This window comes from Gossypium raimondii, chromosome 2, assembly GCF_025698545.1.
Source record: "Gossypium raimondii isolate GPD5lz chromosome 2, ASM2569854v1, whole genome shotgun sequence".
Classification (NCBI taxonomy): domain Eukaryota; kingdom Viridiplantae; phylum Streptophyta; class Magnoliopsida; order Malvales; family Malvaceae; genus Gossypium; species Gossypium raimondii.
The window spans coordinates 26,380,024-26,452,112 of NC_068566.1; the positions used below are offsets into that span (position 1 = coordinate 26,380,024).

At 36.6% G+C, this 72,089-nt stretch overlaps 1 protein-coding gene across 1 annotated transcript; it reads left to right on the plus strand.

Moving 5' to 3' along the window:
* The first annotated feature begins 29,780 nt into the window (after positions 1–29,780).
* LOC105775466 (uncharacterized) lies at positions 29,781–48,088 on the plus strand. The gene is given in 10 exon segments (XM_052622655.1): positions 29,781–30,154; positions 30,218–31,331; positions 31,719–31,971; positions 32,413–32,598; positions 32,601–33,055; positions 33,179–33,515; positions 33,518–33,949; positions 34,103–34,509; positions 47,727–47,827; positions 47,932–48,088. Coding segments are annotated over 10 exon segments (3,816 nt in total).
* The last annotated feature ends 24,001 nt before the right edge of the window (positions 48,089–72,089 follow it).

Below are 72,089 nucleotides of genomic sequence, written 5' to 3' on the forward strand. Positions count from 1 at the left end.
GCCGCCAATTTAACCGTTTTGCTCTCCGAGTAGTTGTGACACTCGAAGATCACCTCTATTTTTCTCTCCCATTCTAGATAGACTTCCAGATCAGATTTTAATACCTTTTAAATCATCATCAACTTGGCCTCGATCTCTAGGACCCCTATTCCTTTGACCTCGTCGTCTTTCGTTTTGATCCAATGCTTGGTCACTTTCCTCCTCGCCTGGCTCGAAGGGATCATCCACAAAAGGTCTTGCTCGCCCCCGCTCCCTTCTCAGTCCTTGAGGGGTTCCTTCTCGTGTTGGCCCTCCTTCCACTCGATCTAGCCTCTCATTGATGGATTCAAGCTCGTTACAGAGCATTCTTTGAAATTCTCTTAAGAGGGCTTGTTGGCCTAAATCGGGAACTCCTCCTCCTTCCGGTGCGACATTTCTTACCGGTTGCCTTTCAGGTCTTCCCACCACGTTTTGCTCGGTATCTTGAGACATGATTATATACTAAAAGAAGAAATGTTAAAAATAATAATAATAATAACAGAAAATTAAATACCTCACCTCAAAATTCTCACCAATTCCTCACAAAGAAAAATTTCACACAATTTGGCTTTTACTCCTCTCTAATGGTCTCACCAATCGCTCTTGCCTTTTACCACTCGATTTTCGCCTCTCGAAGTTCTCCGCAAACTAGATAGACGAATCAATACCGTTTGGTGTCGGCTTACAAAATTGAGTTGGCTTGGTGGGTAATGATGTCGGAAATGGTAGGCTATCAAACAAAACTTAAAATGAATTTCAATCACTTTTTTTTTAATTCCGAATTTTTTTTTTGAATTTCTCTTTTTTTTTAATACCGAATACAAAAGAAGAAAGAAAAAAAATAAATTGGATACAATTTTTTTTCTTTTTTTTTGAAAGCGTGAAAATTCACTCAAAGGGGTATAAAAGAGTGTAGATTATGGTTCTAAAAAAAATTTTGTTGAAGGGTTTCCAGACTAGACCGTAGGCAAATTTTTTTTTGCGGATCTTTCACGTTCTTTTCGTCCGCGCCTAGACCGTAGGTAAATTTTTTTTACAAAACCGTAATATCAAAGATGATGATTCTTACTCCGATTCGGCTAGCTCTGATACCAAATGATACGAACCCGGTTACGGATGTGTCGAGCCGCACGTATTGCCCGATCGTGAATGGGAGTAAAGGATAAAGAAAAAAGAATAAAATGGATCGTTAATTTTTGCGGTAATTTGTGGGAATGGAGAAAAATGGACTTAACTCCAGAAATGATTCAACACTAGAGAGTATCACCCCGATTTCTATTTGGTTAAGGTGGATTTGGGGAAGTATAGAATGGAACCTTGACCCACTATCAAGTATGATAGGAACCTCGGTATAACTTGAATGCCACACTTTGGGTGCAAAGTGATAAGTTCGGATAAGAAGAATGGGTTGACGCCACAAGGGTTACTTGATAAGTCAAACGAGTCTTTGGAGAACAATGAGAGTTGTAAATAATCTCACAAAATGTAAAAACATTAATTCAAGGTTCTTGATGCTTTACAATGAAATTTAACACATATTTATAGGCAAAACAAAAGGGTAGTCGAATGGGCAAAATTTGGAAGCCAAATTCGGCCATGGTGCTTCCTCAATTTGTTCCATAAATTATGCATGATGTTGGCCAAATGCTTCCTTAAATTCTTCCATGAATTATGCATGATGTTGGTCAAATGCTTCCTCAAATTCTTCCATGAATTATGCATGATGTTGGTCAAATGCTTCCTCAAATTCTTCCATGAATTATGCATGATGTTGGTCAAATGCTTCCTCAAATTCTCCCATGAATTATGCATGATGTTGGTCAAATGCTTCCTTAATTTCATGCCGTTCACCTCCACATCAATTCGGCTTTTATGCATGTTGCAGTCCACCTCTTCTTTGTCGTCCATGTACGTTGTCCTAGCAAATTCAACAAATTTACTTAGCTTAAATCTCACACATTAATTCGGCTGAACCAAGAAATACTTAACTAAGACTCAAATTAAACTCAACAGCAACTAAGACAATTTAATTAATTATTTCAAAAAAATGAATAAGCTAAAAACGAGCTTGTTAAAAATTAAGCTGGAAGAGCTTGAAGTAAAGTGCACGGTTTGCTCATCTTGCTGGTCCATGAGTTTTCAAGTAGACTGGCCACGGATTCACCCCAAACCCGATCAACCAAAGCTGAAATTGTGTCTTTAAACTTCTTAGCCCTAGCTCTGGTAATAGGTCCTTTAGGCAGCTCGAGGGAAACATCGTTCGCACTTGATAACTCATGGGGCTCGATTGCATCATTTATGGTTTTAATCCTTCTTCTCCTTTAGATTTAATTCCATTACCTGTTGATCAGTTTGTTCATATTGAAGGAAAGAAGAAAGTTGAATTTGTTAAGGACTTACACAAGAAGGTTCGGGAGAATATTGAGAACCAAACGGAGCGCTATGTGGCCAAAGCAAATAAAGGACGTAAAAGAGTCGTATTCGAGCCTGGAGAATGGGTTTGGGTACATATGCGAAAAGAGAGGTTTCCTGTCCAAAGGAGGTCAAAGCTTTTACCTCGAGGCGATGGCCCATTCCAAGTGCTTAAACGAATCAATGACAACTCTTATTAGCTAGCACTCCAAGGTGAGTATAATGTTAGTGCTACATTCAATGTTGCTGATCTTTCTCCATTTGATGCAGAAGACGATTTGAGGACAAATCGTTTCGAAGGGGGAGGGGATGATACGAGCCAGCTTAGCAAAGACATACAAGCTAGTGAGGATGCCGATTTGATGATTCCCTTGGGTCCAATTACTCGTTCACGGGCAAAGAAACTCAAGGAAGCCCTTTCGGGCCTGGTGAATCAAGCATGGAACGAATGCTTGAATGTTACCCAAAATTCAGGCCCAATTCATCTTTTGGTCCAAGAACCTTGAGGGAGTTTAATATGATACCATTATTTATTTATTTATGTTTTTCCCACAGCTCAATTTGGTGTTATTCAATTCTCTTAGTCCATATTTTAATTCTGGATGTTCTTAGATTAGTTATTGGTTATATTAACTACTTTCTTGCATGATAATTATGTCTTAAAACTAGTCATTGAATATGTCTATTTTAATACAGCATTATTGGTATGTTTAATGTGTCCTAATAAGTCGTTTAATGTTTCCTAATAGGTGTCTTAAAGAAGCTGATTAAATACTTCCAGAATATTCAAGAGACAAGCCATGAATGAGATGCATGTAAACAACCTTTGAAGCTGACAAGGGGGCATGAAGGTGTCCATTCGTGAAGGATTAAATACCAAAGGATACATGCACGTTTTTGGGGAAATAGAGAGGATAAATCTTGCATTCATGGAGCCTTAAAGATTCATGCACACCAAGGGGGCTTAATGTGACCGTTCGTAAGATGCATGTTTGTCCAAAATGCATGTACGTCCAAGGGGGGAGTTTAGTGATAAATTTGGCACAAAGAATCTGCCAATGCAATGAACCAAGAGTTTTCTTCAAGGCTAAGTGTTCATGTACTCATCAAAGGACATTTTCGGCCATGCATGAATCCATCACATTCAGGCACCTAATTTAATGTTGTGTGTGAACAGATTTATGTCTAGTGTGACCAATTAGATTCCAAAACCGAATGGTCATTTTGTGTGCCTATATAAGGCTTTGTAATAGGACATTTTGAGGTTAATGAATTTTTATCTAAGTGAGATTATTAAAGAGTTTTCACTCTTCTTTCTTTTACAAATTAGAGTTGACTTATCAACACTGTTTGTGGCGTCAATCCGATTATTAACTATCCCTTGATATTGCCGGTTCCTAACTCTTTGTTGGTTAGTGGGTCGCAATCCCGAATCGAACTGTCCTTAGCCAATTTCGAATCTAACTCTGCCCAACTTAGTCCAGGTTTCTCATTTCCCTTAGCAACGATCAATTACTTATCGAACACCTTGTCCAGCCAACGGCCTTGTTCGTATCATTGGTAGAGGACATGTTGCTAGCCAGAGTCCTAATCGGAGGGTTATGTTGATGCGAGAAGATGGAGAGATCGAGTCAGATTCTGAGGAAGATGTACATGAACTCCCGACTAAAGAAGATGAAGAGAATGACCTAGAAGTTGCTGACTCTGGTCAAGTTATGGGGATCATGGTTGTCAAATGTAGTTTGAATGTGCAACAGGTGCAAGACGAGCAACAACGTGAGACTATCTTTCACACACGATGCAAGATTCAAGATAAGGTATGTGTTGTGATTATTGATAGCGGTAGTTGTACTAATGTTTCTAGTTCGATGATGGTTGTGATTAGGTCTTAAGGCGACAAAGCATCCGAATCCGTACAAGTTGCGAGTGGTTGAATGACGGTGGAGAACTTAAAGTGACGAAACAAGTGGTTGTACCGTTTTCGGTTGGAAACTACAAGGACGAGGTCCTTTGTGATGTTGTGTCGATGGATGCTACTCACCTTCTTTTGGGGCGCCCTTGGCGATATGACAAGAGGGCAATGCATGATGGTTTTACAAATCGATACTCTTTTATGCATGCGGTAAGAAGATTACTTTGGCTCCTTTGACACGAGTCAAGTAATTGAAGATCAAACAAGCTTGAAAAGAGTAAGGAAGTTGCAAAGGAGAAGAAAAGATGAGCATATATGCAAGCGATGAGAAATCGAAATGTCTTTCCTCTCACCAATCCTTGTTTATTTTAATGTTTAAAGATCATTATTTATTGGCTGAGTTCCCTGCTGATTTGCCTGCATCGATTGTGTCCCTTTTGCAAGAGTTTGAGGATGTGTTTCCGAAAGAAACACTGAAGGGATTACCACCTCTTCGTGGCATTGAGCACCAGATTGATTTCATTCCAGGTGCTACCATTCCAAATCAACCAGCTTATCGTACTAACCCTGAAGAGACGAAAGAGCTTCAAAGGCAAGTTACAGAATTGATGGACAAGGGTTATATTCGAGAAAGTGCGAGTCCATGTCTTTGTTCGGTGTTGTTAGTACCAAGAAAGATGGGTCTTGGAGGATGTGCGTAGATTGTAGAGCTGTGAATCAAATTACAATTAAGTATCGTCATCCTATTCCTAGACTTGATGACATGTTGGACGAGCTTTGCGGAGCCGTCATCTTCTCCAAAATTGACTTGAAGAGTGGATATCATCAGATTCGCATGCGAGAAGGCGACGAATGGAAGATAGCCTTCAAAACAAAGCTAGGTTTGTATGAATGGTCAGCCTTTTGGTTTAAGTAATGCACCTAGTACTTTTATGCGACTAATGAATCATGTTCTGCGATCTTTTATTGGAAAGTTTTGTGTTGTGTACTTTGATGATATTTTAGTTTATAGCAAGACTTTGCAGGATCACGTAGAACATCTGAGAGCTGTATTGCAGACTTTGAGAGAAGAAAGATTGTATGGTAACGTAGAGAAATGTGTGTTTTGTACTGACAGACTTACATTTCTTGGTTACATTGTGAGTGCACAGGGTGTTGAAGTTGATCATGAGAAAATAAAGGCAATTCAGGAATGGCCACGACCGACATCGATTACTCAGGTTAGATCATTTCATGGTTTAGCTAGTTTTTATCGACGATTTGTTCCTAACTTCAATTCTATTACCGCACCCTTAACCGAAATTATTAAAAAGAATTCCAGCTTCTTGTAGGGTAAAGAACAAGAAGATGCCTTTCTAAAAATTAAGGATTGTTTGACAAAAGCACCAGTGTTAGCCTTACCTGACTTTGATAAAACTTTTGAAATTGAATGTGATGCTTCTGGAGTTGGTATAGGCGCAGTTTTAATACAGGAAAAGAGGCCCGTTGCATATTTTAGCGAGAAACTGAGTGGAGCAACATTGAATTATCCGGTTTATGATAAAGAGATGTATGCACTGATTCGGGCATTGGAGACATGGCAGCATTACTTGTTGCCTAAGGAGTTTGTGATCCACACTGACCACGAGGCTTTACGATATATCACAGGTCAGCATAAATTGAACAAACGACATGCTAAATGGGTTGAATTCTTAGAATCTTTTACTTATGTCATTCGATACAAAAAAGGGAAAGATAATGTCGTTGCTGATGCATTATCACACAGATATGTACTATTGAGTTATCTTGATTCACATTTGATTGGATTTGCATATATTTGAGAATTATACTCTGATGATCATGATTTTTGCAATAAGTATAATGCTTGTGAGAAAGGTGCAGATGGAAAATTCTACAGGCATGATGGATATCTTTCCAAAGAAAACAGGATATGCATTCCACAGGGTTCAATGCGTGAAATACTGATCTGTGAAGCACATGAAGGTGGATTGATGGGTCATTTTGGGGTCACTAAAACGTTACACACCTTAAAAGAGCATCTTTTCTGGCCTAAGATGCGCCGGGACGTTGAACGCTACTGTGAACGTTGTGTGACATGTAAGAAAGCAAAATCGAAGGTTTCACCACATGGTATGTACTTACCTTTACCTATTCCTGAACCCCCTTGGACTGATATTTCAATGGACTTTATTTTGGGATTACCTCGAACTAGAACAGGTCGGGATAGTATATTTGTTGTGGTTGATAGATTCTCGAAGACGGCACATTTCATTTCATGCCATAAGACTGATGATGCTGTTAATGTGGCTAACTTGTTCTTTAAAGATGTTGTACGATTACATGGTATTCCTAGGTCGATTGTTTCTGACAGGGATGTGAAGTTTTTGATTCATTTCTAGAGGACTCTTTGGAGTAAACTAGGTACGAAACTTATGTTTTCTACTACTTGTCATCCCCAGACTGATGGGCAAACTGAGGTTGTTAACAGAGTTTTATCTACTTTACTTGATCCATCATTAAAAGAACATCAAAACTTGGGAAGATTGTTTGCCACACGTTGAATTCGCTTATAACCATCTTGTACATTCGCTACTAAGATGTCACCTTTTGAGGTTGTTTATGGCTTTAATCCTATTATGCCTCTAGATATGTTGCCTTTGCGAGAACAGGTGATGAACGAGGACGGTAAAGCAAAAGCGAGAATACATGAAGAAATTGCATCAACAGGTTAAGGAGAACCTCAAGCGAAGGACTCAACGGTATACAAAGCAAGCAAACAAGGCGAAGCGAGTCACCTCGATGTGGGAGATTGGGTTTGGGTTCATTTCGAAAGGAATGATTTCCAGCCAGGCGGTCCAAGTCATTACAGCGTGGTGATTATCCTTTTCGGTGTTGGAGAAAGTGAATGACAACGCCTACAAGTTAGACTTCTTGGGAGAATACAATGTGAGTGCCACATTTAATGTATCCGATTTAACCCATTATGATGATTCTCTGATTTGAGGACAAATCCTTTTCCGAAGGGGATGATGTGCGCGCTCACACCAACAAAGCAAAGCGATCCGGAGGTCTTACCATTAGGACCTATTACTCGATCTAAGGCAAAGAAATTCAGGAAGCCTTGTTCCTTACTTGTGCTACGATTCAGATTTATTCGATCATGTTCATGCCTTAGAACATAGGCTTTATAACATGTTGCATGCTGATATGTGACGATTTAGCTTCTACTATGTATTATGTGTGTATTTAAGTATGTTTTGGTATTGATTTGATGTTGTTTGTGTTTTAATTGCAAGTGTTTTGACTTGTATTAGTGTAGAAACTAAGCTCTATAATGTGTTACATCTTGAAGTGTAACATTTGCATTAGTTCCATTGAGTATATAAGTGTATCGCATTATGTTTACAGCTTGTTAATAAGTTTTCAATAAGTTTGCATTACTTTAATGCATGTTTTTTTTGTTTACCATAAGGAAACGTAATGGACAGCAACTTAAGATCTCATTTCTAGCTCGGTTGAAGCTCAAACAATAATAGACAGCAGCTTAAGACCTCATTTCTAGCTCGGTTGAAGCTCAAATATGTGCATGCAGCTCATCTCAGCTTGAAATAGTTCTGAAAGATTGTTTCCAGCTCATTTCAGCTCAGTACATTTCTAGCTAGCTCAAAACTCAGCTCCACCAGCTCAACTCCAGCTGACGAGTCCAGAAGCAGCTGAAACGTGTCCTATGTAAGGGCAAGTGTCCTATGCATTTGTGGCAGCCCATGTGGCGTCCAAACATGTGAGGAGCACATGACCGCTTGTGCACAAGAGTGTGTGTGTGCATGTGTAGCCGAATATACAAGGATAAGAACAAGGGAGGTTGTCGTTTGAAATTTAAATGTATGGCTGCTATTAAAATGATGCCAAAAGGAGTTATAACTTCTTATTTTAAACCCTTTTGATTACAGCCACGAATTTCCATTCAACACCCCTCTTTTGTACTTATAAATACATATTAAAATGATGTATTCAGGTTAGATGATTTATGAAAACAATTACATTTGAGAATTTCTCTCAATTTCGGTTCTTCATTGAACTTTCCTTAGCATTTCAGACTTAGTTTGTTGTGTCAAATTTTCTTGATACTTCGGGTTCCTAGATCGCTATCTAGAGGGTCCAAGTCCTTTTGACGTTGAACAGATTCGATTCGGGTTTGCTCAGTAGATTGTGCAAGTTCTTTCGAGTTTAACGTTATTCTATTCCAACGATTACTTTTGCCATTGTTGAACACTCAAGTTGCTGCCTTGGCCGTTTCATGAAGCGTTCGACTTCACCGTTTGAATTTCTTTTTGTTTTAAACGCCAACAACATCATTTTCCTTCCATTTTCGTTCTTTTTTTTTACCCATATTTTACCATGATTATTTCTTTAATTCCTTTCTATTTTCTTGTTCCAGGAACGTGCTTACAACATTCCTAGATCCGTAACATACGAAGATAGTCTGTTTCGTTAGGCTACATCGTATCAACTTGAATACTCGATCTTGGTCCACATGCAACCCCTATCATTTGGTATCATATTTTGGGCGTTTTGGGTGTTCTTGGGTGATTTCTAAACTGATCTCCTTTTAAAAACATTAAACAGCAGTTTTTACCCAAAAAATTTTTGAAAAAAAATTCATTTGAGTGGGTAAACGTTTTTCGATTGGTCTGAAATTTTACATGCATATTTGTGGCACTGTGATAGAATATTAAAAAATATTTCCCGCAAAAAAATCAGTAGAAAAAGTCAAAAAATTTGAAAAAGATGAAATCAAGTAAAAATTAAAAAAATATTCAGCAGGTTTAGTTTAGTGCCAAAACTTTCCAGATCAAATATAAAATATTTAAGGACATTCAAGTTTAAATTTTGTGATTTTTGGAGATCGGGAACACCTCAAACAAAGTTGTCAAGTTACTCCGCAGTTTTTCGGGTTTTTGGGTTTCAGCAATTTTTTATTGATTCTTAGCTGTAGATGTTCATTTATTTTTCTTTTATTCTTCCTTTACACTATCTAACACCTTCTTGTTTCTTATGTTAGTAGGATTTAAAGTGTGCACAATTCTTCCTCAGTGCAACACAATTCAATTGGTGCCTCATCAGTTTTTTTGAACTCCTAGCGCAATTAAGATTCTTTGGTAGTTAGGGTTCATACACTTTCTAATTGGTTGATATAGACTCTACTAAAGAATTCACAAGACTGAATTCTACCTCTTTGAGAATTTGATTTTCCTTTTTTTTGAGTGATTAACGGTGAGGTTTGTTATTTTTTTTTGAGTGTTGAGTGTTTGTTTTACAGGTTTTAAAATAAGATGTCTAGAATTGGTCAAGTCGATGATGAGAATAATGACCATAATGAGGTCCTTGTAGTCCGCTGCACCCTTAACATCCAAATGAGAGACAATGTTGATAATCAAAGGACCAATATTTTCCATTCTAGGTGTTTTATAAAAGGTAACTTATGTTCACTTATTATTGATAGTGGGAGTTGTTCGAATGTAGTGAGCAGTTATTTGGTGGATTCTTTAAAGTTACCTTGTACCGAGCACCCTAAGCCGTATCACCTTTAGTGGCTTAATAAATGCTTAGAAGTTAAAGTTACAAAATAGGCCTTGATTACTTTTAAGCTCGAGAATTACGAGGATGAGGTATGGTGTGATGTGGTCTCAATGCATGCGACACACTTGCTCCTTGGATGGCCTTGGCAATTTAATCATGATGTTACACACCAAGGCAAGCTCAATAGATACTCTCTTGTGTTTAAAGGTCGAAAATTCACTTTTGTTCCTTTAAATCCCAATGATGTATATAAAGATCAATTAAAAATGATGAAATTTTGTGAGGGAGTAAGGGAGAAAGGACAAATAAAAGAGACAGAGAGAAAAGAGGCTAGTAGTGAAAAAAGTCAAAATTTAAATGGCCCAAAAGTGGTAAAACTAGAGTGAAAATTTTAATTGCAACAAAAAAAGATGTGCGGAGAGCCCTACTCAATAAACAGCCTTATATCCTTGTGAGGTTTAGGCAAAACTATTTATCTCTATCTAACATTAACGAAAATTTGCCTAGTGTGTTTCAATGTCTTTTGCATGATTATGAGAATGTTTTTAGTGAGGCCCCTAAAGGTTTACCACCTTTACGTGGGATAAAACACCAAATTGACTTAGTACTCAGAGATTGAGTTTGGGTCCATATGAGGAAAGAACAATTTCCTACAGAAAGAAAGACCAAGTTGGACCTAAGAGGCGATGGACCTTTCCAAGTATGCGAGCAGATCAATGATAATGCATACAAAATTGACCTACCCGGTGTGATAGGGGGTTATGCGTAGACCAAGATCGAGTTGTCAAGTCACGGGAAACTCCTACGAAAACTCTAAACATTTGGATCTAAAACAAAACAGCAAAACTTAATTAGAATCAATTAGATCTGGAAACTAAAAATCCCCAAACCAATAAAGAATAGCCAAGAAACAAACGCCCTTAAGAATAACAAATCTTGGATGTCAAGAACACGGATTGGTAATTCGAATGAAACCCCAATCTGCCGAATCTGAAAAGAACAATCACAAACAGTAAGTTAATTTTAAAAGTCCAGCAAATTGATGTAATAAAAGATAGGGTATGGATGGCAAGAACAAAAGAAAGATTTAAGAATCGAAAACGGTTCTTGGAGCCCAAGGAGATGTCGATGTGCCCAAATTGAAACAGCAAATTAATTTCCCCCAAAATTCCAGCAACCAAATTCAACTAGATTTGAAAAGGAGAAATCGGCAAGAATAATGGAATTTAGGGATCTTGAACGAAATTTGCTGCCAAGAACAAAGGAGACCGATCCGATTTTGAATGATGAAGAGATCTTGAAGTTTTGGAAAGGCTGAAATGCAACAAGAACATCAAACAAGTTAGTTAATAAAAATCGACACAAGCAGAATTTAAAAGATAGGATGAACAGCAAGAAATAAAGATAAAGTCCTAAGAAGCCTTGAAATCCCGAAAGATTTCACAAGTCCCTTCAAACGGCTCTAATCTCCCCTCCAATGAAGATCAATAGCAAGAAGAAGGCTGAAGATGACTCCCACAATCAAAAAGATTGTTAAAACAACTTTTAAAGAAAACTCAAGAGAAAATTCTTGGAGAACTCAAAGAGAATTTTCACTCAAAGCAAATCTGAAATTTTCAAAGTGTTTCTAATGTGTTTACAAGGGTGGCCAACCATGCCTATTTATAGGCCTTAATATTTTCCTAATCCTATTAGAAAACAAAAACTAAAAAAACTCCTAATTAAATATTAAAGAGAAATTCGGTCAAGGGCCTTAAATTGGTCCTCTTGGACAGAGTAATTACATAACAATTAATTTAGAAAGTCTAAAATTGAAACTAAGAATTAAATTTTTAAAAATTGGGCCACTTTAAAGATTTGGCCTGATTTTCAACTAAGTATGATTTTGACTTCTTGGTTGGGCTTGGAATCGTCTTATTGGGCCTTGCCTTCAAGAACTTGGGCTTGTAGTCCATCTCCTTCCGAAATTGGTTCGTTGATGCTTGTAACAGAGATCCAATGCGCCTTGGCTGCAAGATTTGAGTCACAAAGGCCAAACTCAAGCTCAAGAACGTGATGGGCTCAAATTACAACAAGGCCAAATAATGAGGTCAAAGGCTAAGCAAATGCGTATGAAACTAAATGGAATCGTTCAAGACTTCATTAGAAAAGCCTTAGACGTGTATACAAAGGAAAAAGAAAATCAAGATTCACTTTCTTGTTTTCAAGAAAATCAAGAAACCGAATCTTGGTCCAATTTTTTTGTTTTGAGCGATTTTAAGAATCAAGAAAATCAAGATTTCAAATCTTGGAAATCTTGGTCCAAGAAACTGAATCTTGCAGTTAAGGCCCATTGGATCTCAGTTACGAGCATCAACGAACCAATTTTAGGAGAGAACAGATTAGAAGCCCAAGTTATTGAAGATACGGCACTTAGTTGAAAATCAGGCCACATTGTCAAAGTGGCCCAATTTGTAAAATTTTAATTCTTTAAATACTTAGTTTTTATTTTTATGCTTTATGATTTAATTCCTATGTAAAAATTCAGCCCAAGCAACTCATTAAAAAGCCTTGGCCGAATTTCTCCTTGTAAATTATTAATTAGGTTTTTTTTTAGTTTCCTAATAAGATTCGAAAAATAGTTAGAAGGCCTATAAATAGGCTAGGCCGGCCACCTTAGGAAAATACCTTGAATTAGATTAAATTTTCAGATTTCTTTGTGAGTAAAAATTCTGTTTGAGTTCTCTAAGAATTTTCTCTTAAGTTTTCTTTAGAAGTAGTTTTAACAATCTTTTAGATTGTGGGAGCCATGTTCAGCCTTCTTCTTGCCATTGTTCTTCATTGGAGGGGAGATTAGAGCTGTTTGAAGGGAGTTGTGAAATCTTTCGAGATTTCAAGGCTTCTTAGGACTTTATCTTTATTTTCTTGTTGTTCAATCTCTTTTTAATTTCTAGTTGTGTCGATTTCATTATCTAACTTGTTTAAGATTTCTTGTTGCATTTCCAGCCTTCTTCAACATTAAAGAAACTAATCGGCACCCCTCTTGGCAGCAAAAATCGATCATTAATTCATCTTTTCCATTGATCTTGCCATCTATTCATCACAATCCTCTGATTAAACTTAGTTTGCTGGAATTTGGAGTTTGATTTGCTGTTTTGGATGTTAATCTTTTCAGATTCGGTTTGGGAAGCTCATAATCGTTCTTGATTATCAAAGATCATTCTTAATCCATAATTTCCCTCTTTCTTGCTCCACGATTCCTCATTCTAAATCAATTTTCGTTCTTTTTGTGATCTGTTGTATTCACTTTCTGTTTTGGTGCAATTGACAAATTCGGTTGAATTAGAGACTTCTTTGAAGTATATTCACGTGTTCTTGACTTCCGATTTCCCTAATAATAAGTGTTTCGATTCTTGGTTTATTCTTTGCTATTTTAGAGTTTTTATTTCAGATCTAGAAATTCTAAGATTCGATCTTTTTGCTTCATTTCAGATCCAAGTGTTTAGCGTTCTTCGTAGGAGTTTCCCGTGACTTGACAACTCGATCTTGGTCCGCGCGCAACCCCCTATCAGAACTCCTTGCTACACTGTGGCATGAATAATCAAAATCTTTTAAACCCGGAATCTATTTTGATACATTATTTGGGAAAATCAAGCATTATCGATTGTGTGCGAATAATTTCTATTGTTTTGATACTTGGTTGTTGAATAAGGAAACGAGGTATGATAAATTTTCTTTCAATTTAAATTCTTTCCTTAATCCATTTCTTTGGTTGTACCTGAAGTTCGTATTTCATTTTGACAAATTAATTCAGCCACGAAGCTTCGACTAGACTACTTTCCCGAGGAGAGAAGGTTTGTATTAAACGAAAAATGTACAACCGACTCTTCTCTTCCTACACTTAAAGGTAAACAAGAAATGACTTTGGAAAACACTAAGACATCCTTGTCTTATTCACATGTTGATGAACACTTTGTTAATGCTTTGATCTTTGAAAGATATCATTTTCCTGATGGTATTGGTTGTTTGTCTTTAACTTGCAATGAAATGTGTGTTTTGAATGCGCAAGATGAAAGCTCGTATAAATTGATCATTCTGACTGATCATGTTGAAAAGGTATGGAAGTGTATTATTGAGTTTGACTGTGTGCAAAGATATTTGATTGACTATCATATAAATCGATTGAGTTCACTTGGTTGTAATAATGGCATATCGAGATTGTTTGAAAAATTGAAGTTTGCAAGTTGTGATCAAATGGAACCAAGAGTTCATAATCGAGTGACTAATTTTTCCAAGTCTTGTGGATGCAACTTGAGCTTGATTCATTTGTACTTCCTATTACCAAATATGGGGAATCAATTTGAGGAGGCAAGACCCATTTATATTCATGAAATCAGCAATGGTTTATTTGTTCAAGTTCTGATTGAAATCTGTGAGCGAGCTTGTAAGTCCTTCATTCGCTATGTCCCCAATTCTTTTCTCTATTATGTAGATCACATATTTAAATGTTATATCCCTAAAGAGGGAGGGACTGCTAACTTTATTCTTTATCGAGAAATGTGTGATTTTTAGAATTTTGGAAGCATCGTCGTCAACCAAGGGGATTGTGATGAGGAAGGATTTTTCGTGAGTAAATGGCCCGATTTGGGGACAAATCGCTTAAAAGAGGGAGGGGATGATACGACCACGCCCTGGGCACATTTTTGGACCAGCTCTCTAAGCATTGTTTGCAATTTGTTAGGAGCTAAACTAAGCTCCATTTCAGCTCAATGAGCTCGAATCAGCTCAAATTCAGATCAGTTCCATTTAGACATTAATATAGCTGCTGGAATAATGATTTGAGTTAGTTAAATTAGTTAAACACAGCTCAATTAATAATCGTTGTTTAATTGGTCTAAAATCTAGACAAATTTAATTATTCATGTTAAGTGTGTTTTTATTGCATGTTATTAAGTTGTCTTAAATATTACAGCTTATAAATATGTTTTTGTTATTGCATGTTTTTAATATGTCTTGTCCAACAGAATGAATTGCGTCTTAACTTAATTAATTGTGTCTAGTTTTAATTATGTGTATTTAAATTGTCCAGGTTATGAATCTACATGCATGAATCTGTCCAATGTATCTTCAAATTTGGCTGCACCTAAACAACATACACATGAACTTAATTAAATTCAACAAAATGTGGACACATTATTTAACATTGTAACAAATTAAATGATAATTAAACAAGACTCAATAATTCAGCTAGACATAATAAAATCATGTTTTAATTTTAGACAAACTTAATGAAATCAAGACACATTTAACTAAAACAAGACAAATTAAACACTTATATTAATTAAAGACAAATTAATAAGCTGTACTAAAACTTAATTAAAGGCTTAATTTAAATGGTCCAAAAATTCCAACAGCAAATTTATTAGCTGGAACGAAATTCAGCTTCCCAAAAATTGAAAATATTGAACTCGTTTTTGAACTCTTTGCTATCATTTTCCACTATTCGTTCCACCATTGCTGAAATAACCTCCTTAAATTGTTTAGCTCTAGCTCGCGTTATCGGACCAATGGGCAACTTGATAGCTTCTTGTTCGAACTCTACTTTGTTCGCAGGCAAGCTCACATCAAATGAATCTGAAAGTGAACGTGAGAATGAGGCCGTTGAACAAATTGAAGATGAGGAAGAAGTCGAACAAGCCGAGAATGGAGAAATTCTAGTTGTGAAAAGAAGCCTTACTTTGCAAGGCGTTGAAAATGAATAACAACGCGAAAATATCTTCCATACACGATGTCAAGTACAAGGCAAGATTTGTTGTGTTATAATCGATGGAGGAAGTTGTACGAACGTGGCTAGTACGTTGATGGAGGAGAAACTCGGATTGGCTACTACCAAACATCCTCATCCGTATAAGCTCCAATGGCTTAACGATGGGGAGAACTAAAGGTGAAAAGGCAAGTGCTTATTTCATTTTCAATTGGAAAGTATCAAGATGAAGTGATGTGTGATGTTGTACCGATGCATGCTGGGCATCTCCTTCTTGGACGGCCCTGGCAATTTGACAAACGTGCAATTCATGACGGATACACAAACCGATTTACCTTTAAACATTTGGGACGAACGATGACGTTAGCTCCGCTAACACCCAAACAAGTTTATGAAGATCAGCTCAAAATGAGGAGTTCTATTGAAAAATCAAAAGAAAATGAGCGAGAGCAAAAAAATGAAAAGAATAAAGAAAAGAGTGTAGAAAAGAAGAAAATCAAAAAAAATGAGTGATAAAAAAAGAGAGAACGATGCAAAAGAAAAAGAAAAAGAGACGAGTGATGAGAATGAAAAAAAGAGTTTGTATGTAAAAGAGAGAGAAGTCAGGAAATCAATGTTGTTAAAACAACCATTGTTGGTTCTTTTGTACAAAGAAAGTCTGCTTGGTACTAACGAATTTGATGACAAGTTACCCTCTTCTATTTTGTCTGTGTTGCAGGAATTTAGAGATGTACTCCCGGAAGAAATCCCGAGTGGGTTACCACCTATTCGTGGAATTGAACAGCAAATAGATTTGGTGCCGGGAGCCGCAATTCCAAACCTTCCTGCTTATCAGAGCAATCCTGAAGAGACGAAAGAACTACAAAAATAAGTGAATGAACTTCTTGAGAAGGGCTATGATATAGGGTTGCGCGCGGACCAAGATCGAGTTGTCAAGTCACGGGAAACTCCTACGAAACTCTAGACGATCAGATCTGAAACGAAACATAGAATTAAAGTTAGATCTGATTAGATCTGAACACAAAATCCCCAAATCAATCAATGGATAGCAAAAATTAAAACGCCCTAAGAGATGACAATTCTAGGAAGCCAAGAACCCGAATTTGAGTTTAGAGAGAAACCCCAAATAGCTGAACCTATCAGCACCAAGAACAAATTAAAATCAGATCACAAAGAACAATCAGATTAAATAGAGTCCTAGGGTTTGGGACGACAAGAGAAATAAAGAATTATGATTCAAAAACAATTATTGATACTCAAGAACGTTGCGAATTTTCCCAACACGAATCAGCAAGTTAATTTTCCCAAAACAACAAATCAAACTCTAAATCCCAACAAACCAAATTTAATCAGAATTGGAAGGAATATTCGGCAAGATCAATGGAAAAGATGAATTAATGCTCGATTCTTGCTACCAAGAAGGGTGCCGATCAGTTTCTTTAACGTTGAAGAAGGCTGGAAACACAACAAGAAAACTTAAGAAGTTAGGATATGAAATCGGCACAAAACAAAAATTAAAAATAGATTGAACAGTAAGAAAATAAAGATAAAGTCCTAAGAAGAAGCCTTAAAATCCCAAAAGATTCCACAACTCCCTTCAAACGGATCTAATCTCCCCTCCACTGAAGATCAATGACAAGAAGAAGGCTGAAGATGGTTCCCACAATCAAAAAGTTTGTTAAAACTACTTCTAAAGAAAACTCAAGAGAAAATTCTTGGAGAACTCAAAGAGAATTTTCACTCAAAACAAATCTAAATTTTTTTATGTAATTGTAATGTGTGTTACAATGTGGCCGGCCATGCCTATTAATAGGCCTTATTTTCCTAAAAAAAACCCTAATAAATTGAGAGGGAAAATTCGGCCACGGCATTTAATGGGTTGCTTGGGCCGAATTTTTACATATATAATAATCCTTAAGTCTAAAAATTAAACTAGGTATTTAAACAAATAAAATTTTGCAAATTGGGCCGGTTTAATGATTTAGCCTGATTTTCAACTAAGTACGGTTTAACTTCCTTGGTTGGGCTTGGAACCTCTTAGCGGGCCTTACCTTCAAGAACTTGGGCTTGTAGTCCATCTCCTACCGAAATTAGTCCGTTGATGCTCGTAACGGAGATCCAATACGCTTTAGCTGCAAGATTCGGTTTCTTGGACCAAGATTTCCAAGATTTGAAATATTGATTTTCCAGATTCTTGAAATTGCTCCAAACAGCAAAATTGGGCCAAGATTCGGTTTCTTGATTTTCTTGAAAACAAGAAAATAAATCTTGATTTTCTTTATCTTAGTGTACCCATCTAAGGCCTTGCTAACAAATTCTTGAATGGTTCCATTTAGTTTTGAATGCATTTGTCTGGCGTTTGACCTCGTTATTGGGCCTTGTGGTAATTTGAGCCCATCATGTTCTTGAACTTGGGTTGGGCCTTTGTGACTCGTATCATTCCCCCATCATCAAAAAGATTCATCCTCAAATCTAAAAAATCAAATGGGGATAAGTTAGCCACATTGAAAGTAGAACTTACATTGTATTCACCGGGTAAATCAATTTTATAGGCATTATCGTTGAGTCGCTCGAGTACTTGGAAAGGCCCATCACCCCTTGGGTCCAACTTGGTCTTTCTTTTTGTACGAAATCATTCTTTCCTCATATGGACCCAAATCCAATCTCCGGGTTCTAGGACAACCCGTTTGCACCCCTTGTTTGCTTTGCTGGTGTTGACGTCATTTGTTTTGGCTATTCGTTGCCTAGCCTTCTCGTGTAAGGATTCCACCAACTCAGCTTTCTATTCGCCATCCAAATTAACAATATGTTCAAGTGGTAATGGCACAAGATCAAGTACTGTTAGTGGGTTAAAACCATAAACAAGTTCAAATGGAGAATAACCAGTTGTAGAATGAATAGATCTATTATATGCAAATTCAACAAATGGTAGGCATTCTTCCCAATTTTTAATGTTCTTTCCCACAACAGATCGTAACAATGTTCCTAAGATTCAATTAACTACTTCATTTTGACCATCAGTTTGGGGGTGACATGTAGTGGAATAAAGTAATTTCGTACCAAGCTTACCCCACAATACCTTCCAAAAGTGGCTAAGGAATTTGACATATCTGTTAGAAACAATTGTTTTAGGGATGCCATGAAGTCTCACCACCTCTTTAAAAAATAAGTCTGCCACATGTGTAGCATCATCTGTTTTGTGACAAGGAATAAAATGTGCCATCTTTGAAAACCTGTCAACAACAACAAATATACTATCTTTTCCTTTCTTAGTTCGAGGCAAACCTAGAATAAAATCCATGGATAAGTCTACCTAATTTGAAGTAGGAATCGGTAAAGGAGTGTAAAGGCCATGAGGCATTGCCTTAGATTTTGCTTGTTTGCATGTAATGCACTTAGAACATACCTTTTCGACATCCTTCTTCATATGTGGCCAATAAAAGTGTTCTTGCAAGATGTCTAGTGTTTTGGCCACTCCAAAATGTCCCATTAAACCCCCACTATGGGCCACATGAATCAATAAGTCTCTCATGGAACACTTTGGTATGCATAACCTGTTTATACGAAAAAGAAAGCCATCTACAAGATAAAACTTTTAAAAAGTAGTATGTCCACAATTTCTATATATATGGCCAAAATCAATATCATCATCATATAACTCCTTAATATGTTCAAACCCTAATACTTTAGCAATCAATGTAGTTATTAAAGCATATTGTCTAGACAAAGCATCCGCAACTACATTATCTTTACCTGTTTTATATTTTATCACATAGGGGAATGTTTTAATGAATTCTACCCATCGGGCATGCCGTTTACTCAACTTACCTTGTCCTCTTAACCACTTAAGGGATTCATGATCTGTATGTATGACAAACTCATTAGGCAGCAAATAATGTTGCCATACTTGAAGTGCACGAACCAATGCCAACAGTTCTTTGTCATAAGTTGAATAGTTTAATTGTGAACCATTCAATTTTTCACTAAAATAAGCAATTGGTTGCTTATCTTGCATTAAAACGGCGCCAATACCAATTCCTGAAGCATCACACTCAAGTTCAAAAGTATTAGTAAAATCATGTAATTTAAGAAGAGGAGCAGAACATAACTTAGCTTTTAGGGTCTGAAAAGCCTTTTCTTGGGTTTCACCCCATTTGAAACCCACGGATTTCTTTATAACCTCTGTTAATGGGGCAGCAATAGTAGAGAAATATTTCACAAATCATCTATAAAAACTAGCTAAACCATGGAAAGATCTCACCTCAGTTACCGATTTAGGAGTCGGCCACTCCTTGATTGTCTTGACTTTGTCCTCATCGACATGAATACCTTAAGCACTAACTATGAAACCTAAGAATATTAGCTTATCACAACAGAATGTGCATTTATCAAGGTTGGCAAACAACTTTTCAACTCGCAGAATATCTAAAACGGTTCTAACATGGAAAACATGATCATCTAATGTCTTGGAGTAAATTAAAATATCATCAAAGTAAACTACTACAAATTTACTCAAGTGAAGCCTTAAAACGTGATTCATTAATCTCATAAATGTACTCGGTGCATTAGTAAGGCCGAAAGGCATAACTAACGATTCATACAATCCAAATTTTGTTTTAAAAGCTGTTTTCCATTCATCCCCTTCCCTCATTCGAATTTGATGATAACCACTTTTTAAATCAATTTTAGTGAATATAATTGAACCATGTGATTCATCAAGCATATCATCAAGTCTAGGAATTAGATGTCTATACTTTACTGTTATTTTGTTGATTGGGCGGCAATAACACACATTCTATACGTACCATCTTTCTTCGGTACCAATAAGACAGGAACGGCACAAGGGCTTAGGCTCTCACGAATGTACCTTTTGTCTAGTAACTCCTTAACTTGCCTTTGCAATTCTTTTGTCTCCTCGGGATTGCTTCTATAGGCTGCTCAATTTGGTATTGAAGCTTTGGGTACTAAGTCAATTTGATGCTCTATCCCACGTAAAGGTGGTAAACCTTTAGGGGCCTCACTAAAAACATCCTCGTAATCCTGCAAAAGACACTCAAAAACACTAGGCAAATTTTTGTTAATGTCAGATAAAGATAAATAATTTTGCCTAAACCTCACAAGGATACAAGGCTGTTTATTTAGTAGGGCTCTCTACACATCTTTTTTTGTTGCCATCAATTTTTTTCTCTCATTTTACCACTTGTGGACTCACTCACCTTTGGGCTTTTTTGATTTTGACTTTTTTCACTACTAGCCTCTTTACTCTTTGTCTTTTGTATTTGTCCTTTCTCCCTTACCTCCTCACAAAATTTCATCATCTTTAATTGATCTTTATATACATTAGTGGGATTTAAAGGAGCAAAGGTGAATTTTCGGCCTTTAAATATAAGGGAGTATCGATTAAGCTTACCTTGGTGTGTAACATCGCGATCAAATTGTCAAGGCCGTCCAAGAAGCAAATGTGCCGCATGCATTGGGACCACATCACACCATACCTCATCCTCATAATTCCCGAGCTTAAAAGTGACCAAGGATTGTTTTGTAACTTTAACTTCGGAGAATTCATTAAGCCACTGAAGGTGATATGGCTTAGGATGTTTGGTACAAGGTAACTTTAAAGAATCCACCAAATAACTGCTTACTACATTCGAGCAACTCCCACAATCAATAATAAGTGAACATAAGTTACCTTTTATAAAACACCGCGAATTGAAAATATTGGTCCTTTGGTTATCAACATCATCTTTCATCTGGATCTTAAGGGTTCGGCGAACTACAAGGCATTGAAAATCAACAAAGTCCCCTTCTTTTGGTGGTTCAACCAACTCTTCTCCATTATCACTGTCATCCACAAGTTTTGGCATATCTGGATCTATTTTATCAGTGATAGAGGGTCGCGCGCGGACCAAGATCGAGTTGTCAAGTCACGGGAAACTCCTACGAAAACTCTAAATGTTTGGATCTAAAACGAAACAGCAAAACTTAATTAGGATCAATTAGATTTGGAAACTAAAAATCCCCAAATCAATAAAGAACAACCAAAAATCAAAACACTTATGAATAGATGTTCTTGGAAGCCATGAACACGAAATTAAGCCCCAAGATTAACTTCCAATCAACCGAAACTATCAAAGAACACAAAACAGCAAATAAATTAAAAGCAGATTGCGAAATCAATTAAAACTAGTTCTAAGGATTGGATGGCAAGAAAAGGGGGATTTTTGTGACTCAAAAACGTTTCTTTATGTCCAAGGAAGTGTCGAATCAGATCTTGAAGTTTGGAATGGCTGAAACGAAACAAGAACAATTAATCCCAAATTATTCAACAAATCGGCACAAGCAGAATTTAATAAAGAAGAATGACAAGCAATAGAATAAAGAAAAATCCTAAGAAGCCTTGAAATCTCGAAAGATCTCACAACTCCCTTCAAACGGCTCTAATCTCCCCTCCAATGAAGATCAACGACAAGAAGAAGACTGAAGATGGCTCCCACAATCAAAAAGATTGTTAAAACTACTTCTAAAGAAAACTCAAGAGAAATTTTTGAAGAACTCAAAGAGAATTTTCACTCAAAGTAAATCTAAAATTTTCAATGTAATTGTAATGTGTATAAGGGTGGCTGGCCAAGCCATACATATAGGCCTTCTAACTACTTTCCTGGTCCTAATAGGAAAACTAAAAAAAAAAACCTAATTTTTTTTTACTTTCAAGGGAATTTCGTCCAAGGCCTTTAATGGGCCTCTTTGGGCTAAATTTTTACATAGAAATTTATTTATAAAGTCTAAAAATTAAAACTAAGTATTTAAAGAATTAAAATTTGACAAATTGGGCCACTTTGACAATTTGGCCTGATTTTCAACTAAATCTGATTTAAATTTCTGGATTGGGCTTGGAACATCTTATTGGGCCTTGTCTTTAAGAACTTGGGCTTGTAATCCGTTCTCTCCCAAAATTGGCTTGTTAATGCTCGTAACTGGGATCCAATGCGCTTTGGCTACAGGATTCGGTTTCTTGGACCAAGATTTCCAAGATTTGAAATCTTGATTTTCTTGATTCTTGAAATCGCATTGGAACAACAGTTGAGAACAACCTCCGGAAACAAAATTTTGATTTTGACTTAACAAACCAACAAGATTCACATGTCTCATTTTCAAACTTAAAGACAAAGCATCATACAAACAAAGATTGTTTACACATTCATTCAAACAAAATTTACGATGCTTGCTTTCTTTCATGGATGATTCATAATAACAAACTCCAGGATTAAACACATGATTTTGACTACTCGATCCAAATGGCAACGAGGGTGTTAGCATACTCAGATTCAAACAAGCAAACCCTTTAAATTTTGTTCGAAAAGATTTACGAAAACATGGAAATTTCACACCACAAATTAGATAATTCACATGATCAACACAACCAAACAGATGATATTTCGACTTTTGATCACACAATTCCATATTTTGTTGGTGTTGTTTTATTCGTTCTTCATCAAAAATCTTGCTGATGCCATACTCATCAATACATTTCCATTCCTTTTCAACAGGATCAGTTAGAATGAACAATTTATACGGACTTTCATCTCGAGCATCCAAAACATGCATTCCATTGCTAGTTAAAGATAAACAACCAATACCATCAAGAAAATAATATTTTTCAAAAACAAGAATCTTCTTATCATCAGAAAAAACAAATGGATCATCATCAATCAAAGAATGACAAGTAGCCACGTCAAAGTTTAGATTTTTTCTAAAGACCAAATCATCAACAATGTGTCCACCAACAATCGAAAAAGGCAGAGGTGCTTTAAAATTTTCAACATTCATACCTTGCTTACCTTGAAACATTGGAAGAATGATATCTTGCAATTGATCGTGATGGAAATCAGTAGGAAACAAATGATGATTAGAGCATTGTAAGACTCCTTTCAAGGAAAAATCAACATTTCGATCCAAGGTTAAACAACAAAACAAATGTTTGAATGGGCTTTCTCTAAGACCAACAAAATGGCCGAATTGATCGATAGAAAAAAATCACAATCAGAATGAAGACCAAAAAGATTCTTCCCTGACTTACCTTCGAAAGTTTGAAAATTATTCACAACATCCAACTTACCTTTTTCAATTAATTGAAAACGTCGTATGTCAGAAAGATAATGAAGTTGGAACCAGTCCGTGGGTGAAACTTTGCAAACCTGAAACGAAGAAGAATCAAAAGGCAAACTCAAACAGAGGTTAGCAAAAATTTTCCTTACTTTTTCTTGCTTGCTTTCTTCACTCGTTTCTTTTGCGAACTCTTTTTCTTTTCCACTCGATTTCTTTTCAAGCTCTCTTTCAATTTCTTTTTCAATCTCTTTTTGCTTTTCACTCTCTTTTATTTTTGAAATCTCATTTTCATATTTTTCTTTTTCATTTCTTTCATTTTCATTTTCTTTATTCTTTTCTCGCTCAAAATCTTTTACAACCAAAATTTTCAATTTGATTTGGTCCTCATGGACTTGTTCCGGTGTGAGCGGTGCTAAGGTGATTTTGCTTCCTTGATGCTTGAAGGAATACCTATTGGTACGTTCATCGTGAGTGACCTTGTGATCCAATTGCCATGGTGCTCCCAGCAACAAATGGCAAGCTTGAATAGGTACCACATCACAAATGGCTTCGTCTTGGTATCTGCCGATGGAATATGCAATACGCACTTGTTGAGTAACTTCAAATTCACCTTTGTCGTTAAACCACCGCAGCTTATATGGTTGGGGATGCTTGGTAACGAGTAAGCCAAGTTTTTCCACCATTCTAGTGCTGGCCACATTTGAACTAATGTCACCATTAACAATGATGCAACAAATTTTATCGTGGACTCGGCATCGAGTATGAACCAGATTCTTATGTTGCGGTTCGTTCTCCAATTGTTGAAGACTTGAACTCATTTTGATGTCAATGTTAACAGGTGTCAAATCTTCTTTATCTTTGTCGGATATTACTTGGAGTTCTCCTTTTTGTATTCGTCGGAATTCAGATCGTATTATCCTTTGCATTTCTCGCTTCCATACTTGGAATTCACATTCAGAAAATTCTTCGGACATGTTTCAACAAAATGTTAGAAAACAAAAGAAAAATTAGAAAGAAAAATAATCCTCACCACAAAATCTCACAAGTTCTCTTGCAAAGAAAATAATAAATGGCACACCACTCGTGTTTCACTCTTATTTGGCTTTTCTTCTCTCGAATGAACTCACGCTCTCTTACCTTTTACCACTCGACCTCGTCTCACAAATTTGTAATTCGTCTCGGTAGACTTAATTTGCTGCTTGAGGGTCGGTTTCAAAATGGGTTACAAGGATAATGTCGGTGTAAGGTAATTTGAACAAAGAAAAATTGGTTTAAAGTGTGGCGTTGGGATGGATAAATAATGGTAGGAAGGGAAACTTGATGATCGGAGTAATAAGAGATGAAAATAATACTCGCAAGACTTTTCACTTCTTTTTTTTCTTCTTTTTTTTACTCTTTTTTTTTGCTCACTTCTTTTTTTCTTTTTTTTTTTGAATTTTGATTTTTTTTGTGATACTCCAATACAATAGTAAGGTAAATACAAGGAAAAAAAATTAAATTACAACTCAAAATTTTTTTTTGATTTTTTTTCACGTTCTGAACCTACTTGCAGCCTTGTTACGAATGTTGGTGCTCCTCGTTTTGCAAGCTCTGATACCAAATGATGTGATCCGGCTCGATGATGTAGAGTCGAGTCACTTGTTTGCCCGATCGTCGACGAGAAGAGTCATTCGTTTGGTGAGAAAAATAGATTTTGATTAACTTTAAGCGGAAGTTGGAAAAAAGGGTTCAAAGGATAGGTGAAGTTTGATGATTGATGTTAGGTTCGGGTTTTACAAGAAAAATAAAGTTTATAATTTTAAAGTTAAAATGGAGATGGTAAAGTGAACTCAAGTTGAAGAACAATTCAATACTATATGAAGTATTGCCCCGGGACTTATGTTGCTTAAGGTGAATTTGATGGATAGTCGAAGATGGACCTTGACCGTTACCTATATTGAGGTAAGAACCAAAGGTATAAAAAGGTGGGGAGCATACACCGAATGGTGATAAGTTCAAGGAGTCGGGTTGGCGCCACTAGTGAGCTAGATAAGTCGAGCGAGACTCATTTAAATAGGATAGGAGGATACCTCTCAATCAAGTTTTCAATAATCAAATTCGTAACCTTTACAATAAACAAGTAAGCTATTTATAGGCAAAGACTAAGCTAGCGAATGGGCAACTTAATGGCTAAGAATTCAGCCATGAATATGCTAGAAATTTCTAGAAAGAAATAATTAATTTGCTGAATGTGCATGAATGAAGCATTAAAAATTCGGTTCATGTTTGGAGATGATGCATGGATTGACCGAATCATCATGTTGCTTCACTAGATGCATTCATGCATCCTTAGCCTTGAAGAATCTCTATAATTCCATGAATGTGCAGCCCTTTAATGATCCTACATCTCCCTTGGCTGAATGAGGCATTAGTGTGCCTAAAATACTTGAATGGTCATCTTGAAAATGCATGAATCATGCATGAAACGTCCCATGTACTTTCCCCCATAAATATGATCCATGAATCTTCAAATACATGAACTTTCAGCAACTCCATCTTGCATGAACGTCCCAAATGCATGTGCTACTTTAAATGCCATCCATTGAACCTCAATTGTGCATGCACACTCCCATACATTGCACCAATCCGTTCATGAACCTGCAGCAAATAACATCAGCAAGTTAAATGCATTTCAGACACATTAAATTAGTAGCATATGAACTCAATAATTTGCACATTAAATTCGGCCATACATATTAACAAATTCAGACATATTTAAAACATCATAATTAATTAAGTATTTAATTTAGATATAATTAAAACACTTAATTAATTATTTGTCCAGATTTTAACAAATCAATTAACTTAAAATAAACAACTAATTCAACTAAAGACAAATTAAATGGTTTATTTCAGCAAAATAAATGCAAACTAAAGAAAGCTAAAAATAAGCTCATTGGGTTAAAATTGAGCTGAATTGATCTTGAATGAGCTGAATTGAGCTCAAGTGAGCTGGAAACGAGCTAAATGGAGCTCAATGAGAAGGAATTGAACTAATTCAGCTCGCATGGGTTTGCAAGCAATGCTTAGGGAGCTGGTCCAAAAGTGTGCCCGAGGCGTGGTCGTATCAGTGAATTTTCGGCCTTTAAACACACGAGAGTATCTATTAAGCTTGCCTTGGTGTGTAACCTCACGATCAAATTGGCAAGGCCGTCCAAGGAGCAAGTGTGCCGCATGCATTTGGACCACATCACACCATACCTCATCCTCGTAATTCCCAAGCTTAAAAGTGATCAAGGGCTATTTTGTAACTTTAACTTCTGAGCAGTCATTAAGCCACTGAAGGTGATACGGCTTAGGGTGCTTGATACAAGGTAACTTTAAGGAATCCACCAAATAGCTGCTAACTACATTCGAACAACTCCCACTATCAATAATAAGTGAACATAAGTTACCTTTTATAAAACACCTAGAATGGAAAATATTGGTCCTTTGGTTATCACAATCGTCTCCCATTTGGATGTTAAGGGTGCGGCATACTACCATCTTATTTTTATTTTATTTTTTGAAATACCTGTAAAATAAATACTCAACACTCAAAAGAAAAATTAGCAAACCTCACAGTTAGTCACTCAAAAAGAAAAATCAAATTCTCAATGAGGTAGAATTCAGTCTTGTGAGTTCTTTAGTAGAGTCTATATCAACCAATTAAAAAGTGTATGAACCGAAACTAGCAAAGAGTCCTAATTTGCACTAAGATGCCAAAAACTGACGAGACACCAATTAATTTGTGTTGCACTGAGGAAGAATTGTGCACACCTTAAAATCCTACTAACACAAGAAACAAGAAGGTGTTAGATGGTGTAAAGGAAAAATAAAGGAAAACAAATGAAAACCTACAGCTGAGAATCAATAAAAATTGTTGAAATCGAAAAACCCTAAAAACTGCGGAGTAACTTGACAACTTCGTTCGAGGTGTTCCCGATCTCCAAAAATGATATGAGCTCGCCCATGAAGATAGGTGCCGAATCCATGGAGTTGCCTTTGGGGCCAATTACTCGAGCACGTGCCAAGAAGTTCCAAGATGCTGTAGCAAGCTATATTGCTCGATTGTGGAGTGATGGGTTGATTGCCCATAAAATGCCCAGCTCAACTAGCTTGATTCGCACCATCCTACAAGCTGATTTTAGCTCGTGTCAGCTTAATTCAGCTCAATTTGGCACTTAATTAGTTCAAGGAGCTGATTATATTTATTTTGAATAAATTTAATTAGTTGTGTTAGTTAGAATCAGCTCAAAATCATTTAATTAAATAAATGTGTCTTAATCTGGACATTCTTAATTCAGCTTATTAAATATGTTTTATATTAATACATGCCTTTAATATGTCCATATTAAGTCATAAATTAAATGTGTTTAGTTTAATTACAAAGTTTTAATGTGTCTTGACTTAGACAAATTTATTAGTGGTGCTAGTTAATTTGTCTTAGTTAAATTAATGTGCAGATTTTAATATGTCCAGTGATGATTTCATGAGTATTAAACTTGTCTTAACCACATTTATTTGATGTTTTCAGCTAGCTTAATGGCAAAGGAAGCTCATAAAGAAGGAGCATGTATTTGGGCACATGCATGGACTGCATTTAAAGTGCAGACTACCTTGTGTTTCCAAATTGATTTTTTGTGTAGCTCAATGGACTTCAAGCTGATATTTTGAGCTTCTCCAAGGGTCAATTTCGTGGAGAGCAATGGCCAAAAGGTGCTTCATAAATTCCAGCAACTAATTCACTTGGTGGCTACTCATATTCGGCCAAAGAAGCATAATTCTTGAAGCTGTCCATTTCTCTTCTCCATAGCAGCAATTAAGCTATTTTAAAACATTAGTTGAATGTGAATTATCATCCTTAAAGGGGCCAGCCAAATCATCTCTTCTAGAAGGTTATTATTCAGATTTTTTTTGTTGTTGTTTATGAATGCATCTAGGAAGTTGTTAGGAAGTTTCCTAAAGAAGCTTAAGGCTTAAGAATCTGATTAGACTATTCGGCTACCTTAGTCCATCCTATAAATAGGCCATGTAATTCACATTTTGAGGTTAATGAACAATTTGATAGCTTTGCTAAATTGTGAGGTTGTTTTCAACTCTCGTTATTCTCCAAAAACTTCTGAGACTTATCAAACTTCTTTGTGGCGTCAAACTTGTTTTTGTTTCTACCCGAACTTATCACTTTAATCCCAAAAGTGTGGCGTTCGATTCATACTAAGGTTCCTATCATTTTTTGATAGCGGGTCGAAGTTTTTATCCATTCAACCAACTATCCATCCACACCTTACCAACCTAAGCATTCTCCTAAGTTACGGGTTAACACATTCCTATTGTGTTAGTTCGGCTTTCGAATCCTTAGCCAAATTGCTTCCATTGTTTTCTGATTCATTTCCTAAACCAACAAACTCTTTTGAGCCTAAATAAACCTCTTTCTTCTAGCCTATTTTGTAAAGCCTCAATTCGATCTCGAGGTGAGGGCGTATCAAGTTGGTATCAGAGCTAGCTGAATCGGAGTAAGAATCGTCGTATTTGGTATTACGAGATTGTAAAAAAAAATCAAAAAAATTCGAAAAAAAATTCAAAAAAAAAGTTTGTATTCAATTTATTTTTCCTTTGTGTATTCAATATTGAAAAAAAATTCAGAATTAAAAAAAAGTGATTGAAATTCATTTTGAGCTTGTAAAAGCATTGCTTGCTGCCCGAAGGACCACATCTATACAGCCACACTAATTTCCTTCTATTTTCTTTGTTTGTTAGCCTACCCGATCCTAAAATATTACCCTACCAAGCCACATCTATTTTGTAAGCCGACCCCAAACGATTTTGATTTGTCAAACTTAGTTTGCGGAGAATTTTGAGAAGTGAAAACCGAGTGGTAAAAGGAAGAGAGATTAGTGAGACTATTAGAGAGTAGAAAAGCCAAAGTGAGTGATTATTCTTTGTGAGTGATTGGTGAGTTCCTGCTGTGAGTCTTTAAAGAATTTAAAAATGTCACGAAGTCCGGAAAGGAATCCAAATGAGGTAGGTGGATTTCGTCCCATAAGAAATGTTGGAGGAGGAGTGCCGGATCTCACTTTGCAAGCCATTATGCGAGAAATGGAGCGATTGTTTGATCACAAGCTTGAACCAATCGAAGACCGCTTATATCGAGTTGAAATCCGAGGACAACGCGAAGCGACTCCGGAAGATGCAAGGCGAGAACGAGAGCAACCAATTGACAACTTTGGTGAAGGAGAATCCGAAGGTGACCACTTGTCTGAACAAGGAAACCCTCAACGGTTCCAACGAAATCGAGTCCCAAGAAATCGAGACCGTCCGGATGACAATCTCAAAAATATTAAGATGTCTATTCCGCCGTTTCAAGGGAAGAATGATCCCGAATCTTACTTGGAGTGGGAAAAGAAAATGGAACTCGTCTTTGAGTGCCAATACTACTCGAAAAATAAAAAGGTAAAGCTCGCTGCCATTGAATTCTCGGGCTATGCGATCGTGTGGTGGGATCAATTGGTGACTAGCCGAAGGAGGAATGGGGAGAGGCCTATCTCTACGTGGGCCGAAATGAAGGCCGTTATGCGCAAGCGTTTTGTTCCCTCCTATTACCATCGGGAGTTGTACCAACGATTGCAAAATCTCACACAAGGCAACCGAAGTGTCGAGGACTACTATAAAGACATGGAAATTGCTATGATAAGAGCCGACGTGGAGGAGGATCGTGAAGCAACAATGGCGAGATTTTTAGCCGGCCTAAATCTGGATATTGCCAATATCGTCGAGCTTCAACACTATGTAGAAGTTATGGACATGGTGCATATGGCAATAAAAGTTGAAAAACAATTGAAATGGAAAGGACCCACGCGGACATATCCAACGACTTCTACCAACAAGTGGGCTCAAGGGACTAGCAAAGCCCCCAATCGGCCTAAAGAGCCTTTCGTTGCTGCCAAACCCAATCAAGTAAGTGCCGATGCTAGCAAAAATAAAAACGAGGCTGTCTCGAATCATTCTTGCGATATCAAGTGTTTCAAGTGTCAAGGAAGAGGCCACATTACGAGTCAATGTCCTAATCGACGAGTGATGGTGGTTCATTCAAATGGCGAGATTGAGTCCGAAGATGAACAAGAGGAGGAGCCTGAAATTCCCATGGAGGAAGGTGAAGAGCTCGAGCTACCCGTTGAAGGAGAATTACTTGTTGTCAAAAGGAGTTTGAATATCCAAGTAGCCGAGGAAGAACAACAACGAGACAACATCTTTCACACCCGTTGCCATGTTCAAGGCAAGGTGTGTAGTTTGATTATTGACGGAGGGAGTTGCACCAATGTCGCAAGCTCTTTGCTTGTTGAAAAACTTGGTTTAGCCACCACAAAGCATCCAACTCCTTACAAGCTACAATGGCTAAATGACGGAGGCGAACTCAAAGTGACGAAGCAAGCAAGGGTGGCGTTTTCCATAGGCAAGTACCAAGATGAGGTGGTTTGTGATGTCGTACCAATGCACGCGGGACATTTGCTATTGGGGCGTCCTTGGCAATTTGACCGGCGAGTAGTCCACGACGGCTATACAAACCGATATTCATTTAAGCACCTTGGAAGGAATGTTACATTAGCTCCTCTCACACCGAAGCAAGTGCATGAAGACCAACTCAAAATGAAGCAATCTATTGAGCGAGAAAAAGAAAAAGAGAAAAACAAAAAGAGTGAAAAGAAAAAGAAAGAAAAGAATGATAAGAGCGAGATAAAAACAAGAGTGACCAAAGAAAAAGAACAAGAGTGTGAAAATGAAAAAACAAGTGTTTTTGCTAGAAAAAGATAGATTCGGAAATTGATGTTAGCGAGGCAACCCATCTTTGTACTTATGTACAAAGAGTGTTTATTTGAAACTAACGAACTTGAAAATACTTTGCCTCCTCCTATCGTTTCTTTGTTGCAGGAATTTGGAGATATTTTTCCCGAAGAAGTGCCAAATGGCCTACCTCCCATTCGAGGAATCGAGCACCAAATCGACTTTGTGCCCGGTGCTGCAATTCCAAATAGGCCAGCATATAGAAGTAATCCTGAGGAAACGAAGGAATTGGAAAAACAAGTAGCCGAATTAATGGAGAAGGGCTACATCCGTGAAAGCTTAAGTCCGTGCGCGGTTCCGGTATTGTTGGTTCCTAAAAAGGATGGATCTTGGCGAATGTGCGTTGACTGCCGCGCTATCAACAAAATCACAATAAAATATCGCCATCCTATTCCCCGCCTCGACGACATGCTTGATGAACTTAGTGGAGCCCAATTGTTTTCGAAGATCGATTTAAAAAGTGGGTATCATCAAATCAGAATGCGGGAGGGAGACGAATGGAAAACTGCATTCAAAATGAAGTATGGTTTGTATGAATGGTTGGTAATGCCATTCGGACTTACCAACGCTCCTAGTACTTTCATGCGTCTCATGAATTATGTTTTACATTCGTTCATTGGGAGATTTTGTGTTGTGTATTTTGATGATATTTTAGTATATAGCAAAAGTTTAGAAGATCATATTCAACATCTACGTGCGGTGCTTGAAGTGTTGCGAAAAGAGGTACTTTATGCCAATTTAAAAAAATGTTCTTTTTGCACTAATGAAGTTGTTTTCCTAGGTTTCGTTGTGAGTGCTCGTGGTTTAGAAGTTGACCAAGAAAAGGTCAAGGCGATCAACGAATGGCCGCGTCCAACAAACATCAGCCAAGTGAGGAGTTTTCACGGGTTGGCAAGCTTCTACCGAAGGTTTGTGCCTAATTTTAGTTCTGTTGCTGTCCCCTTGACAGGTATAATTAAGAAAATTCTCCTTTTGTGTGGACTGATGAACAAGAAAATTCTTTTAATAAGCTTAAAGAATGTCTAACTAATGCACCATTGTTGTCTTTACCTGATTTTAACAAAACATTCGAGATAGAGTGTGACGCTTCAGGTATCGGCATTGGCGCTGCTTTGATGCAAGATGGATGGCCTATTGCATACTTTAGTGAAAAGCTTAACGGAGCTACGTTGAATTATCCAACGTATGATAAGGAACTATATGTGTTGGTCCGAGCTCTCGAAACATGGCAACACTATTTATGGCCGAAGGAATTCGTAATCCATTCGGACCACGAGGCTCTAAAGCATTTGAAGGGACAAACCAAGCTCAATAAACGTCATGCCAAGTGGGTGGAGTATTTGGAGTCGTTTCCGTACGTGATCAAGTATAAAAAGGGTAAGGAAAATGTTGTAGCCGACGCCCTATCACGAAGGTACGCACTTGTCAATTTAATGGATTCTAAATTGCTTGGTTTTGAATTTATCAAAGATCTTTATAAATCCGATGCTGACTTTGGTGAAATTTATGAGTCTTGTTCGCATGGTGCTTGTGAAAAGTACTTTCAGCATGAGGGCTATTTATTTCGTGAAGGCAAGCTTTGTGTGCCTCAAAGTTCTGTGAGAAACGTCCTTGTAGAAGAAGCTCATAGCGGAGGACTTATGGGCCACTTCGGAATTGCTAAAACTTTAGCAATATTGCATGAACATTTCTATTGGCCCAAAATGAAACGTGACGTAATAAGGAAATCTGATCGTTGCATCACTTGTAAGAAGGCAAAGTCACGAATCAAACCGCATGGTTTATACACCCCGTTGCCTATTCCTGATGCTCCGTGGGTAGACATTTCAATGGACTTCGTTCTGGGCCTTCCAAGAACCAAAAGAGGGAGAGATTCAATATTTGTTTTGTAGACCGTTTTTCAAAAATGGCCCATTTTATACCTTGTAATAAAACTGATGATGCTACTAACGTTCCTAATCTGTTTTTCAAGGAAGTTGTTAGGTTGCATGGAATCCCTCGAACCATTGTCTCCGATCGCGACACAAAGTTTCTAAGTCATTTTTGGAGGACGTTGTGGGGGAAATTGGGCACCAAACTTCTATTTTCGACGACATGCCACCCTCAAACAGATGGCCAAACCGAAGTAGTCAACCGTGTATTATCAACATTGCTTCGAGCTATTTTGAAAAAGAATTTGAAGATGTGGGAAGATTGCTTACCTCATGTGGAGTTCGCATACAATCGAACCGTTCATTCTGCTACGAAATTTTCTCCTTTTGAGGTAGTATACGGTTTTAACCCCATTACTCCTCTTGATTTGATTCCTATGCCTTCTAATGAATTAGTACATGTAGATGGCAAAAAGAAGGCCGAATTTGTTAAACAATTGCACAAAAATGTTAAGGATAATATTGAGAGGAGAACCGAACAATATGTTCGAGGGGTAAATAAAGGGCGCAAACGAGTCGTGTTCGAACCCGGTGACTGGGTTTGGATCCACATGCGCAAAGAACGGCTTCCCGATCAAAGGAAATCCAAGCTTCAATCAAGGGGTGATGGCCCTTTTCAAGTATTGGAACGGATCAATGACAACGTCTACAAGATTGACCTACCGGGTGAGTATGGAGTGAGTGCAAGTTTTAACGTTGCTGATCTTTCTCCTTTTGATGTAGGTGACGATTCGAGGACGAATCGCTTCGAAGAGAGGGAGGATGATATGAGCTCGCCCATGAAGATAGGTGTCGAATCCATGGAGTTGCCTTTGGGGCCAATTACTCGAGCACGTGCCAAGAAGTTCCAAGATGCTTTAGCAAGCTATATTGCTCGATTGTGGAGTGATGGGTTGATTGCCCATAAAATGCCCAGCTCAACTAGCTTGATTCGCACCATCCTACAAGTTGATTTTAGCTCGTGTCAGCTTAATTCAGCTCAATTCGGCACTTAATTAGTTCAAGGAGCTGATTATATTTATTTTGAATAAATTTAATTAGTTGTGTTAGTTAGAATCAGCTCAAAATCATTTAATTAAATAAATGTGTCTTAATCTGGACATTCTTAATTCAGCTTATTAAATATGTTTTATATTAATACATGCCTTTAATATGTCCATATTAAGTCATAAATTAAATGTGTTTAGTTTAAATTACAAAGTTTTAATGTGTCTTGACTTAGACAAATTTATTAGTGGCTGCTAGTTAATTTGTCTTAGTTAAATTAATGTGCAGATTTTTAATATGTCCAGCTGATGATTTCATGAGTATTAAACTTGTCTTAACCACATTTATTTGATGTTTTTCAGCTAGCTTAATGGCAAAGGAAGCTCATAAAGAAGGAGCATGTATTTGGGCACATGCATGGACGGCATTTAAAGTGCAGCTACCTTGTGTTTCCAGCTGATTTTTTTTGTGTAGCTCAATGGACTTCAAGCTGATATTTTGAGCTTCTCCAAGGGTCAATTTCGTGGAGAGCAATGGCCAAAAGGTGCTTCATAAATTCCAGCAACTAATTCACTTGGTGGCTACTCATATTCGGCCAAAGAAGCATAATTCTTGAAGCTGTCCATTTCTCTTCTCCATAGCAGCAATTAAGCTATTTTAAAACATTAGTTGAATGTGAATTATCATCCTTAAAGGGGCCAGCCGAATCATCTCTTCTAGAAGGTTATTATTCAGATTTTTTTTGTTCTTATTTATGAATGCATCAAGGAAATTGTTAGGAAGTTTCCTAAAGAAGCTTAAGGCTTAAGAATCTGATTAGACTATTCGGCTACCTTAGTCCATCCTATAAATAGGCCATGTAATTCACATTTTGAGTTTAATGAACAATTTGATAGCTTTGCTAAATTGTGAGGTTGTTTTCAACTCTCGTTATTCTCCAAAACTTCGAGACTTATCAAACTTCTTTGTGGCGTCAAACTTGTTTTGTTTCTACGAACTTATCACTTTAATCCCAAAAGTGTGGCGTTCGATTCATACTAAGGTTCCTATCATTTTTTGATAGCGGGTCGAAGTTTTTATCCATTCAACCAACTATCCATCCACATCTTACCAACCTAAGCATTCTCCTAAGTTACGGGTTAACACATTCCTATTGTGTTAGTTCGGCTTTCGAATCCTTAGCCAAATTGCTTCCATTGTTTTCTGATTCATTTCCTAAACCAACAAACTCTTTTGAGCCTAAATAAACCTCTTTCTTCTAGCCTATTTTGTAAAGCCTCAATTTACTCCTAATTCACGATCGAGCAATCTTTACGACTCAATTCGATCTCGAGGTGAGGGCGTATCAATTTAGTTCAGCCAAATATACATTTGCACTTAATTTAGTTCATGTTTTTTTTTGTAGGATGGCTGAATGCATGAAGGAGCATTAAAGTCCAAGTGCATGAATGGTTCAAATACAACGTATGGGAGTATACATGAATGGCTGAATACATGAATGGTTGGATTCATGGATATGGCTCATTTTATGATAATTCAAGGTGTTTATTCAGCCAAGAAGAGCAACTAAATTTATTCTCCAAAAGCTGGCCGATGCACTTCCCAAAACAGCACCTATGCGTTCACATTTGGAGTTCACACCAAGGACCATTTGGCTGATCATTGTTCACACTTCCAAAGACTTTTCCAACTCCTTTTTCACACCTTCAAGGCTGTTCACGTTCACCTTTAATGCTGGTATCTTTTCAGCCAAGAATTACATTTTAATGAGCTCATTTAAGCTCAATTGGCTGAACCTAGCTGCTGCCATTTCTCCAAGTGCATTTTCTCTTCTAGAAATCGTCCCTTGAGCTTCAAATTCAGCTGAATTTAGCTCCAGCAATTTAGTTTTTATTTCCAAAAATTTTCTAGCATTTTCTAGCCTAATTAATTACTTAGACTTTAAGTCTTTGTTTTGGCCATTCGGCTACCTAGCTGAACACTATAAATAGTTGTTCATTTTCATTGTAAAAGAACTTTTGACTTTTGATCATTTGAATGAACTTTGTTCAAAGAGTGAGTTTTCTCCTCTCTAAATTCGTACGAGTTTCGATCTGACTTATCTAGCGTGCTAGTGGCGTCTATCGTTCTCTTTTGAACTTATCACCTTGCGTTGGTGTGGCGTTCAACCCTTCTACAATTCCGCAAATCCACCTTAACCAAATAGAAACCGGGGTGACACTCTTTAGTGTTGAATCGTTTCTGGTGTTTAAATTCACTTATCCATCCCCACCGAATATCTTATATTTTATCTTTATTATTTTATCCTTAAATCGAGAAAAACAAATTAGCTATCTTTCTCCATTCCCTTGTTGTCAAACCTATCCATATCCTACTTACCCCTTTGTGAACCTATATCCATCACTTTACTACATACTTTTAGCCGATTACAAACAAACCATCCTTTTGGTACGAAACTCCTCGTCGACGATCGGGCAACTACGTGAAACGACTCGATTAACCCGGGCCGGATCGCATCAGTAACTATCTTTACATTCCGCCTAAGGATTCTTAGGACATACATTTCCTTGGCGGACTTCTCTAGTCGGATCAAAGCTTGGAAGTCTCCCTCTTCCCACAAACTAATTCCTTAGGACTTGTTGGCACTTCTGAGTAGTGGTAACCTTCAGCAGGCCGCGCCAATCTGGTGAATCCGTTCTCGTTCAACCATAGTTTCCTATGACGTACTTTTTGCATTTTTCCTATGGCGGGCTATATGGGTTGTCGTAGCTGAGCTATGGTCTTATAAGCTTATTCCTCTTTTCTCTTGTCCTTGCAGACTTATGACCGCCTTCTGATGTACTAACGTCTAGAGTGTGAATACTACAACGAAATGCAAGAGTTAGGCGACTTTCTGAAGTGTACATGTTAGGTCGTAATATAGTTTGTTTACAATGAAACACTTGGTAAGTATTCCAAGGATCGTACCCTAAGGGTTGCAGTTTTGGGAAAACTGGTATTAAGTCAATTGCTGAAAGTAAATACTAATCTACTTGAGTTATTAATTATTAGTGTTAATCTGGAACAGGATGATAATAATTGTAATAATAAACTAAATTAATTGAACTAAACCTAAATCTACTCCTAAGTTTATGTATCGACTTCTCCTATCCCTTGTTTCAACTACACGAGTTCCTTCAGCCTAGATCCAATTGCTTTACCTGATTAACTATTGATGTAGGGTTCTAAATAATTGGTTACCAATTAACCTAGCAAGGCTTCTCAATCTTCTACTAACCTAACTACTCAGCAAGAACTACTCACCTCTCGATGACATAGTTCAGACTAGGATAAGGAAAGGTTTTCACTGATAGGTAATATTGATTTCAGGTTAATTCCTACCTAAATGACTTCCTAGGGTCGCCAAGCCAAGGGTTTAAGTTCTTCTTTCCCTAACCACTGATTTGCTAAGTGATGCTTGGTAGGCAATACTAATTTCGGGTTACCTAAATGACTTCTTAGGGTCGTCAAGCCTAGGGTTTAATTGCACTCAACCAAATCCAACCAGTCCAAATTAAACTCTACCTGTTAATAAATTAATTAGTTTAATACAGTTGGAACATTCGTAATATGTATAAAGAATAAATACACAAGCATTTAATTAAAAATGTTAAAGAAACATATATAAAGAATATAGTAAAGGAAATAGATGCTCATGGATTTCATCAATGTAAAAATGTGGCTCCGGAGCAATCTTCGCTCGCGATCATCTAACATTGGAACAGGATTTTCTAGTTACACGAACATAAAATAAACTAAGTAAAAAGTAAAATGAAATAAAAACCTACTAATAATTTCTATCTCCCTGCAATTGTCTGTTTAATCTTGTTACAATGGCCTTTATGTAGGCTAAACTCAAAATATTGAAGTGCCTAAATTATCCTTGAAGTACTTAGAGTTCGACTAGGAGAAATATTTCTATTTTCCCTAAAAAATACAATTGTCATGTGCAGGGCTTTTTGGGCTACACAGAAGTCGTGTTGCAACAAAGGCCTGCGATGTTGCAACATAGTAAGTTGGTGTCGCGACATAGTAGGGGCGTGTCACGACATAGTAAATAGTTTCATTCCAGGACTTGTTTTTGCTTCTATCTTCAGTGTTAAGACATCGGTGTCTTGGTGTCACGACATAGACAACAATTTCGCCCGAATATGCATCTTTAGCTTTCGATTTTTCCTACAATACCATGTAACCTTATTTAGATATCTAAGATGCAATAATACTACTAAAAAGCATAAATTACTACTTCAAGCATGAAAACCTAAATTTATACTAAGATGATCTGGTTTAACTATACAAGCCAAAGTTAATTGTAAAAGAGATGTAAATAATAATATAATTCATGGCAAATCACTCCCCCACACTTGTTGCTTGTCCTCAAGAAACCAAAACACACATATGGGAGAAAAAGAAAATAAAAAATATTAAGACAAAAATGACTTGATTTTTTTCTTTAAACAAGTTAGAGTCATGGCAGATCACCACTCCCACACTTGAAATCCCCCACACTTAACTTTTTGTTTGTCCTCAAGCAAACCAAGTTTAGACACATAGCATGCAATAAAAAGACGTCCCTTAGATTTTATTACTACTACAATATTAAATGTATAACAATTCTTGTCGCACATACAACTTAATCTTGATAGTTCGATACCTTGAAAATTTTTAAAAGTAAATTATGATTAGTTTATAAAGTTACATTACTAACAACTTATAAGTAATTCTCGTGACCAAATGTTTAACAATATGACCATTAACATAAATCAAATAGATATGTAGTAGACACAATCATGTAAATAAAAAATATTCATTAAGTATAATTGTTAGCAATTCTGGAAGATTATGCACAGAGAACGCTTAAGTCACATTGGTCTTCTAGGCTTGTAATAGTCTGAGGCTTCAGACAGTACAAGTTCAAAGGAAAATATGGCTTCAAACGGTTTAAACACTAGAAATAGTTAGGCACATGACATTTTTCCCTCTCTTCCCCGTAAATGTCCCTACCAAGCTCACCACATTTTATCTCTTTCTTTCACCTTCCTTATCACTCCATGTAGGAAGATACAATACAATACTAGCAACTATGGTTAGCTAAACAAGTTTTGGTACTGATGACTGAGTTTTCTCACTTTTATGACTTTTTGTTTTGTCACTTGACTTTTTACTATTTTCTCACTCACAATGCTTTTGTTGTTGTTCTATACTTTTTCTTCTCATTTTTACTTTTGAATTTTTCTGGATTTCTCTTTTTCACACATTTTTACCCAACCTATAATTACTATATCACATTGTTTCTTCCTTTTCTCCTCTGTTTTTAAAACCACCATGATGTATCTACCTAAACCCTCAATATCTATAGCCTAACGTCTATTTCATAATGTATTAAAGGACTAGGATAAGGAAGAGTTCAAGTTTTCAATTCATGTGTGGTCTTTCGATTTTAGTTTTTTTGGTTCATCAAAAAGGAGTTATCAGACTCAAATAAGGAGACTTGGGATTCTTAGCATTAAGGTATGATCATTTGAGAACTGGCTATTCAAATAATGTCTTACATCATCCCTAAGCATCCCATCATACACAATCTCTTTCATGCTTCGAATTAAACTGAATGAATAATAATCAATTCCAGCATTCATGTTTCTATGACTATCTATAAGACTTATATCTCATATGACATCATCAAACATTCTTACCTAGGTGCTTCTAATCTATTATGCAATTTAACTAAGTAACCTAATCAATTTCCTTAAAAATAATTAGATTATCTCATATCAATAAAAAATTTAATGCTTGAAAAAATTATTACATTCTTTATTATTTCCAACCACTATTCGAGTATTAATATAATCCAAGCACCATGCAACAAAAACAATAATAATTTTTTATTTTTATAGTAAATAAATAATTAACTAAATCAAAGTAAACACACAAACGAAAACACACACAAACTAATCCTATGTACATCCCTCCACACTTTAGAACATACATTGCCCTTAGTATAAAATTATTAAAGTGCAAACAAGAAAACTTCCCTAAGTAGGTTGAATCCTTGTTGTTATGATAATTTCATGATTTGTGTGCTCCAAGTGGACGAAAAAGTACCTATAAAACACTGCAATAAGAAATATAAAATATAATGTAAAGAAAATAAAAATATAAATAAGAAAACAAATAAGTGTTCATAATGGATAACAGAATGTCTAAATAAAATAATTTGGGTGAACTTAGCCTTTAAATGTTGATGTGGCATTTTTTCTTGAATGTTGTGACACTAGAGAGTGATGTCGCAACATCGAGTATAATTTCTTGCCTCTTCGATTTTTCGATTCTGTCACTCCATGATATCTACACCTGCTGTGAAAAAATAACTAAACTCAAATAAAATCAATACTAAATGACAAAATAAAAATAACGAGAAAGAACAAAATAAAAAAATAAAACAAAATGTAGAAGTTCTTTAGAAACTGGGACGGTCCATATCACCACCATATAAGAACTTCCAGCTAGTTCTCGACACTTTGATCTGATGTTTGTTCCCCTGTTGATGTATATGAACTAGCCTTTCCGGTTGATTCCATTGATATTACCTTATTTTCAATCGTCGCGAAATCCACATTACGAGTCATTTGGTACCAAATCCGAGAAATATCCAAAATTTTTTCCAGGGTATTATTGCCTCGAGCTCCCTCCCCTCCATGTCGCGTGAAGTTTTGGTCACTCGAGCTTTATTGCTCTTGTTGGATGAGAATGAGTCGAACTCATCGATCTCTTCGGTTAGTACCTTTTCTGCTATGGCCAAAAAGTGTATTGGCTCTTCTACACTTTCATTCAGAATCAGTTCGAGCTCCATGTTAGTGGTTACTTCTACTTTTACGTCAACAACTACATCTACTGTTATTTCTGATTCTACGTCAATTGGATTGGAGATCACTTCGACCATATTCAATTCATCCCCATGATCTTCGGTTCCAAACTCTTACTGACTTTTATTTTTTAATTCAAGGTGGTCAACGATAATACGAGGGTCCTCAGGATCAAGGTTGGGATCATCATGCACTACCTCTTCCCTTGGAGGTAGCACCTCGAATATTTCTTGGAGCATTTTACTCATTTGTGCCACCATGTCTAACATGTTCAATAACAGCTCGGAGTTGGATGGCTTAGCAATGTAGCTTGAAGGCATCAAATACGAATCATAAAGGAGCTCGTCTGAATGTTGGGCATATAATTCTCTTGATCATGTGACTCATACAAAGGTTCATATTTAGTTTGTCCACCTTCTCTATCATCGCTCCATTGGTTTGTCGAGGCTCCGTCTGACCAACCCATTACATAGTTCCATTCATCATTCCAAAAAGTCATCTCATCATTAAACCACCTATAATCACATTTCTCCATGATTAAATCTTCTAGTCAACAAGGTAAAGAAAAAAATTTGAGAATAAAAATAACACAATTAATGAACATAAAAATTGGTACATTATCTAGATCGTTCGTCTTTCGATTAGTATTATTTTATAAAGTAATTAAAACAATAACAATTTTCACCATCACCATCACCATCCCCAGCAATAGAGCCAACAACTTGACTACCTCCCGAAGTACTAATGTCTAGAGTGTGAATACTGCAACCAAATATAATAGTTAGGCTGCTTCAGCAAGTACACAAGTCAGATTGTAATATAGTTTGTTTACAACGAAATAGTTGGTAAGTATTCCAAGGATCATACCCTAGGGATTGCAGTTTTGGGAGAACTGCTATTAAGTCAATTACCGAAAATAAATACTAATCTACTTAAGTCAAGAATTAGTAGTGTTAATATAGAAGCAGGACAGTAATAATAGTAATAATAAACTAAATGAATTGAACTAAACCTAAATCTACTCCTAAGTTCATGTATCGACTTCTCCTATCCCATGTTTCGACTACGAGAGTTCCTTCAACCTAGATCCAATTGTTTTACCTAATTAATTGTTGATGTAGGGTTCTAAATAATTGGTTACTAATTAACCTACCAGGGCTTCAGAACCCTCCTCCCATTACCTCCTTTACACCACCTAACCTTGGTGCTCGAACACCGCAGTGTTCCCTCCGTTAAGCCCGAAGCTTCACCTGAGGCGGTAACTAAAAAGGTCACTCCCCTTTATCCCTTCCTAACTTCAACTATCCCATTGACATTTTTCCCATTGTCAAGCAATGCATGCTCATATCATCATATTTCATGGCTACATGATGTACACTAAACTACGACCATTTCATGATTATGCAAACATGGCATACTTAGAAACTTTATCATTTCTATAGTTTATTCCTGCTTAAGAACACCAGAGCTTCCATTCTCCTAGAAGAGCTTACAACCAAAAACCTACTGGTTAAACTTGCATATCATCTTAAAATCTTAGGCTTTCATGAGCATGCAGAACCCTTAAGATAGTTCTGAAGATCTATAGCTTCATTTACCTATTTTTATGTGCGCAGAAGTGTTAAAAAATTTAATAGCTTGTTGGCTTTCCTACTTTTCCATCTCCATTCTCATGAAGCTTGCTCCATGCAGAACCATCTATAGCTACTCCTTTTTTGAGCTACCAAAGAAGATGAAGAACGAGAGATGAAACAAGATTGGGAAGCAAATCATCATTGGGAAGTCATTTCCTAGCTATTTATAGCCCTTCCCGTGCTATTACAAACCTTATAAGATCAGTCTATTACTAATTATTATGTCTCCCACTAAAAAACCAGTAGGCTCCATCCTAACAAACCAAGTTTGGTTCTCAACTATGTCCAATTCAGTTTCTAACTTTCTCGTTTCTTTCAATAGAAGTCGTCAACTTATGGTCGCTTTCAATTTAGTCCTCCAACTATCTCAAGTATCTTAGTTGTTAGAAATTCGGGTGTTACAAATCGAAATATGGTATTACATGATACCTTATGAAAATCCATCATTCATCAAGGTTAGGTCACTTTGAAAATTTAAGCATATAACATAGTTAATGCCAATGAATCATAAACATGTTAACCATACTTGTTCCCTATACCAACATTTATAACATAGTTAATTCATACTTCCATTTCCATATCAAGAATCCTATTTTTGCTCGAAGAACTATAGTGAAATAACTACGAATACTCATGATAGAAATGCTTACAAGAGTTTTGAATATGGGCCTTCTCACATGAGCTGTGGGTCAGGATGAGAATTTTACTCGATGCTGCTCACACGAGTTGTGAAGTATCTGCAACATATGCTAGACCTCAGTCATCGATAAAACACCCAAGACTAGCACCCGGTACCTTATACACCCTAATGACATGTCATTTATATCTTATTTGTTCACTAAGTTTGTACGGGTTTCAATTCATGTTCATTTCATTTTAGCACCTTGCACATAACCATATACATTATTATTTTTATTCATAGCCATCCATTATACCTTATTTTACAATTTAATCCCTTTAATACTAAAAATAACTATTACATAACAGCTCGGTTATAACCAATATAGATACCATACCATAAAGACAATTATAAATCAGATTAAGTGTTATACAAACTTACCTAACCAAAACGACACCAATGACTAATTTGCAAGCTTTCATTTTCCGCATTTATCTTTTTGTTGTTTTAATTCTTAACCTATATAATAATTTAATTCAATTAACAACTTTAAATACTTTATAATGTATAAATATATGCATATGCTCTTTACTCAAAATTTTCCAATATTTCCTTAAACTTTTACATTTTATTCAATTCAGTCTCTAAAACTTAAACTATCATATCTTTTATACTCAAGCCCCATTTCTCAATCCTAATACAATTCCATCCTCTTATTGTAACACCCCTTATCCCGTTAGGAAGACATGGTGTGTATCATTCAACTAGATAGGCCGTCCGACAGACTGGGCATTACTAACGAATTCAAATCCTTCAGCTTCACTTAAAATTTTTAGAAAAATAATAATGAATATTTTCCGTAGTGTAAAATTCATTTCTCTTCTATCATTTGATAATGCATCTTTAGATAAAAAAATAAAAGTTATAAAAGAAAAGTTTGTTATTAAACTACTGTCTAGTTATGGCGTATATATCGAAATCATAAAAAATTATGATCAGCAAATCAAGAGGGTTTGACGTACACTTTTAAATAAGGGAAAATTCTCAGTTAAGATAAAAAATACAACGATGTAGTTACCTGAAAAAGTTAAATACAAGCATATGTATATGCCATCTACCACATAGCCATGCATGATACAAAAATAAACAAGTGGCTCACTCGCAACTGCAACTCTAGCATAGTTCCCTTCTATAGATCCTTCTTCTACTATCAAAATACCTTAGAATGAAAAGTAACGAAGTAAGTTCATTTGAACTTAGTGAGCTCCAAATAGATATAATTAGTTTTACAATGACTATGGTAATCAACAAGAATCAGTATTTGTTAGAAAAGAACAACAGACTTTTTCGTGAGCCTCTGTTATATAGACATAATACGCTAAAAGCCATCCACGGTTCCTTGGTGGTAACACTGTACCAATTTAACATAACACATACAACACTCAGGTATACACATTCCGCCGACTTATACACATCTTCCACTTCCCTAAATGGTTATCAATGACCTATCCTTGTGCCCACCTTGAACCCATATCTCAAAAATCAGAATCACATAAAGATCATATTTATTTTCATTTCATATCATTGTTAAGTCGAACACGTGTTCTCCTGCAAGGTCGAGCTATGATCTGCCAGTTCAATTTGTAATATACCTGCTCTACCAGAGGCATCACATATAGATCTCCTTTCCACAATTTCCACATATCATAAATTTCCTGCTACGAGGCTCGTGCAACAGAAAGGGTGTTTTTACAATGGTCATACACACACACGCGTCCAAACACAACACCTCGACTCATTACAATAAGAGCAACTTATCGCACACAACCCATACATAATGGAAGTTTCAAAACTCAAAGGAAGTAAGAAGGAACTCACCAACAACTTCAGAACAAAATCTACTCTATTGGTTATTTGCCTCAATTACTTGGACCTTCACTAGCTGCTTGATCGCTAAATAAGAAACAATTATAACCATTAGACCATTTATCTAATTTAATTATGCATTTTTAATGCAAAAACTTAAATCCCTTCGACAACAACCTAATGGATTTTGCATAACTTACCAGCAAGTTGATACTTAATAAGGGTGTTTTGGCTAGTTACTGGAAACCTTCCTTGTCTTCTCTAAAGATGATACCTTAAAATTTTCCAAATACTTGAAAGAATGTAAATAAAAAAAGGTGAAAAAATCCATTTATCGACACCCTTATAAAGCACAGACATTGGGGACAAAGCTTAGTGGGAGGGTAAAAAAAATCCCACTATAGCTTCTAAACCCCAATGATGGACTTGCCTAAACATTGATACGATCATGGTATAAGACTCAATTAAGGCTGTCGAAGAACCCATGGAGCTACCAACGGGACCTGTTACTCGTGCTCGAGCTAAGAGGTTCAAGGAGGCTGTTGGGGGCCTTATTGATCAAATTTAGGGTGAAGTCGTTGCTGGATTTATTAGGAAATCATGGACATGCAATCCAAGAGTGCCATGCAACCTACTCCAAGCTCAATTCTAGTTTTTTCTTTAAGCTTGAGAATTTAATTGCTGGAATAAAGGATTAATTCGGTTCTAGTTAGTTAATTAAATTAGTTTAAGGGTCATAATTATGTCATGGTTTGAACATCAATAATTTGAGTTTAAAATATGTCATAAACTGAACATTTTAAATATGTCTTAAGTTCATTAATCTTGTCTTATTTCGTACAGCTTTATTATGTGTTTAAATTGGTCTTAGTTCAGACACCTTAATTGTGTCTAATGTTTAGACAAATTAATTTGTGTCTAAATTAAGTCTTATGATTGTATTTAAACCGAGTATTAATTTTGTCTTGTAGGTTGAATACATTGGCTACTCATCAAATAGATTCAATGGACAGCATTTAAGGAGAACATTTATCTGGACGTACATGCACCAAGGGGCTGTTGTTTGATTTCTTCCAAACACCTTTTTGTTGAAGTCAATGGATCAAGTGTTTTCACACTTGATTAAACAACTGATAATTCCATTTCACACCTAAGCAACCATCCAACTTCGACTGTTCACACCTAGAGGCTGTCCGTGCGTCACAATCAACAATAAATCATTGAGGCATGTTTGGCTTCCCAAGCAGGATTAATTCATATTCACGCCACCTAATTGATCAAATTTTGCATGTTTAGCGAACTTCCAAGTCCAAATGGCTGACTGTTTGGGAAATGCAAAAAGTAAGGTTGTTGGCATCTTCCATGCTTAGAAATCTTCAATGATATTATTATTCAAGTTAATACGCAGCCAGCTCAATTAAGCTGATTCAAAATATGTCCATTCGGCTGGACCTTGCATCAACCTATAAATACTTGGTCTAAATCTTGTAATCAGAACTTTAGAACCTTTTATAAATCTTAAGCAAATTGTGAGTTATTCAACTCCCTTTTTTCTTTTATGACTCAATTGACTTAACTAGCTAAGTCTAGTGGCGTCAATCTGAATCATTTCGAACTTATCACTTCTAGCAAATGTGGCGTTCAACCTCTATACAATTTGGTTCCTATCTATCTAGATACAGGGTCATGGTTAAATATCTTAAACAAACTATTGTTAAGTGTTGACATAAGAATCTGGTTGATATTCACATATAATATTGGTTCATTCTTCAATCTTAATATAAAACCCAACTTAGCCAAACTATCCATCTAACATTTCCCTTATATCCCAACCATCTTTGAAACCATTCAGATTTAACCTTCAATTGCGATACTACTTAATTTGTGATCGAGAATATTCGCAACTCAAATTCAAGTCTGAGCACAGGTTCGCATCATTTGGTATCAGAGCTAGCTAAATTAAGTAAGTATTTACGTTTTTGAAGCTCCCGACATCAAAATATAGAAAAAAAAAGAAAGTTAGCTCGAAAAAGTGTTGTTTTCTTGAGAACAAATTTTCTTACCTAAAACATGTTCAGCACACTTCTATTAATTTTTTTTCTTTATAGCCCACTTTATTACCCAACATCTCTCTCACCTTTACATTAATTTTGCAGTCGGCTCCACCAAGATTTGCTGTTAAGACTAAGGCAGTCACTTACGAACTTAGGGAGGCAAATTCGAGTGGAAAAAGACAAGAGAGTGAGAGGACATTAGAGTGACAAAAAAGCCAAAATTTTGAGTGAAACACGAGCAGAGTGTACAATTTTATTTTGAGTAAACTTGTGAGGTTTACTGTAAGGAAAATACTATGTCTTGTAGTCCTGAAAGAAATGTGACCAAAGGAGGTGGTGCACACCTTGTACAAAATGTACCTGTTGGTGGTGGTGTACCCGATCTAACATATCAAGCCTTAATCCGTGAAATGGACCGGATGCTCCAACGACAAGTAGAGCTTGTACAAGAGCATTTGGAATAGTTGGAAGAATGAGTCCAACGTGAATTAACACTACGAAATTTGAGGCGAGAACGTGGACGACTGAGATTCCATCAAGACAATCTCTATAATCCTAGTGATGTGGAGACTAATCAATATTTAATCAAAGCGACAGGCAGTAAGGCCATAGAAATTGAGGGCCTAGGGAACGAGAACGAGTCGATGATGACCTTAAGAATATTAAAATGGCTATTCCTCCATTTCAAAGGAAGACTGATCCAGAGGCGTATCTAGAGTGGGAAAAAAAGATTGAGCTTGTCTTCGAGTGCCATAACTACTCGGAGAGTAAGAAAGTCAAACTTGCGGCCATAGAGTTCTCTGATTATGTCGTCATATGGTGGGACCAATTAACTATTAGCCAGAGAAAAAAAGGTGAATGACCTGTGTCTACATGGGCCGACATGAAAGTCGTCATGGGAAAAAGATTTATTCATGCGTACTACCACTGTGAACTATTCCAAAAGCTACAAAACCTTACTCAAGGCAATCGTAGCGTTGAAGATTATTATAAGGAAATGGAGATTACCATGATCCGAGCTGATGTCGAGGAGGACCGGAAGGCTACCATGGTGAGATTTCTAGCCGGATTGAATCAAGACATTGCCAACGTAATAGAACTACAACACTACATCAAAGTTTTAGATATGGTGCACATGGCTATTAAAGTGGAGAAACAACTCAAAAGAAAAGGTGTTGTTCGAGCCTATCCCAACTCCACTACTACAAAAAAAAATGGGGCCAAGGAACCAGAAGGAAAGATACTTCTTATCGAGTGAAGGAACCTGTTGTATCCACAAAAGCCAACCGAGTAGAGAGACTAGTAAAGACAAAAATAAAGCTGTACGTAAGTACACACGTGATATCAAATGCTTCAAGTACCTTTGAAGATGCCATATCGTGAGTCAATACCCTAATGGAAGTATAATGGTTGTGAGGCCTAACGGTGAGATCGAGTCTAAAGAAGAGAAAGAAGATGATTCTGAATCACTCATCGAAGAGGAGGAAGATCTTGAGTATGCTGTTGAAGGTAAAATCCTCGTCATCAAGCAGAGTTTGAGTCTTCAAAGTGTCGAGAATGAGCAGCAAAGTGAGAATATTTTCCACACACGATGCATGTTCAAGGCAAAGTGTGTAGTGTAATCATCGACGGAGGAAGCTGCACCAACGATGCTAGCAACTTGTTAGTAGAGAAACTTGGACTACAAACGACCAAACATCTGCATCCGTACAAGTTACAATGGCTTAATGATGGAGGCGAGCTAAAAGTCATCAAGTAAGCCATTGTCGCCTTTTTAATAAGAAAATATAGTGATGAAGTTGTATGCGATGTAGTGCCGATGCATGCTAGCCATTTGCTTTTAGGGAGGCCATGGAAGTTCAATCGAAGAGCTATCCATGATGGTTACACCAACCGATACACCTTCAAGCACTTAGGAAAGAATGTGACCTTGGTGCCATTGACTTCTAAGCAAGTGTACGAGGATCAATTGAAATTAAAAGACTCCGTTGAACAATTGAGAGCAAAAGAACAAGAAGAGAAGATTAAAAAAGAAAAAGAAAAGAAAAGTGGAAAAACAAAATGAAAGCAAGAGGTAAAAGTAAGAGAAAAGAATAGAGAGAGTGAAATAAAAATGAGGGAAGAAAAAGAAATAAAACATGAATAAGAGATTGAAAAATTAAGTGTGTATGCAAAAGAGCGAGAGATTCGAAAGTCCTTGTTGTTAAAACAGCCGATGATAGTGCTTATGTACAAGGAAAATTTTCTTAACACTAACGACTTAGATGTCAATCTTCCTTCTTCAATTGTGTCTTTGTTTCAGGATTTTGAAGATGTATTTTTGGAGGACATCCCTAGTGGCTTACCACCTATTCGAGGGATCGAACATCAAATTAACTTCATACCTGGAGCTATAATTCCAAATCGTCCAGCATACCAAAGTAACCCTGAAGAAACTAAGGAACTTCAAAGGCAAGTAGCTGAGTTGATGGAGAAGGGGTGCATTCAAGAGAGTTTAAGTCCTTGCACCGTACCTATGCTCTTGGTTCCCAAAAAGGATGGAACTTGGCGCTTGTGTATGGACTGCCGAGCAATTAATAAGATCACAATCAAGTATAGGCACCCAATTTCACGCCTTGATGACATGTAAGATGAACTAAGTGGTGCCCAAATTTTCTCCAAAATAGATCTCAAGAGCGGATATCACCAAATTTGGATACAAGAAGGAGATGAGTGGAAAACGACATTTAAGACAAAGCATGGATTTGTGGTTAGTTCGAAAGGACTCAAAGTTGATCAAGATAAAGTAAAGGTGACTCGAGAATGGCCATGACCTACGAGTATCAGCCATGTACGAAGTTTCCATGGCTTGGCAAGTTTTTATAGACGGTTTGTTCCCAACTTCAGCACTCTAGCTGCTCCATTGATAGGCATTATTAGGAAAAATTCTACCTTTCATTGGAGTGAGGAACAAGAGAGATCCTTGAACTTAATTAAAGATTGTTTGACTAATGATCCTTTACTTTCCTTGCCTGATTTTAATAAAACGTTCGAGATTGAGTGTGATGCCTCAAGTATAGGTATTGGAGCTGTGTTGACTCAAGATGGGCATCCCATAGCTTATTTTGGTGAAAAGTTGAATGGTGCAACCCTTAACTATCCCACCTATGACAAGGAAATTTACGCACTGATCTGGGCATTAGAAACATGGCAGCATTATTTGTGGCCCAAAGAATTTGTAATTCTGATACGAGTCATAAAGGCCCAATCCAAGTTCAAGAACGTGATGGGCTCAAATTGCCACAAGGCCCAATAACAAGATCAAAGGCCCGACAAATGCGGTCCAAACTAAATGGGACCATTCAAGAGCTTGTTAGCAAGGCCTTAGATGCATACACGAGAGAACAAGAAAATCAAGATTCACTTTCTTGTTTTCAAGAAAATCAAGAAACCGAATCTTGGCCCAATTTTGCTGTTCGAAGAGATTTCAAGAATCAAGAAAATCAAGATTTCAAATCTTGGAAATCTTGGTCCAAGAAACCAAATCTTGCAGCCAAAACGCATTGGATCTCCATTACGAGCGTCAACGACCCAATTTTGGTAGGAGATGGATCACGAGCCCAAATTCTTGAAGGCGAGGCCCAATAACCAAAATTTAGCCCAATCAAGAAATTTCTTCATACTTAGTTGAAAAATCAGGCCAAAATGTTAAAGGGCCCAATTTGTAAACATCTTACTTGTTTAATTTAATTTTTTTAATCTTTAGGAGCATTACATGTAAAATTCGGCCCAAAACAACCCATATAAGTGCATGGCGAATTTACCTTGTTATTTTATTAATTAGGTTTAATTTTTATTAGTTACTTGTGAGATTAGGATTTGTTGGAGGCCTATATAAGCATTGGCCAGCCACCCTTTGTAAAAATCATCTTATTATTATTTTTCTATCAAATTTGATTTGTTGAGTGCAGAATTTTCTTTGGGGTTTTCTCCAAGAATTCTCTCTTGAGTTTTCTTTAGAAGTTGTTTTAACAATCTTTTGATTGTGGGAGCCATCTTCAACCTTCTTCTTGCCATCGATATTCTTTGGAGGGGAGATTAGAGCCGTTTGAAGGAATTTGTGAATTCTTTCGGAATTCAAGGGTTCTTAGGACTTTTCTTTAATTCCTTGCTGTTCAATTTATTTTCTTTATTATTGCTTGTGCCGATTCTTCTTCTAATTTTCTTTGCTGTTTTTGTTTGTGTTTCAGCCTTGATTAAACTCCAAGAACTCTTTGTTTAATCGATCCCTTTTATTGGCAGCAACTATTCGATCCAAAATCCCCAAAATTTAGGGTTCTTGCCATTTTTTATTTCTTCTTGTTGGGTGAAATTAGGCTGCTGGAATTTGGGCATTCTTGGCGATTCAAGTTATTGATGATTAGCACTCTTTCTTTACTTCCAAATTCGTTCAATTTCATTAATTTCTTTCTTTTCTTTTGTCGCCCAAATCCCTAATTTTCTATTAAAGATCTGATTGATTTAATTCGTTCTTTGTTTAGTGTTCTTGAAGCAGTTAAACTTGTGGAGAATTGATCTTGGAGTTCGATTTTGTCTTCTTGAACTACGAAAACATCTATTCATTCGTTCTTTGTGTCTTGCTGTTCATTTAATTGAATTTGGGGATTTAATTCCAGATCTGATTAGTTTAATCTTGTTCTTTGTTTTAATTTCAGATCTGTTCGTTTAGAGCTTTCGTAGGAGTTTCTCGTGACTTGGCAACTCGATCTTGGTCCGCGCGCCACCCCGTATCAAATTCATATTGATCATGAAGAGTTGAAACACCTCAAGGGCCAAAACAAGTTAAACAAGAGACACGCCAAGTGGATGGAGTTCCTTGAATCATTTCCATATGTAATACAATATAATAAAGGTAAAGAAAATGTCGTAGCAGATGCGTTGTCAAGGAGGTATGCCCTCTTAACCATTTAGATTCAAAACTACTTGGTTTTGCACATTTGAAAGAACTCTATATAAATTACACTGATTTTGCTGAATTGTATAAAGCTTGTGAACATGGAGCCTTTGAGAAATTTTATAAACATTGTGAGTATCTTTTTCGAAAAGGTAAACTTTACATTCCTCAAGGATCTGTTCGGGATGTGTTGGTGAACGAGGAACATAGCAGAGGCCTCATGGGACATTTTGGTGTCACAAAGACATTAGCCATGCTACACGAACATTTCTTTTGGCCTAGAATGAAACGTGATGTGGAGAGAGTGTGCAATCGATGCATCACTTGTAAGAGGGCCAAATCGAGAATCAAACCTCATGGATTGTACACACCCTTACCCATTCCTGAGGGGCCTTGGGTTGACATTTTAATGGACTTTGTTTTACGTCTTTCTAGGACTAAAAATGGAAAGGATTCGATATTTGTAGTGGTTGACCGATTTTCTAAGATGGCACATTTTATTGCTTCTTATAAAACTGATGATGCTTTACATGTTGCAAAGTTGTTTTTTTAGAGAAGTTGTGCGATTACATGGAGTTCTGAGGACTATAGTGTCTGATTGAGATGCGAATTTCCTCAGCCATTTTTGGAGAAGATTATAGGGAAAGCTTCGTACAAAACTTTTATTTTCTACGACGTGCCATCCACAAACGGAAGGAAAAACAAAAGTGGTGAATCGAGTTTTGTCAACCTTGTAGAGGGCCATTGTACGAAAGAATCTCAAAACATGGGAGGAGTGCTTTCCGTACATTGAGTTTTCCTATAACAGATCCATTCATTTGGCAACTAAGCATTCTCCTTTTGAAATTGTTTATGGCTTTAATCCTTTGACACCTCTTGATTTGATTCCTTTATCTAATGAACAACTTCTGCATGCAGATGCTAAACGGAAGTCTGAGTATGTAAAGCAATTACACCAAAAGGTGAGGAAGAACATAGAAGAGAGAACCGAACAATATGCGCACAAAACCAATCGGAGAAGAAAATGAGTAATCTTTGAACCCGGAGATTGGGTATGGGTGCATATGAGAAAAGAAAGCTTTCCAGCCTAATGAACGTTTAAATTGCTTCCAAGGGGTAATGGTCCTTTTCAAGTATTCAAAAGCATCAACGATAATTCATATAAACTCGACCTTCTAGGTGAGTACAATATAAGTGCAAGTTTTAATGTATCTAACCTATCTCCTTATGACGTAGGCAACAATTTGAGGACAAATAACTTCGAAGGGGGAGGGGATGATACGACCATGGTCCAAGACTCAATTAAGGTTGCCGAAGAACCTATGGAGCTACCAATGGGACCAATTACTCGTGCTCGAGCTAAGAGGTTCAAGGAGGCTGTTGCGGGCCTTATTGATCGAATTTGGGGTGCAACCGTTGCTGGATTTATTGATCAATCAAGGACATGTAATCCAAGCGTGCCATGCAACCTACTCCAAGATCAATTCTAGTTTTTCTTTAAGCTTGAGAATTTAATTGCTGGAATAAAGGATTAATTCGGTTCTATTTAGTTAATTAGATTAGTTTAAGGTTCATAATTATGTCATGGTTTGAACATCAATAATTTGAGTTTAAAATATGTCATAAACTGAACATTTTAAATATGTCTTAAGTTCATTAATCTTGTTTTATTTCGTACAACTTTATTATGTGTTTAAATTGGTCTTAGTTCAGACACCTTAATTGTGTCTACTGTTTAGACAAATTAATTTGTATCTAAATTAAGTCTTATGATTGTATTTAAACTGAGTATTAATTTTGTCTTGTAGGTTGAATACATTGGCTGCTTATCAAACAGATTCAATGAACAGCATTTAAGGAGAACATGTATCTGGACGTACATGCACCAAGGAGCTGTTGTTTGATTTCTTCCAAGCACCTCTTTGTTGAAGTCAATGGATCAAGTGTTTTCACACTTGATTAATCAGCTGATAATTCCATTTCACACCTAAGCAACCATCTTACTTCAGTTGTTCACACCTAGAGGCTGTTCGTACGCCACAATCAGCAATAAATCATTGAGGCATGTTCGGCTTCCCAAGGTGGATTACTTCATATTCACACCACCTAACTGATCAGATATTTGCATGTTCAGTTAACTTCACAGTCCACATGGCTGACTGTTTGGGAAATGCAAAAAGCAAGGTTGTTGGTGTCTTCCATGCTTAGAAATCTTCAAAGATATTATTATTCAATTTAATACGCAGCCAACTCAACTAAGCTGATTCAGAATATGTCCATTCGGCTGGACCTTGTATCAACATATAAATACTTGGTCTAAATCTTGTAATCAAAACTTTTGAACCTTTTATGAATCTTAAGCAAATTGTGAGTTATTTAACTCCCTTTGTTCTTTTGTGACTCAATTGACTTATCTAGCTAAGTCTAGTGGCATCAATTTGAATCATTTCGAACTTACCACTTCTAGCAAGTGTGGCGTTCAAACTCTATACCATTTGGTCCCTATCTATCCAGATAGAGGGTCACTGTTAAATATCTTAACCAAACCATTGTTAAGTGTTGACTTTAGAATCGGGTCAATATTCACATATAATATTGGTTCATTCTTCAACCTTTATTTAAAACCCAACTTAGCCAAACTATCCATCTAACATTTCCCTTGTATCCCGGACATCTTTGAAACCATTCAGATTTAGCCTTCAATTGTAATACTACTTAATTTGCGATCAAGAATATTCGCAACTCGTATTCAACTCCGCACACGGGTTCGCATCAAACATCTGCCAAACTACTACCACTAATCAGTTTAATCAGTAGTAAAGCGTTGATTGTACACTTAAACAAGCCAACTAAACAATTCATTCAGTTATCTAAACACATCAAATTGTCATCTACAGTACTCTAGTTCAATTCCAACTAGGTCTCACCTAAACTGTAACGATACTCAATGGGCCATCATTTTCACACTAAAACACAAAAAACAAGTCTATCGGTCCACGAACTAACAAGTTCACCCCAAGCATTTGGGATTGGCAGATTGCCGCACAAAAGAGTCTGTCGTAACCTAGAGTTCACCAAATGAAAAATTCTAGCAAGGCATTCCATAAATGGGCATATTGTCGAATCCCCGCAATATGTCACCAAGACTTATAAGGGATAGTTCACCTATCTCACCCTTTTTCTACCCTGGCTTATTCAACTATACGCCAACAACATATTGATGCAGTTTACATTAGGCAAGCTGTTACAACTATCCCCCACATAGAAAATTTTGTCCTCGAAATTCTTACATACGAATAGTTGAGGATATTGCTCTTTCATCAAACTCTCCCTCTCCAAGGTGGCTTCCTCCATATTGTGGTTCCTCCATCAAATTTTTACTAGTGGGATGCTTTCATTTCTCAACTTTTTCACTTCTCTTACCAAAATACGAATAGGCTCCTCTTCAGAAGATAAGTTGGATTCCGCCTCTAGTGTCTCTACTTGCACCATATGCTATGGATTTGATTGATATCTCCTCAACATAGACATGTGAAACATGTTATGAAACTTTGACAGTTCCAAAAGTAGTTCCAATCTATACGCCACAGGACCAGCTCGCTCCAAAACTTCGTACAGTCCTATAAATCGAGAGCTGAACTTCCTTTTTAGTCCAAATATCATAACCTTCTTCCAAGGAGAAACTTTTAAAAATACATTGTCTTCTACATGAAATGAAATATCTTTACATTTTCTGTTGGCATAAGCCTTCTGTCGATCTTGAGTAGCCTTTAAATGGGTTCATATGATCAAAACTCTCTTCTGTTTCCCAAACTAAATCAGGACCAACTATATTCTTATCACTGAGTTCTAACTAATAGGTGGATGATCTGCACCTTCTTCCATATAGCATTTTGAAAGGTCACATTCTTATGCTAGCATGATGACTATTATTGTATGCAAACTTTGTTAAAGGAAGGTATTTTTCCCAGTTCAATCCAAAATCTATTACACAACTTTTGAGCATGTCTTCAAGGAATTGAATTACTCTTTCTTATTACCTATTTGTATGAAGATGAAACGTAGTACTGAACCATAGCTTGGTTCCTAAGGATTCTTGCAGCTATTTCCAAAACCTTAACATGAACCTTGGATCTCGATTATACACGACGGATGTCGATATACTGTGGAGGCATACAATTTCAGTTATCTAGAGTTCTGCAAATTTTTCCAATGAATAGTTTGTAAATACTGGCAGAAAACGGGCCGATTTAGTAAGCTGATATACAATCACCCAAATTGTGTTATTTTTAGTAGGAGTGAGTGGAAAACCTGAAACGAAGTCCATGGTAATTTTGTCTCATTTCCACTCAGGAATTTCTAGAGGGTACAGCTTCCCTGAAAGGACTTGATGTTCTGCCCTCACTTGTTCGCATGTCAGAAAACACGAGACATACTCTCATATCTCCTTTTTCATTATAGGCCACCAATACAAACTTTTTAAATCATGATACATATTAATGCTTCCTAGATGAAGTGAGTAGGGCCCATTGGTGATCCTCCTTTAACAATTCTTACCTCAAAGCACTTCCTATTGGCACATACATTGTACCTATAAACCAAAGTTTCCCATCATTTCCCAGGGTGAAGTTTGTAGCATTGTTAGACACTAAATGCCTCTTGTACTCATTACACTTTGCATCTTTTAGTTGTTCTTCCAAATTTGGGACAGAAAGATAGGTCGAATAGTCAATTCCACAAGAAGTGGTCCATCATTCGTTAGTCAGACATTCGCTTAGAGAACTAAAAAAGCTGCCACCATTTTCCTGCTTAAAGCATCCACCACTATGTTAGCCTTTCCCCGATGGTACTCGATTGCCAGTTCATAGCCCTTCAGTAGTTCCATCCACCGTCGTTGGCATAAATTCAAATCCTTCTATGTCATCAAGTACTTTCAGCTCTTATAGTCCGAGAACACATGACACTTCTCCCCATAAAGATAGTGTCTCTAAATTTTTAGTGCTAGCACCAAAACTACTAGTTCCAATACGTGTCTTAGGTAGCTCTTTTAATGTGACTTAAGTTTACAAGATGCATACACCACAACCTTCCCTTTTTAGATTAGCACACATCCAAATCCATTTAGGAATGTGTCAGTAAATATAGTGTACTCCATGCCAGACTTCAGTTCAGCTAAAATCAGGGCCTTAGTTAGAACTTCTTTCAACTTGTCAAAGCTCCTCTGACATGGCTCTGTCCACTTGAACTTTTGTTTCTTTCCTAACAGTCGTGTGAGAGGTGTTGCTAACATGATGAATCCTTTTACGAATCGCCTATAGTAACCCGCCAGACCCAGGAAACTATGTACCTTAGTGACGTTTCTTGGCGGATTCCTATCGAGCATGTAACTACTAAAACTAGGCCTAGATGATATGGCCCAACCTAAGCGATTACATGGGCCTTGAAGATGACCAAAATGATTTTTTAAAAAGAAAATTCACTTACCTTTTGAAAACATTTGATTTTGTAAAACATCTTGTACTTTTCATTATAGAATTATCTGTTCCTTTATATTTAAAAATTATTTGAAATGTAACTTAGTTTTTAAAACACATATTTGCAACGGCTAATAATCACTAAAACTTTTCTTTGATCGTTCAGAAATCACATAAAAACAATTCATGCATAAGACCTTATTATATCAAAATAGTATCCCATACCACAGCTCATAATATAAAATTAAAACTCCCGAAATCATTTAAACAAACCCAATTTAAAGTCCATAGTAAAATTCCAAAAGAAGTTCAAAAAGTCCATAAAAAACCAAACCATTTCCAAAATCCATAACCATGAAAACATATTATACTGAAAGCCTCTCCGAAGATCCAAATCCAAGCCTTAAGTACAAGGATTACCTGTGACACACGAAAATCATGGGTGAGCTTTAAAAGACTCAATGTGAGATCAATACAAACACTTATTTTAACACATAACATAACACATCAAAAATATCACAAAGCAGATTTCATAGAATTCACTTATTATCGCATTTATTGAATCAGAACATGGCATGCTTATGAACAATGCACAATTATAGGATTTCCTACCCATCTCCGCTACACTCCAATATCGAGTTCCCCATAACTCGTCCATCCAATAACACACCAATTTGTGGACAAGCCACCACATAGATACCGATGAACAGTTACATAGCACATTGTGGACAAGCCAGGACAAAATTGCTAATAACGACCACATAATTATAGTTAAACTACCACATAGCTTCCTCCCTTCACAAACCCACCCCATGCATGTGATATGGCCATTTTAACACTTATTTACCACTTATCACATTTTTTGCATTTTCATGCTCATAACTCATGTAGCTCAATTTTCAAATATGCATGTATCATGCTCATATTTTCACATATCACATAGTTTCACTTTAGTATGCTTTAACATACATAATCTGTGTTAAAACACAGATCTTATCATATACATACAAATATCACATTTTAGATCATCGCATATTAATCTAGCCATAAATCATATAAAATAGAGTTGAGATCAACATTTCACGCATCACATATAAAAAATCATGAATTTTTCACAACACTTAATAGTTTAGGTCACTTACTTGATTTCCTCTTCGATTGAGTTTTTCAACTCCACACGAGAACTTAAGGTACTCACACATTAATTATTTAAATAACATTTTATTTCAATAGTAATATTAAACGTCACTTAAAACAAAAGTTAGATCCCATACCTTAATATAAATCTAAACTGTTTGCTCCATTGTAAAAGTTTCATTTAGGTCTAGTCTTGATCGCAAATCTAAACACATGATTAACCCATTTTGTTCATGATCTATTTGAATAACATGGCTTTTAATACAAGATTTAATGTGAAAATCTCACCAATACCTACCCTCAATTCGAATGCTCAGATTGGTCACTCTCGCGATGTTTCACTATCGATTTCTCGGTGGATTGTTAATCAGTCTTTCATGTTAACAAAAGATCGTATTAGTACTAATGATTTTTGAAATATTAAAAATAAAAATACGAATTATTTAGGCTCTATACCATTCGGCCATTTCACAAAATATTAAGACAAAGGATTTTCAATCCTAAAACTTCATTTATACTTGTTTCGTTACTAGATGTCGAAGGAACGAAAATGGAGCGAAATCGATGGTTGGATAATCTAAAATAATCGAATAAAAGAAAAAAATATATGTTTTAGTCACTAGGGTAATCGACAAAAGAAAGAAAAAATAAAAAGGAAAAACATCAGTCACCTACAACAGTAGCGACGGTGCTTTGATAGCAACGACTCGACGATGGTTTGACTACGAGGGTGCGGTTGTCCGATGGTGGTGCAAAATACAAGTAGGGAGAAGGTTTGGTCACTTTTAATTTAAAGAGAGGAGAAAAAGAGAGAAAAGAAGAAAATTGGTGGAGGAGAAGATGACCCGTGGTGGTTGCGATAGTGGACACAGCGGCTCACAACGGTGTAGGATGGAAGAAGGGAAGGGAAACCAAAAGGAAAAGTAATAGAATGTTGGTTGTGGATGGTGGTGAGGTGGTGAAAAGGGTGGTAGTTGTGGTGGCCAAAAAGAAAGAAAAAAAGAGTGGAGAGGAAAGGAGAGGAGGAAAAAAATGAAGAAAATGATGGAAAACAGGGTGTATGGCTGGCCAAACGATGTTTTGGTGGTCAAGACAAGCACTTTTGGTAAGGATGAGGTATAGGAAAGATGAAGGAACATAGGAGCAATAAGGGGGATATGTTTCTCTTAAAAAGGCAAGTTTGACTTGCTAATGGAGGAAAAGAATCCTCCCTATATGGCACATAGGTGGGTGGAAAGGCTAGCTAGCACATGCTAAAAATGTACAAAAATTAAATAAAAAAATATGTACACGTAGGGGTTCAAACTACGGACCTCAAAGATAGCTAAGAATCTTCCTACCACTCAGCCAAAACACTTCTTGATTTCAAATTACGTGATTATTTTTAAAACATAGGAGCTGACAGATTCAAGCTCTTAACTAAATTAAAATAATTAACAAAATGGGATGTGACAACTCTACCCTCCTTAAAAGAACTTTTGTTCTCGAAATTACCTGATGGAAATAGGTAAGGATACTGTTGCCGCATCGCATCTTCAAGTTCCCAAGTTGCCTCACTCGAACCATAATTTCTCAACAATACTTTCACAAGCTGAACCTGATTTCTTCTTAAAAATTTATCATCACAGTCAATGATTTATACTAGTTCTTCCTCATATGTCAAATCAGAACGGACCTCAATATCCTTTACTGGAATCACATGAGAAGGGTCTGATCCATAACATTGCAACATAGACACATGAAACACATCATAAATACGATCCAACTCTAGAGGTAACTCCAACTAATAAGCCACTGCTCCAACCCTCTTAATGATGCAGTAAGGACCAATAAATCTTGGACTCAACTTTCCCTTACGACCAAATCTCAATACCTGATACGGCCACGCCTCAAGTCCTACCTAGCTCGAACAAGGAGCCGTTGGAGTTGCCCCAAGGTCCCATCACCCGATCACGAGCTAAACAATTCAAGGAGGCTGTTTCGGCTTTAGTTGACAAAGTTTGGGGCGAGATCTTGGTTGGTCACATCGAGGAAGCTTGGACCAACTCGAAAAGCAATCCGTGCACTTTAATACGAGCTGAATTAACTTCCATTTCAGCTCAATGAGCTCGAATCAGCTCAACTTCAGCTCAAACCTTTTCAATTCAGCTTAATATCAACTAGACATTAATTTAATAGCTGAATATTTATTTAAGTCGATTTAATTAGTTTATTACAGCTTATTAATATGTTTGTTGCATGTTTTTAATATGTCAAGTTTTATTACATGATTTTAAGTTGCTTTAAAGCTGCCGAATTTAATGAGCTGATTTTAGTGATATAGTTGACCGAATTAATGTTTCATGGTTTTAATATTAATTTTGTTCAGCTAAATATCATATTAATTTTAGTTCTTCTTATTTATATAGGTTGGTCGAATGTGTGAGATCATTTAACAAGGTTAGCGAATTTGAAGATTCATTTTAGCAAGGTGCATGCATGTTAGATACATTGCACTGGAGATACATGCATCAAATTGGTGAGTGAATTCAATATTCCTAGGTGACTATTCGCCAAGGAGCTAATGTTTCCAACTCCAAAGCTGCCCATTAATTCCTTTCACATTTGCTGGATGCATCTTGGCTTTTCGGTTCCATGTGTTCACACTCCATGACTCTTCAACGTTGAGCTTTCACACTTGAATTGGCTGCTCATTATCCTCTTAATTGCTGGTCACCTTTCACCAAAAGTTATAACATAAATGAGCTAATTTATGCCCATTGGCGAACCTAGCTATCCATGCATCATCCAAGTTTTTCTAAGTCCAATGCTTCATCTAGAAGGTGTCTAATGGAGCTCCATGTTCAACCGAATCTAGCTAGTTCATTTAAGTGATTCATTTGCTTAATTTTTAAGGAATGTAAGTGACCATTCGGCTAGCTTAGGTGTTGCTTATAAATAGCTGAAATTTTACTTTGTAAAGGACTTTTGACATTTTTAATTAGCGAATTGCTGCCAAAATTGTGAGGCATTTTCTCTCAAATTTCGTTCGAGACCCGTAAGACTTATCTAAGCTTTTAGTGGCGTCTTTCCGAGTCTTTTCCGAACTTATCACTCCTTAAACCCGAGTGTGGCGTTGACCTTTGATACCTTTGGTTCATACTTTCCTAAGTATCGGGTCAAGGTCCTTTTCAACCATTTCCAATTCATTTAGGTCCTATAAGTTTCGGGTCGACACTTTTTCTTTAGTGTTGGTTCATTCTTGACCTCTTTGAACCATTACCAATTCGTACCAAATACCATACCATTTCATACCAATTCCATACCATTTCGTACCAATTCCCAAATACCAAAACGTACCAAAACCAAACACCATTTCTTAATTATCTTAAACCGAACTCTTCCATTCTATTCATACCATTTCGACTTAAACCAAATCCACATCCAACTTTGCACAAACTTATCTTACTTCTTTGTACACAAATATATTCTAACTCCTTCTCGTCTAATCTACTTCTTCGTTTACGATCAGGAACCAAATGACTCGGACTCAACTACTAAACCGAGATCGTATCAATACCTTCTTCCAAGGTGAAACCTTGAGGAGGACTTCATCACCCACATTAAATTCAATATCCCTTCTCTTCAAGTTAGAGTAGGACTTTTATATATCTGATACAGCTTTCAATCAATCCTGAATAATCTTCACATTATTCTCATCCTCTTGAATTAAATCTCGTATTAACACTTTCTTTTCTCCCAAATCTATCCAACACAAAGGTGTCCTACACTTGCGCCCATAAATGCCTGATACGGAGCCATCTGAATGCTCAACTAAAAACAATTATTACAAGCAAATTCTTCAAGAGGTAAATGCTCTTTCCAATTAGCTCGGAATTTGATTACACAACCTCGTAACATATCCTCGGGAATCTAAATAACCCTCTCAGACTGTCCATCAGGCTATGGATGATAAGCAGTACTAAAATTCAATCTTGTACCGAGTGCTTCATGCAGACTCTTCCAAAAGCATAACGTAAAGTGAGGACCTCTATCAGAAATGATAGACACTGGTACCCTATGTAGTCTCACAATCTTAGCGATATACAACCTTGCCAACTTCGACAACGAATAATCGGTGCGCGCAGGTAATAAATGGCCGTATTTTGTCAATCGATCCACAATCACCCAAATAGAATTTTTCTTGGATGACTTCAACATCGTCCACTAACAAAATCCATGGAGATACGCTCCCACTTCCACTAAGGAACTTGAGTAGGCTGGAGCAAACCCGAAGGAAATTGGTGTTCAGCCTTAACTTGTTGGCACGTCAAGCATCTAGCCACAAAGTCTATCAAATCACATTTCAATCCCGGCCACCAATACTGCTCATAAAGATCTCTATACATCTTACTATCTCCAGGATGCATAGCATAGGAACTACTATGCGCTTTTCGACGTATAGATGGCCTCAACTCCAAATCAGAAGGCACACAGAATCTTTCACGATAACACAAGATTCCTTTAGAATTATAAGCAAAATCTAAAGTCTTACCCTCATTAACAAGCTTCACATGGGGATCTAAAGACAAATCCAAAATCTGTTTCAGCTTAATCTCCTCAATCAAAGTTGGCCGCACTTGTAACTTTGCAAGCAAACCACAATTATCAGATAAACTCAACTTAGCAAACATTGCCCTCAACTTTGACATAGACTTCCTACTCAACGTATCCGCCACAACATTATCCCTACCCAGATGGTACTCGATGGTACTGTCATAATCTTTTAGAAGCTCGATCCAACGCCTCTGTCTTATGTTCAACTCCTTTTGGGTGAGGAGATAATTAAGACTCTTATGATCTGTATAGATAACACATCTCTCCCCATAAAGATAGTATCTCCAAATCTTAAGAGCGAAAACCACAATAGCCAATTCCAAATCATGCATTAGATAGTAGCACTCATGTGGCTTGAGTTGCCTCAAAACATAAGCTACAACCTTCCCCTCTTGCATCGACACGCATCCAAGACCAGAATAGGATACATCACTATAGACCACGTAATCTTTCCCAGACTCAGGATGAATAAACATTGGTGCTTGAGTTAAAACTGCATTAAGTTTCTCAAAGCTAGCTTGCTGCTCACCAGTCCACTTCAACGGTGTAGTCTTTCTCAGCAACTTAGTCACCAGAGCTACAATCAACAAAAATCCTTCTACAAACCTCCTATAATAGCTAGCAAGTTTGAGAAAACTCTGAATCTCACTAACATTCTTAGGCTGCTTCCAATCCAAGATAGTTTCAATTTTCTTTGGATCCATGCGAATACCATCAACAGATACTACGTGTCCCAAAAACATTACCTCTTAGAGCCAAAACCTGCATTTACTGAGCTTCGCATACAACTTTTTCTCACATAAGGTTTGAAGGACCAACCTTAAGTGCTCCTCATGCTCGAACTCAAACTTGGAGTAGATCAAGATATCATTGATGAAGACTATAACAAATCAATCAAGATAGGTTTGAAAGACCCTATTCCTTAAGTCCCTGAACGCGGTAGGAGCATTCGTAAGACCGAAGGGCATCACTAAGAACTTGCAGTGCCCATACCGAGTCATCAAAGCAGTCTTTGGCACATCAACCTCCTTCACTTGCAACTAATAGTATCTGACCTCAGATCGATCTTAGAGAAGACCGTAGCACCTTGGAATTGGTCGACTAAGTCATCGATCCTCAGTAATAGGTACTTATTTTCACAGTCAATTTGTTTAGCTGATGGCAATCGATGCACAGCCTTATAGATCCATCCTTCTTTTTCACAAAACAGACCGGAGCTCCCCACGGCGACACACTTAGCCTTATGAAGCCACGATCCAGTAATTCTTGTAACTAAGCCTTAAGCTTTTGAGTTCTTTAGGTGCCATGCGATAGGATGAAATGGACATCAATATTATCTCAAGCAGCAACTCAATTCCAAACTTGACCTCACATTCAGAAGGTAGACCAGGCATGTAACACCCCTAATCCGTCTTCGTTGCTAGATTAGGGTTATGGAGCATTATCGATCAATCAAAAAGCATTTACCATTATAACATTATATAAATTAAACTTATTATAAACCAATCAATCATATGCATTTTGTCCCTAAATCGAGCCTTCGAGGCTCTAAAAATAGCTTAGAAGCAATTCGAAACTAAATTGAAACAAAATAGAATTTTTAACAAAAAGTTGGAAAAATTGGAAAATAGGGGTGACACAGCCGTATGGCCAGGCCGTGCCCCAGCCCATGTCCTCACCCATATAACTCACTGAGTAGGGTCACACAGTCGAGCGTAGGTTGTGTGCTAGGCCATGTAACTCTCTGAGTTACCACACACAATGACGTGTGCTCAGTCGTGTAACTCATTGACTTGAAATATCAAAATTTTTCAAATGACACACGGCCGTGTGACAGCCCGTGTCCTAGGTCGTATGAACCCAAAAACCTGCCTCAAATCAAGCCATTTCAAGTCCAATTCATACCTAACCATCCAAAACATTTGGGCACACATTCAAGGGATTCAAACACACATAAACATGCCATTCCAAACATCCTAAATCACCTAACCAATATTTCATCCAAAGGCACCACAATTGTATCAAACATTAAGAATCATACCAAAGCAATTTGAACATTTGCAAGCCTCAAAACATACCAAAAGAACCCTATTTACAAGCACTTAAAAATTACCAATATGGCATAACTTCGTAAGGCATTAAAGTGCACCAAACCAACATAACCTCAAAAGCTTAAACATACCAAAACATACATACCGAAACGAGTGCTTAGTAAACTCGTATAAACTTAAATATAACATACCATTTCATTAATACAATTCATAGATTAAGCATAAATCATTACAAATGCAATAAGCTTAGTATAAGCCTATACAACATCATCAAACTAACAAGTTAGTACACTTGTTCATGATACAAATGAATTCGACCACAAGTTAGTACATCATTTAGCTCATAAATCTTTTCATAAGATCATGATTCATTCCATTTGAATACTTACCATTTCATTTCCTTTTCTTACCCGTTGAACCATTTAAAATTACATCGGATACTCAAGAATGCTCACACATAGTGTGTCTTTCCACATAACCATAACCTTTCTTTTACATCAATGCTCACACAAGCTGTGAAATGGGCCTGCTCACACGAGCTATAGGTCAGAATGTTAGCTACATGATGCTGCTCACACGAGCTGTGCAGAATCCGTGACAAATGCAGGACTTCATCCATCGGTAGGACATTCAAGACTAGCACCTGAAACATGAAATCCCTAATGGCATGTCATTCATATCCTAAGAATTTTTAAGGTTCAATCGGGACTCGTTATCCGTTAATTCATCATAACATGGATACCTTTATATATAGAATCATTTGTTTTAAAATAACATAACAATTAGTCAATTTAGCTAACATTAAAATGATCAGAATTCATATGAACTTACCTCGATAACTAGGGCGTAGAAGTAGAATTGAACACTAATCCAAAGCTTTATCGTTTCCTCGATTTAAGTCCGAATGTGGTTTATCTTGATCTAAATAAATAATTTCATTCACTTAAGTACTTCTAGGATTCAATTTAATCAATAATTCATATTTATACAAAATTATGAAATTGCCCCTAAGATTTTAACTTTTCACAATTTAGTCCTTAAGCTCATAACTTAAAATTTAACCATTTTAGCCTAAATCCAACTTAACCAATATTACAAGGGACCTTGAAACAACCCATAATTATCCGTAATTCACAATAAAACCCAAGGATTTAAAATTTTAACAATTTAATCCCTATTTTTAAAATTCATCAAAATCATTTAACAAAACATGTTTATTTTATAACAAAGATTAATAATCTATCAACTAGCATAAAAACACATTCAAAAATATCCATGGAATATCTCTCAATCTTTAACGGTTTTGCAAAATAACCCTCGGGCTAGCTAGATTAAGCTAAAATGATCACAAAAACATAAAAATCATTAAAAATGGGGCTTGAATCACTTACATGCAAGGTAGAAACTTGACCCAAAGCTCAAACCTATTCTAATGGTGTTTTTCTCTTCAAATTTCGGTGGAGAAAGCCAAAAATGAAGATGATACCATTTTTAGTTTCTTTTGTCTTAATTTAATTATTCAATTACCATTTTAACCTTGGTTATTAACTTTAGAAAACAACAAATTCATGTCCATATTAGTCCACTAACTCCCTAAATGGTATAATTACTATCTTAGTCCATTAGTTTAATATTTCATATTCATTTAGCCCTTTTAACTAATAGAACTCAATTTTATTCACCTTTTACAATTTAGTCCTTTTTACTTAATTCATCATTTAAACATTAAAATTTCTTCACGAAACTTTAATACGACCTTAATATAATCTGGTAGACATTAAATAAATATTAAAATAACAATTCACTCGTCAAAATTGTGGTCCCAAAACCCACTTTTTCTGACAACACTAAAATCGGGTTGTTACAACTCTCCCATAAAAGAATTTAAATCCCTGAAAATCTTACTAGAAAATAGGTTAGAGTGTTGCATTTTCATACCTTCTTACGGTTCCCACGTAGCCTCTTCAACTCTGTGACATTGCTAGAGAACTTTAACTGAAGTTATACGTTTATTTCTTAACTCTTTAACTTCCCAAGCTAAAAGTCTGATTGGTTCTTCACTATATGACATATCTAGTTGAATCACAACATCAACTAGTGAAATCACATGTAAAGGGTATGATCAATACCACAGTAACATCGATACACAAAACAGGTTATGTATTTTCTCTAACTCTGACGGTAAAGCCAAACGATAAGCCACTAGTCCAATCCTCTCGATGATCTCATATGGCCCTATGAATTGCGGACTAAGCTTCCCTTTTCATCCAAAACGAAGAACTTTTTTCCAAGGTGATACTTTTAAAAATACTCTATCGCCAACTTGAAATTCAATATCTTTTCTTTTTGTATCAGCGTAAGATTTCAGACAGTCAGAAACAGCTTTGAAACTATCACGTCTTGCTTTGACTTTTTCTTTGGTTTCTCGAATCAAATAAACACCAAATAGCTTTTCTCGTTCAACTCAGTCCAGTATAATAGAGTTCAACATTTCTGACCATACAAAGCTTTGTACGACGCCATTTTAATGCTCACCTGATAACTATTATTATTGGCGAATTCAACCAACAGAAGAAATTTCTCCCAATTACCTTCGAACTCTAAAATAAAACATCGCAGTATACCTTCAAGTACCTGTATCACTCTCTCAGACTGACCATCGATCTGTGGATGAAACGCTATACTGAAATGCAATCGAGTGCCTAGAGCTTCGTGTAACTTACTCCAAAATCGAGAAGTAAATCGTGGATCTCTATCAGAGATAATAGACACCGGCACACCATGCAGTCTAACAATCCCAGAAACGTATAATTGTGCCAACTTTTCAAGTGAATAATCCGTAAGTACTGCAATGAAATATCTAAATTTAGTCAAACGATCCACAACAACCCAAATAGCATCTTTCGTCTGTGGAGACAAAGGTAATCCCAATACAAAATCTATCGTAACTCATTCTCATTTCCACTCTGAAATCATCACAAGCTGTAATACTCTAGAAGCTACCTGATGCTCGGCTTTGACTTGCTGACAAAACAAACATTTCGACATAGACTCTGAAATCTCTCATTTCATACCTAGCCACCAGTACATCTGTTTCAAATCATCATACATTTTGTTACTTCCAGGATGTAGCGATTTATTATTACTATGAGCTTCCTATTAACCCTTCTGAATAAAATCAGAATTCCACAGAACACATAACCTATTTCGAAAATACAAGCTACCATCCAGACAATTTTTGAATCAGTTGCCGACTCAATCTATTCCCGTTTAGTAATCAACTCAGAGTCACTTTTCTGAGCTTTGAAAATCTGTTGCAGAAATGTCGGTCTAGCTTTTAATTCTGCTATAAATGAAATGTCATCAATTAACTTCAACTAAGTGTTCAAAGTTGTCAAAGAAAACAAGGATTTCCTTCTTAAAGCATCAGCAACAATAGTAGCTTTTCCTGGATGATAATTAATGATCAAATCAAAATCTTTTAACAGCTCTAACCATCAGTGTTGTCTCAAATTCAATTCTTTCTACGACCTCAAATACTTTAGGCTTTTGTAATCTATGAATATATAACATTTTTCTCCATACAAATAATGTCGCCAAATCTTTAAAGCAAAATAATAAATGCAACTTCTAAATCATGAGTCGAGTAACTTTTCTCGTACGGTTTCAACTGTCGCGAAGCATAAGCTACCACTTTGCCTTCTTGCATCAAAACACAGCCTAAACAATTCAATGAAGCATCGCTATAAATCACGAATTCCTTACCGAACTCTAGTTGCAACAACACTGGGGCTTTGGTCAACAACGCTTTCAACTGATCAAAGCTTTGCTAACACTTTTATGACCATTGAAACTTGACATCTTTCTGAAGCAGTTTCATCAACGGCGTAGAAATCATCAAAAATCCTTTAACAAATATCTGATAATACTCGGCTAAACCTAGAAAACTTTTGATTTTTGAAACATTTCTCAGAGGTTTTCAATCTACTATAGCTAATATTTTACTTGGGTCAACTCTAATACCGTCTACCGATACAACGTGTCCCAAAAATCCAACTACTTAGAGCCAAAACTCACACTTGCAAAACTTAGCAAACAACTGTTTATCGCGCAAAATCTGTATATTGTTCTCAAATCTTGTGCATGCTCAATATCATCTCGGCAATAGATCAAAATATCATCAATTAACACAACTACAAATCAATTTAGATACGGCCTGAAGATTATATTCATCAAATCCATAAACACCACAGGTGCATTGGTCAAACCAAAAGGCATGACAAGAAATTCATAATGTCTGTACCTGGTTCTAAAAGTAGTCTTCGGCACTTCCAAATCCTTAACCCTTAACTGATAATATCCAGAACGGAGATCAATCTTTGAAAATACATCCGCACCATTCAACTGATCAAACAAATCATCAATACATGGCAAAGGATATTTGTTCTTGATCGTGACTTTATTAAGCTTTCGATAGTCGATACATAACCGCATTGACCCATCCTTTTCTTAACAAATAATACAGGAGCATCACAGGGAGAAAAACTAGGCTAAACAAAGCCTCTGTCAGTTAACTCTTGCAATTTGTGCTTTCAACTCGTTCAATTTTGTAGGTGTCATTCTATACGGAGATATTGATACTGAAGATGTTCCCAGTACTAACTCAATTGCAAATTCAACCGCTCTGATCGGTGGTAGCCCTGGTTACTCTTCTGGAAATACATCCAAGAATCTACAAACAGTTAGATCCAACTCTAGTTTCAATTTTGAAGCCCTAGAATCAAATATATAAGTTAGATACACCTCACAGTCCTTTCTGACATATTTTTGTATCGACATAACTAAAATCACATTAGTTGTAACATCAAATCTATTAGATTCAACCCAGATTATTTCAAAAATGCTGACATTTCAACACAATTTGCTTTCATCTACAATTCACAACAGCATCATGTAGAGTTAACCAGTCCATACCCAGAATCACGTCAAATTCATCAAATGGCAACAACATCAAATCAGCCAAAAAGTTGCACTCCTGAATCATCAAAGGACAGTTTTTATATACTTTATCAACTAACACATACTGACGTAAAGGATTCGTTACTTTAACCACAAATTTAGTTGACTCATAAGGTATTTTCTTATCCAACACTAAAGTTGTGCATACATATGAGTGTGTTGACCCCGAGTCAATCAAAGCATTAAAATTACTATCAAAGATAAATAATGTACCAGTAATCACATCAGGTGGTGAAGCACCCTCTCGAGCTCGAATCGCATAAGCCTTAGCTGGTGCCTGAGACTTAGATCAAACCATAGAATCTTTCGTTCCACTTCGACTATTACCCACATTACCAGCATTTCTAGATGGTCTCACTCTCGTAGTCGTGTTACTCGAACGATTGTTCTGAGCTTTCTCCTTATCAGATCTTTTAGGGCAGTGTCTAATGAAATAATCGTAAGAACCACATTTAAAACACAACTCGTCTCTCAATCTACACTCCCCAAAATGTCGTCTATTGCATTTGACATTCAGGTTTATTATTTCAAACACTACCTACACGAGCTACAGATGTAAACTCAGTTATCGAAATCAAATATTTCTTCCGTTTATCTCTTCCCGAGAATCCCACTGAATTTGATGTACGACTGTGAAATTCCTTTGATTTCTTAGATGGAGATGAAAATGACTTTCCCATAGGTCATTTACCAGTGTCATGAGCCTTAAAATCCATATTTCTTTTAGCTTTATTGAGTTTTTCTACTTTATGTGCTTGATCTACCAAAATCACGAATTCTTTCAATTCTAGAATCCTGACTAACAACTTCATATCTTCGTTTAAAACGTCTTCAAACAGCCTTTGATGGTATACATTCCCGAGCATACTTGCTGAGTCACATAAATTCCCTTTCATACTCGACTACAGTCATACGACCCTGTTTCAATTCGAGAAACTCTTTTCGTTTCTTGTCAAGATACCTCTAACTAACATATTTCTTCTTGAATTCTGTTTGAAAGAAATCCCAATTCACACGATCCTTTGGTACCATAGCAACCAAAGTATTCCACCACTGATACGTAGAGTCTTTCAACAGAGATATAGCACATTTTAAACATTCAACAGGAGTCATGACAATTCATCAAAAACTCTCACAGTACTTTCTAACAAAAACTTTGCTTTTTCAGTATCGCTTTTAGTTCTACCGCGAAACTCTTCAGCCCCATAATTACAAATTTTATCAACTGGAAGCTTTCTTACACGTGTTTGTTCCA